Raw genomic sequence first — 71,887 nt, 5'->3', positions numbered from 1 at the left:
GCACTGCGCCGAGCCCACTGTGCATTATTGTAATTACCTGCCTCTGTTCCTCTTTGTACTGTCTTGTTCTTCATTCTCCCGATACCTCGGGTTCCTGCACAGCAAGGTAGGCTGCTCAATAATTTAATGAATGGGGAACAGGTCTGCTGATTATCAAGACTTTAGGTCTTCTAAGTGGAGCACGGGGATCCTCTAGGAGTCAGGCAAACGTCATCAGGAGTTTCAACGTCTTCCCCCCAAAACACAATAGTTTCAACAGAAATCAATTTACCTCCCCATTGGTGGTGGAACGCGAAGATGGTGGAGAAAGCTGTCTTTTAATAACAGCTCTGAGGTCTCTGTTCTCCAACAAAGGATTTTGTGAAAACCTTTTCCCTCCCAGTTCCTGCTGCTGTAGCTGTTGGAAGGCCAAGGACTGCCTCTCAGCTGGGCTTTGGCGCCTGTTCCTGTGCCGCCTGTGGATCCTGGTACTCGCTCACGGCCCTCGGGCAGCCTGAGGGTTCTCAAGTTCAAAAGGCTCAGCACACAGTTCTTTTCAGACAGGGAACGCACTGGCGATGCAAACTGGGTTGAGTCGGTTCAGGTGTGCATGTGTTGAAACAGACAGGTCTGAGCCCTGGAGCCCTCGCAAAGACCCTCAGCAGGCAGCTCTCCTTCCTGGACAATTTCCCAGGAATTCAGAGTCGGGATCTGAAGCGGAAGTTTCGCCCAGGATTTTGTTAGCACATAGTCCGCAACTTCCCTGTTTTAACACTGCCCGTTTTTCTGCTAATAACGGCCTTTCTGCTTCTGTACCTCAGCTTACTGCTCACCAGCCAGAAACCTTCAGGGAAAGTGCGCGCCGTCTGCACCTGCCGCGCTGTGTAAAGCCCTGAGCTCCTTCCCGCCCCTGCCCCTGTGAAAACGGGGACTTTCCCCGCCGGGGTCCGGACTTCCCGGCGAAGTCAAGAGCCGCCTCCGCCTCCGTCCCTGGGGTCAGGAAGGACGCGCAGCTCGCCCGAGCCCCACCGGGAACCGGGCCGGCCCGCCCCCCAGGCTGCTCCAGGGCCTCCTTCCCCGGAAGGGGAACCCCTGCTGCTCCGGCGTTGCTGCTGGCCGGACGCGCGGGGGAGACGGACTGAACTGGGGGAACTCCGGCTGAGGTAAGGCCCCGGGACCCACTCTAGGCAGGCCCGTCTGCGGACGCAAGGGGAGCCCGGTCACCTCCCGGGGTCTCCGTGTGGAGACAGCAGGTGGATTTAGTCAGGCCCGTCTCCGGACGCAAGGGGAGCCCGGTCACCTCCCGGGGTCTCCGTGTGGAGGCAGCAGGTGGATTTAGTCAGGCCCGTATGCGGACGCAAGGGGAGCCCGGTCACCTCCCGGGGTCTCCGTGTGGAGGCAGCAGGTGGATTTAGTCAGGCCCGTCTGCGGACGCAAGGGGAGCCCGGTCACCTCCCGGGGTCTCCGTGTGGAGACAGCAGGTGGATTTAGTCAGGCCCGTCTCCGGACGCAAGGGGAGCCCGGTCACCTCCCGGGGTCTCCGTGTGGAGGCAGCAGGTGGATTTAGTCAGGCCCGTATGCGGACGCAAGGGGAGCCCGGTCACCTCCCGGGGTCTCCGTGTGGAGGCAGCAGGTGGATTTAGTCAGGCCCGTCTGCGGACGCAAGGGGAGCCCGGTCACCTCCCGGGGTCTCCGTGTGGAGGCAGCAGCTGGATTTAGTCAGGCCCGTCTGCGGACGGAAGGGGAGCCCGGTCACCTCCTGGGGTCTCCATTTGCAGACGGCAGGTGGCCTTCTCGGGTTAGGGCGGGAACGTGATAACCTCAGTGGGCGTGTGAGCGCGTGGGGAGCTCAAGAGCCTGCTCTGAACTCCAATCTGCAGCTCCACGGTGCAAACTACGGAGCTCCACAGGGCCCGAGCCTGCGTTTCCGTGGCGAACCGCGTATGGCTCATGGCGGCATCGAGCTGAGCACGAGCTGAGCTCCATCCGAGTCGGGGATTACACCGACCCCCTGACTGCTAAGAGGCGCCTAAGTTCCCGCAAGGGCGCGGCCAGGTGGCCATCTGAGTGTCCTTCACGGGACACCCTCCTTTGTCTTGCGTCACCGTTCGAAAGGGGCCACACATCACGGGGAAGAGTCAGTCCACGCCCACCGTCCTAGACTGTACGGTCAAAAGCTTCAGGAAGGGCTCTTCTTCTGCAGATCACGGGGCTAAAATGGCCCCAGGACAGCTAAAAACCCTCTGCAGATCAGAGTGGCCGGCGCTTAGCGTCGGCTGGCCACCAGAGGGCACCCTGGAGGTCTCCACGGTGCAGGCCGCTTGGAAGGCTGTGGCCGCAACCCCGGCCACCAGGACCAGTTCCCATCTGTTGATTCCTGGTTGGAAGCAGCTCAGACCCTCCCCCTTGGGTTCAGTTCTGCGCTGGCCGGAAGTGAAAGTGCCGGGTCCTCGTGGTCCAAGCAACCCATTCATCAGGACCCGGAGAAGGAGCTGCCACTGCCTTAGGTCCTTCGGGCACCATCAGCCCCCAGCCCACCAGCCTGGCCCGACACCCCCATATGAAAGGGGGAGATCTGAGCACCCTCCCTTGTAGCTAGATCAGGGTGCATGCTGCAGAGGTGGGACACTGGAAGAACGAGTGCCTCTAGTGGACGGTCCCAGATGGGGCACCCCCCACCCCCCGCCCCGAGGGAGGGCAGAATACCAGCCAGAGCCTAGCCAGGCCCACCTGATCGGCCTGGCCGGCATGGACCCAGACTAGGACGGGCCAGGCTCTGTGAACCTTGGCTCCGGGAGCCCATGGTCGAGATGAAGGTCGAAGGCCACCCAATGACTTTTATGGTAGACCCCGGAGTGGAGTACTCGGTGGTCACCACTCTGGTTGCCCCGTTTAGCAACTGGAAGGCAACTGCTTTGGGAACAACACATGACCAGGTATAGCCCCGGCCGTTCTGCCAAGGTCGGATATGCCAATTAGGGGGGCACCAGGTATGCCATGAATTCCTCTACCTACTGGACTGTCCTGTCCCCCTTCTGGGAAGAGACTTGTTAGGCAAACTGGGGGCGCAAATCACCTTTGAACCTCAGGGGACCAGCCAGTCTAACTTTGAGTGAGCCAAAGGGGGGCCTGGTCCTGGCAGTCACACTTCCACGTGAGGAAGAATAGAGACTGCACACTGCCGAGAGGTCAGAGAAAAACCCACCAGAATTCCTGGACGCCTTCCCTATAGTCTGGGCAGAGACGAACCCCCAGGGATGGCTAAGGCCCAAATCTGCAGACAGCAGGTGAGGAACTTGGGGTTCATCATCACCAAAGGACACCGATCCCTGGGACCAGAGAGAAAAAGGGTGATTTCCTCCACGCCCACTCTCAACAGCAAGCGGCAACTCCAGGAGTTTCTCGGGGAGGCAGGCTTCTGCTGCATATGGATTCCCAGCTTCTTGGGCATAGCAAGGCCCCACTATGGGGTCCTAACTGGGCCAGAAGATAAACCCCTTGAGTGGGATGATAGCCAAGACGTGGCTTTCTGGGAAATCAAGGCACTGCTCCAAAATGCCCCAGCACTAGGACTTCCAGATGTCACCGGACAATTCAATCTGTTCATTCCAGAGAGAAACAAAACAGCACTTGGGGTCCTCACCCAGACTATTGGGCCTTGGCAGACAGAGAGGGGAGAGAGAAGACAGAGACAGAGATAGGAGAGAGAGAAGGGAGTGAGAAGACAGAGACAGAGCTAGGAGAGAGAGAAGAAAGAGAGAGAAGAGAGAGAAAGACAGAGACAGAGAGACAGAGAGGAGAGGAGAAAAGTCAGGGACACCAGTGGCTCTCAAATGCCCGTTTAACCCACTACTAAGGGCTGCTCTGTGAAAACCTATGGGTCACCATGGAAACCATGCATGATCTCAACCAGGCCACATTTCTATGCATAGAAGGGGGAGCCCCGGACCACGACTGTTAGCAGGTGGTAGATGAGGTCTTTGCTAGTCAGCCTGACCTCAAGGACTGTCCCCTCCCTAAGGCAGACTTAAACCTGTTCACTGATGGAAGCAGCTATGTCCATAATGGGGAGAGGTATGCTGGGTATGCAGTCACCACCGCCACTGAAGTGGTCAAGGCGGCCCGCTTGCCCAGAGGCGGGTCAGCACAACGGGTGGAATTACATGCCCTCATTCAGGCCTAGCGCCACACGGGAGGCAAAGCGGTCAGTGTTTACACTGTCTCCAAGTACACCTTTGCAACTGTCCACATGCCTGGGGCGATACACAAGGAAAGAGGGCTGCTGACAGCAGGAGGAAAAGGAATCAAAACTCAGGAAGACATTCTCAGACTGCTAGAAGCAGTTTGGAAGCCCAAAGAGGTGGCTGTCATACATGACAAAGGCCACCAAAGAGGAACTGATCTTGTCTCTACAGGAAACCCGCTGGCTGACCGAGAAGTTAAGGCAGCCGCACTGCAGAAAGGGCCTGTTCACAGTCACCCCTTGGCTCCGAGAGGATGTGGGGAAGCCGGAGTACTAAGGAAGAAAACCAGTGGGCACAGCAGGCGGCGGCAAAGCAGAGTGCCGGGGGATGGTGGCTACTCCCTGACAACAGACCAGTGGTGCCTAAGAACTTGGCTCACACCATCATTACTCAGTGCCATGGTCTCACCCACCTAGGTAAACAGCTCTGGAGACCTTACTCAACACGTATGACTATATTGCTACCCTCCCCACTCTCTGTGCTGCAGTGAGCAATCAGTGCCTTACCTGTGTAAAAAGAACCCCTCTCAGGGGCTGAAACCTGCCCCAGGGGTGCAATGGGTGGGCGGCTACCCCTCTGAGGACGTTGAGGTGGACTTCACTGAAGTCAGGCCCAGTAAAGGGTACAAATACCTACTGGTCCTTGTATGTACATACTGGGGCTGGGCTGAGGCACTCCCAACCAAGACGGAGACAGCCCGAGAATTAGTGAGAGTCCTGCTTTGTGAAATGGTTCCCCAGTATGGGATTCCACTCACCATACACAGTGACAATGGGCCAGCATTTGTGGCAGAATCATCCAAGCCCTCACCAGCGTGCTCAAGATTAAGTGGAAACTTCACACAGCCTACAGGACGCAAAGTTCAGGAAAAGTGGGGTTCATGAATCGAACTCTGAAGGTTACACTAGCAAAGCTCTGTCAGAAAACCCAGGCTTCCTGGTTAGATATGCTTCCCCTAGCCCTGCTGCGGTCACGGTGTACACCAGGACCCACTGGCTACTCACCCTTTGAATTCCTATTTGGGAGGCCCCCCACCTCTGGTTACCAAAGTGAGGGGAGACCTCAGACAGCTAGGGGAAACAAGCATGATGTCCCAGCTGCAGGCGTTGGGGAAGGTGGTGTCCCAGGTCAGTCCGTTTGAAATGGAAAGAGCACCTATCTCCCTAGCCAATCCAGTACATCCCTTCCCACCTGGGGACCAGGTCTGGGTGAAAGATTGGAAGAAGGAACCCCTCCAGCCTGTCCGGACAGGGCCCCATACTGTAATCCTTGTCACCCCAACTGCTCTCAAAGTTTCAGGAGTCGTTCTGTAGGTACACTATTCCAGGGCCAAGAGGGCTACCCGGACACATGGCTGGACTGGTGGACTGCACATCAGACCCTCGGCATCCCACGAAAATCGGGCTCCAGGGGTCTGAGTCCTGAGAACTCATCAAGCCCTCCTCTGGTCACACAAACAGAAGCTGACTCGGCAAGGCACGGCCGAAGCTTGGGGAGCCGCCACTGAATCAGCGAATGTGGACTGAAATCTTAGTACTTGGAACTATTCTGACAGCATTAGTTGTTCTACTCTTGTGCTGTCTTCCTTGTCTTCCCTTGAGGGACGTTCCTTGTCCGTGTCTGGTGTAAAAGGTCACTTCCTGTTTTGCTATAATAATCTTCTGGACCCTTGCCTTCTGCTGCGTCCTTTTCCAACCATGCTGTGTGACAAGGTCTGCACATGGCGGAAGGAGATTCAAGGAATGCGACTTCCAGGAAAAGGACAAGGTATGGGTTGGGGAACAACTGGAGTAATCAAACTATTTTTGGCCTTAAACATTTTTACTGGATTTCTGAGTAAGGCAACAGCACCCACCCTATTAATATAAACAAAATTAAGCTCATTTACTGCAAAAGTTACAATTTCCCCTAAATATGAGACCACCCTGGTGCATTAAGACCAAAACACAAAGCTATCTATTTTAAAACAATTAGAAAAACACTTTAAAAAATGTTGTAGGGAGGCCGGGCGCGGTGGCTCAAGCCTGTAATCCCAGCACTTTGGGAGGCCGAGGCGGGTGGATCACGAGGTCAAGAGATCGAGACCATCCTGGTCAACATGGTGAAACCCCATCTCTACTAAAAATCCAAAAAAAATAGCTGGGCATGGTGGCGCGTGCCTGTAATCCCAGCTACTCAGGAGGCTGAGGCAGGAGAATTGCTTGAACCCAGGAGGCGGAGGTTGCGGTGAGCCGAGATCGCGCCATTGCACTCCAGCCTGGGTAATAAGACTAAAACTCCAAAAAAAAAAAAAAAAAAAGACTAAAACTCCGTCTCAAAAAAAAAAAAAAAATGTTGTAGGGAAACAGGAGGCCCATATAAAAGAATTCAAAAGGACATTTAAAAACTTAGAAAACAAATAAGTCCTGTTAGGAGTTTAATAATAATAAACTTTTCAAAGCACTTGAAAGGTCATATGAGAGAGATCTAACTTCCTCCACAAGCCAATATATTGATGCTATTTCTGTATAAAGTCTATCACTTAAAGGTCAATATTAACTTTATGCCTAAATAAGTAATCTTGGTTCTTCATTTCAAAGGTTAATGATATTTTTGTACTCATTTAATGCTTCAGAAAAATTTAACGGTGACTCTGTACTAAAATTAATATTTTAAATGACCTGATTACCTTTCTCAAGAAGCTCAGCTTGTCTGCTTTCCTTGGTAACATCATTCTCTCACTCTGTCTGCCAAAAATTCTGTGTAACCAGAACTGATGTCATATTTCCTACTGCTTACCTTTGTTTGTATGCCAAAAAAGAAAGTATAAAACCTGTATGTTAACCTGCAATAAACGGAATAGTGACACACTGCCACTGAGTCGTGTAGTCATCTGCTACCCAGCACCGACACCTTTGCCCACCTTTGGGGACCCTTGAACTCTGCCGCGGCCGGACCGCAGCAGCCTTCCGCCCTTGCCTAATTTACATACTTCCGTGCTTCATTGAAGCCGTGGTCATTAGAAAAACAAATGCTCAGTTGCTGGCCCGCAGTGGGTACAAGCCGCTAAATGCAGGCAGCAGGGTGTAAAGGTGATGCTTCCTAATATCCATAAGAGAGCATCAGAGCGGAGATGAAGTGGAAGTTTTGCCCAGGATTTTGTTAGCACATAGTCAGCAACTTCCCTGTTTTAAAACTATTTTTAAAAAAACTTAACAGTTTCAAAAATAGAATGTAAATAAAAGATCTGAAGGTGCACTTGACTAGAGAGAATATACAGATGGCAAAGAAAATGGAAAGGTGTTTCTTTGCCATCTGTATATTGTCAGCGAAACGCAGATAAAAGCCATGACGTATCAGTATGCACCTATCAAGGCGGCTGAGATAAGAACATAGAGATCACACTGAAGCCTGGTGAGGATGCATGGAAACGGGACGGCTTCTAGAAAATCGCTTGACAGGTTTAAAAAAAAAAAAAAACTGCCGGGCGCAGTGGCTCAAGCCTGTAATCCCAGCACTTTGGGAGGCTGAGGCGGGTGGATCACGAGGTCGGGAGATCGAGACCATCATGGTCAACATGGTGAAACCCCGTCTCTACTAAAAATACAAAAACTTATCTGGGCGTGGTGGCGCGTGCCTGTAATCCCAGCTACTCAGGAGGCTGAGGCAGGAGAATTGCCTGAACCTAGGAGGCGGAGGTTGCAGTGAGCCGAGATCGCGCCATGGCACTCCAGCCTGGGTAACAAGAGCGAAACTCTGTCTCCAAAAAAAAAAAAAAAAAAAAAAAACTAAACCTGCAACAAGCATAGGACCCAGCAGCAGCACCCCTGGGCCTTTGTCCCAGAGAAATGAAAAGTGATGTCCATGCAAAAACCTGTACATGTGTCATAACCCAGATCTACAAACACAGATGTCCTCCAACAGGTGAACAATTATAAACAGACTGTGGTACACCCATAGCATGGAACACTAGTCAGAAGTAAAACAGAATAAACTATTGATAAATGCAACAATGGGATGAATGTCCAGAGAATGATGCTGCATGGGGAAAAAGCCAATCCCACGATTTTATGATTGTAGTAGATTGCATTCTTGAAATGAGCAGATTATGGTAGTGGAGAACAGGTCGTTATTGCTGGAGTTGAGGCTGGGGCAAGCCAGTTAAAGATACACATGACCACTCTGTGCAGCTTTTTACAACTACATGGGAATCTACAATGTCTCAAGATTAAAAGTTTAATTTAAAAACCAAAATGAACATAAATGCTTTATTATTATTATTTGAGAAAGAGTCTCGATTTGTCACCCAGGCTGGAATGCAGTGGTGCAATTTCAGCTCATCACAACCTCTGTCTCCTGGGTTAAAGGGATTCTCATGCCCCAGCCTTCCAAGTAGCTGGGATTACAGGTGTATGCCACCACACTGAGCTAATTTTAACATATATATTTAGTAGAGACGGGATTTTGCCATGTTGGCCCGGCTGGTCTGAAACTCCTGACCTTAGGTGATCTGCCCACCTCAGCCTCCTGAAGTGCTGGGAGTACAGCCCTGAGCCACCACGCCTGGCCACAAATTTTTTTTTTAAATACCTAGAGCCAAAGGCTCAACAAGTCCACTCAGAAGCAGCATTTCAACAGCTACACTCCCACATGTGACCCAGTAAAGGGGTTCAGTTGTTACTTACAAATCTTTTTTTTTTTTTTTTTTAAAGACGGGGTTTCACCATGTTGGTCAAGCTGGTCTTGAACTCCTGACCTCAGGTGATCCTCCTGCCTTGGCCTCCAAAGTGCTTGGATTACAGGTGTGAGCTACCACACCCGGCCTTACTTACAAATCTTGGAAATGCCTCAGGTGTCCATCAGAATAACAGTGACTGAATAAAGTTCATTTTATGTTTGATCTTTGCAAAAAAATAAAAATAAAAGTGCCCCTGTTATTCTGCTAATAACGGCCTCTTTCCACTTCTGTTCCTCAGCTTATTGCTTACCAGCCAAAAATCTTAAGGAAAAGTGCCACATCATCTAAACCTGCTGCACTGTCTAAAGCTCTGAGTTCCTTCCCACCCCTTCACCTGTAAAAACTGTGGACTTTCTTAGCCGGGGTCCAGACTTTTGGGTGTGAACCCTTCTGGGCCCACTGGCATAATAAAGTGTGTTCCTCTGTTCCCCTGTGTGCCGCTTGGGTTTCCTGTCAGGTAAAAATTTCCGCAACAGCTCATCCCTAGTTTGGTGGCCAGCACGTAAATTTCAAGCGGAAAGACGAATTCATACCATTTCTGGAGTGACAATGGCATCCATGAGTGAGCGCTCTAAGTTTTCAGGCCACGTTCAGGTTTCTGGGATTTCCCTTTCGAGGACAAAGAGGATAACTAGTCTCCATGACCCTGCTGAGCCTCTAGGAAAACTTCCAAGTATTTGAGGGAGGCTGTGTCGTAATTTCTGGTCTGAGTGAGGCCTCTTTGGATTTGGAGGGGCTTTCCTATGGGTCAAGATGGCCAGGGGCAGACCTATGTTATTTCTAGTTAAATAATTATAAGCTTGCTTTGCTTGCTGTACCCTGGACTAAGCTTATATCAAATATCGGTGCAGTAAAATAGAAGTCAAGCGGCAACAGGAGGTTTAAGGTAGAGGCCCCTCTGAGAGCGCTGTAAAACCGTGGAGCATCTCGGGGTGGTTGCAGAGCAGAAAATATTACTTTGGTCCCACAAATCCCTTCTCAACATGGAGGCTGCATGAGGATCTCATAAAGAAGACTTGTGTAAGATCTCTGAGAAGCGAGGCAGTCTCTGCTCACAAGATCCGGGAGGGTCTTCGTAGATAGGAGCTTGAAAGGAGGAAAACGCTTGCAGGGCAGAGATTACCAGAATGCCACAGGCTCTGCCCAAGTTCTCAGAGTATGGAGTAATTGTAATTGTTCTGTGTCCCCAATGCTCCACAGATAAAAGCCCCGTGATGCCTTGGGTGTGGTCAAACCTGGTGGCGCCTTATCCTTATCCGCTATGCTTTTGATGCAAATGCACCCAGGTAGCAACTCAGTGTTCCAGGTTTGCGTAAGAATCACTTCTGCTACTGAATACTGCAGACCACACCGCTCCCCCTTGGCTATCTTGCCCACATTAGTTTCAAGACATCTCCCAATAGTTTAAAGGCCTCCCCCATCATCCCTCCCTGCTCCCGCACCCCTCAATTAACAAGCGTATACACCTAATAAAAGCACGTGGAGATCATAGCTAAGTGCCAACTCGGATCACCCCGTGCACGAGAGTGTCTTAGACCCCTGGACGCATGCTGTGAACTTCCACTCTTGTGTCTCTGTCTTTATTTCCTTTTCTCACTGTTGGGAACCTTCCCGTGTGAAATCTTGCAAAGCGTGTTTGACAATACGAGTGGTTTGAGCCTGGATGCAGAGTCCCCAGGAAGAAGGAACTTGAGATGAAAGGATCGGGAATACAAAGGAAAATCTAGTTAAAAGATAACCAGATGGACGTGTAGTCATGAGGAACAATGTTTTTACGTAAAACATGCATGAGAGCACCAAAAATAATCATTACCCTTTATGATCACCTATTGTTTATCTGTCATCTATATTGTGAATGGTATGTGATTTATCTACCTGTTTTCCTTCTTGCAATGATGTAAGTAAGAGCCTGGAAAATGTGTATATTCTGAACCTCTGAGAAATAAAGTTGTTGGGGCACTGAGTCCTCAACCCTCCTGACTCCACTTGTCTGCCTCCTTTTCTTCTTGCGCACGCCCCACTCAGGTTGGAATCCTCTTGCTGGTGGAGAGTTCCCGGCATCTCACTCCTTCATCACCGCCGGAACATGCAGCAACATGTACAGGGTTGGGGCTGGTTTCCCGCCGTTTCCAATAGACACAAGATAAAAACTGAAGATTTAACGGAGCTTACTTTTTAGCCAAGTTGGGCCCTGAGGCTTCAGGATATTGTTACCTGCCATCCTCCCCAATTTTTTAAAACTATGTACCTTCCCACACACATTTTTGACGAATTACTATTTATCCTAAGAGTAAACAGATGCTTTTCTTTGTATTATACTTACTGACATTTTAAAAAATGAAAGTGTCGGCTGGGCGTGGTGGCTCACACCTGTAATCCAAGCACTGTGGAGACCAAGGCGGGCGGATCACCTGAGGTCGGGAGTTCAAGACCAGCCCGACCAACATGGTGAAACCCCATCTTGAAAGAGAGAAAGAAAAAGAAAGAGAGAAAGAAAGAGAGAGAGAGAGAGAGAGAGCGAGCGAGAGAGAGAGAGACAAAGAAAAAGAAAGTGTTGCATCATTCTTGAGTACATTGAAGATTATAAATTCTGAATATGTAATACAATTATTTATGAAAAATGTATAAACAAAAACTTCTTTTATAGCTTTTAATTTTGTCACTGTTTTATCTTGGCCTCCACTTGCAGGTGTACAACATAAAATAATTTTATGCTTAAAATTATTTCAAGCTTTCCGTAGCCTACTTAACTGCAGCATCAACAACAAAAATAGATATACACATTACAGTCAACTTGGGGGATGGCATAGGCTTTCATTGTTATGAGTTCCTCTGCATTGAATTATCTTAAAATTATTACTTGTATATAATCAAGCATAGCAATAAAAATATTATGAATTTGGAGAGTAATCAGTAAGTATAAAGGTGAAACTAATTGGATATTTATCTAAATTACACACATGTAATTATTGATAAATATACACATTGCCATAAGTCCTTTTAACATTAATTTTATGCCCAATATATAACTGCTGAGGAATTGCATTTTAGTATACAAATAAATGAAAATAGATCAGATTTGTTATACAAAGGTCTCAGAAGTATTTCACACTTTCCAAGTTATTTGCCAAAAATCGCATAGTAATCCACAATAAATAATTATATTTTACATTCTATCCCAGTTGAGAACTTGACTAGATTCTCCCTTAATTTGTTGAAAGCAAATGATTGGAAACTTCCTGACTTGCTAAAGGATAGTTCCATAGTAATTAGAACAATTCAATTACCGGGGAAAGACTTCCCAGTTGTGGGCAGCAATAGCCACCATTTTGTGATCTGCTCAGCCACGTTGTGGTTTGCTTAAGCTGATAAGTTTCAGTCTACTCCCCGCTGATAAGCTGATAAGTTTCAGTCTACTCCCCGCTGATCAGTTTCAGTCTACTGAAACTTACTTAGGCCGGAATTTCCCGACCGCAAGCTACCCTTGCCCCGCCTCTCTGCCTGCGGCTTACTTAAGCTGTGAATTTAGCTACAATAAACGAGACTTGATCAGACTCCTGTCCTGTCTCCATTCTTCCCGTCTCCTGTTCCCATCCATCCCCAACTCCCTCCCTTTGAGCTCCTGTTGTTGTCCTGCAGGTCGGGACACCCCGTCTTTCCAACTGTCCCCGTGCTGGAGCCCAGAGCTTCCTGCACTTGGAGCTAAAGAACCTTGGTGCTATTGAGAAGAGTGAGAGAAGCGTGGGTTTTGTTGTTTATTTGTTTCGTTTTTGAATATAATAAAGGGCATTAGAAAATGCACACCTTGGTAACAGAAGTGTTCTCAAAAAGATCAATTTTAGATAAAATCTATTTGGTGACAGGAAACTGGTCACCCAGGCAACATGGGATCTTGCACTTTTTAAAATTAGGTCTTCCTATGTTCCCTTCGGAGCTGTTGCAGTAGACCGCTGGACCTCACTCCCTGAAAAGTGCAGATATCCACCATCTATCATGTCTCCCTACTTTGTGGTACCCATACTCCTTAGGGATAGGTATTATTGCATGTTTAAGTAATTTCACCATGGCACTTGGTTAATAAGTAGGCACGGCAATTTCCATTGCTGCCTTTGGAAATCAGAATTGAAACATATTTGAATTGTGCCTTTGTTATCAGTGGAGCGAGAGGGACAGGTTTAACTAAACTCTGAGTAACACTAGAAAATATATTCGGTATGCACATTAACAGGGCAAAGGAAACTTACTATGTGAACTACATATACAGTGTTTATGTGAAAAGGCATTTCATGACATCCTAAATCATTTCTAATTTGTGGAAAAAAAAGTCTTAGGTCTGAGCACCTTTGTGAGGGTCTGCCCAGCCATAAAAAAAAGTTTCAGTTACAAGAAAATGGAGCTCACTTCTAGCTAAACACTCTAGAAGAAAAAGGTCAGTGACATGTATCAGTTGATTTGAAACAAAAGTCAACTATATTTTTTAAAAAACAGATTAATCAATAATGAAATTTTCATATATACAGCATAGGTTTAAAAAAAAAAAAAACATGACTGACGCAGAACAGAAAGGCATTGAAAACCAAAGAACATTACATTTGAAAGCCTTCTGGTCTCCAAAGGAGGGGGTGGAGCCTGGAAATTCCCGCATTTGAAACACCTCCGCTGTGGGTGGGAGACCCTGCGAGAGCCGAGGCCGGAGGCTGGAGCCTCAGCCTGCTCCCATATAAATAACGAAATAGAAAAGAGTTAGAGATATAATCACATAATTATTCACAAATAATCATAGATGTATATACTGAGTAAAACCTTTTAATTTTGCTGATGATTCTCAGGTCGCATAGTGTGAGCCTAAGGTGACGCTGTGTAAGCAGTGATCCTAAAGCCAGGCGCCTTAAGCCGTGTCACACCTGCGCCAGGGCTGCTGGAGGGGCCGCCGCTGGGAAAGCGCCCGCTCTTTAGCCAGCTAGAGAAGGAGATGTCCGAGATGTCTCCTTCCCCGGAGGAGTTAGAAGAAAACTCCATCCACTCCCCCAAGCTCAGCGATGGGCCTGAGGGCCGTCAAGGAGGCCGCAGACATCCGGGGGTGAACTGTCTGTGTGGTGCTGCGCTTCAGCGGTCACGCGCCGCGTCCGCTTTCATGTTCCGCTTCTGCACCTGGTTCCCGTTTTTCTTGAGAAATAGAATTAGCAGAAGTAAGGTAAATCTTAATGCCTTTGTTCTTTGCTGACAAGTATGGAAAAAGTGCGGACGAATTATGCTTTTTCCCCCGGCTCCGCTATGTGAAAGACCTGCCCCTGTCTCCAAGACACGTGGTTTCCCTGACCCTATCGCTGACCACCAGTGACTCCCCTGCCCGCCCTGCCCCGCTTTGTACCAATAAGGGTCGGAGCGTCCAGGCTCTCGGGCCACTCCCGGACTCCGCGCTGTGGGGGGCAGCGGGACCCCGGGCCCAAACTCTCTTTCTCTTCATCTCGGCGCCTGTGTTTTTGTTTCCAGTTTCTCGTCTCTGCACCAGTAGAGAGTGGCTCACGGGACCCTGTAGGGCTGAACCCTACGCTCCCCTAGCGGACTCGGAAGAGAAGTTTCTTTAACACAGTTAAAGAGGGTGACGCACCGACAAAGGACACCCGAGCACTGAACAAAGAAGCTCTGCAGGTAGGCTGGGCGCTTCGGGAGAGCAGCGCAACTATGGGTCAGAGTGAAAGTAAGCACAACGCTTATTTGAGTTTGTTAAGACAGCTGTTAAAAAAGTGCGGGGTGGAGGTTAGCGCTCGGGATTTGCTGCTGCTGTTTAATGCAATTGAGCAGTTTTGTCCCTGGTTTCCAGAAGAAGGAACTGTGGAAGAATGGGAGAGAATTGGCAGGGATCTAAAAAAGGCCTCGGAAGAGGGAGCTAAGATCCCAGGACCGGTTTTGTCTGTTTGGGCGCTTGTTAAAAACGCTCTTGAGCCATTTCAACCTGACGGTGAAGCTAAATCGGAGGAGGAGGAGAAATGTAAAAGTTTATTCTTAGAATCAGAGCCAGAGAGGTTAGAGAAAGAGGGAGTAAAAGAGGAGAGAGCGAAACAGAAACAAACAAGTTTTACTCGTCCTTCTGCTTCGCCTTCTGAGGTTAGCAAAGGCCCACCTCCTCCAGCACGTTTAATAGACAGGAAAGATGAAACCGTTCCAGAATGTGCAGCCCGGGTAGTTGGTACTATGAGGAGTCCTCTAGAAGCCTCTATTCAGAAGGCAAGGGCTGAGGGAGACATGGAGGTGTGGCAGATTCCAGTAACCATACCTCAACAGCAGGGTGAAAGCGTCCCTTTTCCGGCTAAGTTGTTCAAGGAGTTTAAAGAAGCCATCAGTCAATATGGCCCAAATTCACCATTTGTACAAACGCTACTAAGAAAGGTGACTTTAGATTATAGGTTCGGTCCATATGATTGGAACATGCTAGCAAAATCTGTTCTTACTCCTGCTCAGTTCGTACAATTTAAGGGGTGGTGGGAAGATGAGGCTCGGGACCAAGCAAGATGGAACGCACAGGTGCAGCCCCGCATTCCTATCACTGTTGATCAGTTGATGGGAACCGGCCCTGGCTGGGGCAGACTCGATAATCAAATTGCCATGAGAGATGAGGCTGTTAATCAACTGCGCCTAGTCTGTTTGCGGGCTTGGGAGAGCATAAATGTTCCTGGAGAAAGATTCCCTTCTTTCACTTCTGTCCGCCAAGGACCCGAGGAGCCTTATCCTGATTTTATCGCCCGACTTCAGGAGGCAATAAAGAAGGCTGTCTCGGACAGGTGCGCCCAAGACCTGCTCATGAAACTTCTTGCATATGATAATGCAAATGCTGACTGTCGGGCGGCTCTTGCGTCCCTTAGAGGAAAGGCAGATCTTGCAGGGTACATAAAGGCTTGTCATGGCATTGGAGGATACCTGCACAAGGCCACCGTTTTGGCCCAGGCCATCGCAGGACTAACAGTGGGAAAAAATATGCCTCCTTTTTCAGGACCTTGTTTTAATTGCAGGCAATTTGGACATACAAAAAAGGAATGCAGGAAAGGAAATCTTAAAATGAGGACTCCCAATATGGGGAAGGAAAAGGATCCTGGTGTATGTCCTCGATGTAAAAAAGGAAACCACTGGGCAAAGCAGTGTCGTTCTAAGTTTGATAAAGATGGGCAGCCATTGTGGGAAAACGGGAAGAGGGTCTGGGTCCCTCCACCAACCAGGGCTTGTCCAGCTCAGCCAATACCTCTACAAACATACAATTGTCCCCCGCCACAGCGGGCAGTGCTGCCATAAATCTCTGCGGCACTACCCCAGTCTCCCTCCTCCCAGGGGACCCTCCAAAGACAACTCCTGCAGGAGTTAGGGGGCCTTTGCCTTCCGGTGCAGTTGGATTGTTACTCTGTGGATGAAATTTAAATTGAAAGGGTGTTACTGTGCACGCTGGAGTAATGAATTCTGATTACACAGGAGAAATTCAATTGCTTATTAGTTCATCAGTCCCATGGTCCGTGTCCCCAGGGGAAAGGATTGCTCAATTACTGCTTTTTACCATATGTTAAAATTAAAAAATATCACAGAAAAACAGGAGAGGCTTTGGCAGCACTAATAAACAAGGAAAAGCTATTTATTGGGTCAATCAAGTTTCTGAAAAGAGATCTATCTGTACTATAATAAAGGAAAATGTTTTGAAGGATTGGTTGACACAGGAGCTGATGTTTCTGTTATAGCCTGGCATCAGTGGCCACAGCAGTGGCCAAAACAAAAAGCTCCTGTTGGTATTGTGGGGGTAGGAACCACCTCTGAGGTTTTTTCAGAGTACCATGATACTACCTTGTCAAGGGCCAGATGGACAAGAAGGCACCTTACAACCTAGTACCACTCACCTTCCTGTTAATTTGTGGGGCAGGGACTTGTTAAAACAGTAGGGTACTGAAATATCTATCCCACTGCATCAATATAGTGGCCCCAGTAAACATATGATGAGAAACATGGGCTGTATGCCAAGAAAAGGTCTTAGAAAAGATGAAAACCGTGGGTAACTCCCCATATAGGCATCGAGAAAGGAGAGCTAAGCAGAATCCTGGCACAATTCATGAGTGAAGAATATCTCCGTTTATAGTGTTCTACTCAGTCACTTCCTTTTATATAATCCTCTATATACAAGCATATATTAGTTTATAGAATTAGGACTTGAAGAATATCTCCATTTATAGTGTTCTACTCAGTCACTTCCTTTTATATAATCCTCTATATACAAGCATATATTAGTTTATAGAATTAGGGCTTGAAGAATATCTCAGTTTATAGTGTTCTACTCAGTCACTTCCTTTTATATAATCCTCTATATAATCACATATTAGTTTATAGAATTAGGGCTTGAAGATTATCTCAGTTTATACTGTTACTACTCAGTTACTTCCTATTATATAATCCTCTCTATATAATCATATATTAGTTTATAGAATTATGGCTTGAAGAATATTTCAGTTTATAGTGTTACTATGCAGTTACTTCCTTTTATATAATCCTCTCTGCATAATCATATATTAGTTTATAGAATTAGGGCTTGAAGATTATCTCAGTTTATAGTGTTACTACTCAGTCACTTCCTTTTATATAATCCTCTCTATATAATCATATTTTGGTTTATAGAATTAGGGCCTGAAGAATATCTCAGTTTATAGTGTTCTACTCAGTTACTTCCTTTTATATAGTTCTCTGTATAATCATACATTAGTTTATAGAATTATGGCTTGAAGATTATCTCAGTTTATACTGTTACTACGCAGTTACTTCCTTTTATATAATCCTCTCTATATAATCATATATTAGTTTATAGAATTAGGGCCTGAAGAATATCTCAGTTTATAGCGTTACTACTCAGTCACTTCCTTTTATATAATCCTCTCTATATAATCATACATTACATAGAATGAGTACCTAAAGAATATCTTATCACTCAGTTATTTCCATATATATATATATATATATATATGTAACTGTATCTTAGTTCATAATCGGAGGAATGCCTAGAGAAGACATGGTACAGAGCATGAGTTAAGGAATAAGCAGCTTATAGTCAGAGGAATGTCTGGAGCAGACGCAGTGCAGAGCATGATTTGAGGGAAAAACATTTATACCAGGACAAGAATCCCTGGCCCAGGCAGCAGCGTTAAGTATCATAAAGATACCCGCTGTATGGCAGGCTTGGGGCAAGAGCCACTCCTCCTGATAAAGGAGTTGTGGGACCTTGCTCCAGTTCTTGTGGAAGGCTGCCCTCAGACCGGCCATCCCTCGAGCATCTGAGGGCTCCAGACCCCTCCGGATAATGGCACCGTGGTGACTGTGAACTTCATCAACTCTTGTTAGGGTGCTGGCTCGAAAAGCATCTTCCTATAGAACTCATTGGAAGCTGCCAGCAGGTGGTGGTAGACCCTGTCAGCTCTGTCACTGCTGTGGGACCTAAGCGTCCTCCTATAGATATTATTAGGAGTAGCACGCCCATAGATAGAGATACTGCACCCTGCACCCTCTTCACTGCGCACGGCCCACCTCCAAACCTCCGTGACCTAATGGAGGCGAACCCCTTACTGTACACTGCCCACTTCTTGGCCTCAGTGACCTAATGGGAATGGACCCCTTGCTGCGCAGTTTCCACCTCCTGGCCTAGGTGACCTTTTGGGGGTGGACCCCTTGTTTTATTGCTCATGACCCTATCACTATCCTTAAAGATGACTTCACTCACTACCCTGCCCCCTAACCTATACACAATAAATACAGACGCTTCTGGACATTCAGGGCCTCATCTGTCTCTGCTTATAGGTGGCGTGCCCCTTTCCCTCGACCCCAGCCCAGCTGTGTTTTCCTTGTACTTCTGTGTCCTCTCTTTATTTCTCGGATCCTGCGCTCTGTACAGCATAAGGGACACCCCACCACTCTGTGGGGCCCTTACCTACAAAAAAAGGCAGAACAGAGCTTTTAGAAATTCGGGGACAGAAACCACACTGGACTAGGATATCATTTTTGGGAGCAGCCATTCTTGAGCCTCCGGCTCCCATTCCTCTTATGTGGCTAACTGCCCAACCAGTTTGGGTAGAACAGTGGCCGCTGAAACAAGAACAGCTGGAGGCTTTCAAACAACTTGTTCAGGAGTGTAAGCGTGGCGGAGAGAAGGGCGAATAGACCCGAAGTCATCAACAGATTTTATTCAGCTGTCAGGCTGCTCTGTGACAAGCAGAGGAGGCAGCTCCATGCTTAGAAAACAAGGGGTTCATAAGGGGTGAGAGGGCAGGAGGGAGTTTCAGGACTGAGGTCATCTATCTGCTGGTAACAGGCACAGAGATAGTTTGTTAACTTGTAACAGACCTAACAATACATCATCCTGTGACTTTTATGCCAGCAGTTTTTAAAACAGAGAGAAACCAGGATTTTTTACAGATGCGTCAAACAGGAATTTACAAGTATGGGTAACCACATATGTTTTCCCTGGCCTCCTGGAGCTGCCCGGATGCCCGTCATCAGGCTTTGCTTAGTGGTAGCACGTCTGGCAGCCTTGATGTGGCCCCTTGGTAGGGGTTCAGGAATGCAGCTGCAGAGCAAGCAGAGTGGGGGAAGGGGCAGCTTCCACGGAGCGGGTTTTCTGAGGCAGCTTGTCCCTAACAAGGAGCAATTACAAAAGGACACATAGAACCTCCTTTTCCCCTTGAAATTCACCTGTATCTGTAATTAGAAAGAAGTCAGGAAAACAGAGAATGTTAAGATTTAAAAGCTATAACTGCAGTAATTCAACCCACGGGAGGGCCCCACCAGGGCTTCCTTCTCCAACCATGACTCCAAAAAATTGGTGTCTCAGGAATAGATCTTAAAAACTGTTCTTTCACCATTCCCTTAGCTGCTCAAGATTATAAAACAATTCGCTTTTACTATCCTGGCAGTAAATAAAATTCAGTTAGTTGAAGCAAAAATTCAGCAAGCCCAGGTAGAATGCATAGATCCTCAGCAACTTTTACAGGTGTTAATTTTCCCAACTAAACATTCCCCGCAGGAGTTACTGTTCAACAGAATAATATAGTAGAATGGCTTTTTCTGCCTCACAATACATCAAAAGTGCTTACCATATATTTGAATCAAATTGCCATGCTTGTAGGACAGGAAAAACTGAACTACAAAACTACAGGGATATAACCCCGTAAAATTATTGTTCCTTTAGACAAATATTAAATTCAACAAACCTATATGAATTCACAAAATTGGCAGGTTAACTTGGCAGGTGTCATTGGAATAATTGAACATTATCCTAAAAATAAATTTTTCAAGTTTCTAAAATTAACCTCATGGGTACTACCTTCAATCACTCAAAGGTATCCCATGGAAGGGACTGCCACTCTTTAGTAATGACTGCAGCAGGGGCAACGGTGCTTCCGTGGGGCTACAACAAAAAGTGCGGCGCACTCATTATTTGTCAGCACAAAGAGCCCAGCTAACCACAGTAATTAAGGTTTTACAAACATTTACACAAGCTGTAGACAATTTCTAATTCAGCCTACGTAGTGCAAGCAGCTCAAAATCCTGAATGTGCTTTTAATTCAGAATGTGACAGGTAACCAACTTCATTTTTTATTCAACTCCTTACAGCGAGCAGCGCCACAAAACGTTTCCTTTTTACCTCACTCACATCAGAGCATAGAATCTCCCAGGCCCTTTAACTCAATTTCATCAAAAAGCAAATGTGCTTGTCTCTACGGTCTTTACTAACGCAGTCGGGATTCTCACGTAGGAGCCAGACCCACGGCCTGTAGACTTTTTATACAGACAGCAACCTCACAGCCCTGGGCTGGCCCTCAAGCCTACGCGCGGCAGCAGCTGCTCCCAACCCCCTACTCTTAGAACCCCTCAGAATCACAGGCTGTGCCCCACCTCCCCTCTCTGGCTCTTACAGCCTCCAGAGTTCAGTCTCCTCTTCACACCTCACACGCTTCCTTTCAGTCCCTCACCTTCTCCGCTTCCTGCGGTCGCCCCCACGGCTCCCACCGGGCCTCAGAAAGTCTCTGCTGCTGTGACTTTCTGTCACTGCTCACATTCACGGCACTCATTTACTTTTACATGGCCTGCTTTTGTTTAAGTTGCCGGTTTACACTTTTCCTCCAGGAAATTCCAGCTGATACTTCCCTCTCAATCTGCTCCCGTGCTCCGCTCATTCCCAGTCTTGTTAATAAAAGTGAGTGGGGACTTGATCACACGCTGCTCATATACCGCGAAAACGGCAGCTCTCCCTCCGCACAGGCACCCTGCCAAGTCCGCCACAGCCTGTCACAGCCGCAGCCCTTGCGGGCTCCCTTGGCATTTGGGTCCAAAGCCCAGCCCCCTCAGAACACTTTCTCACCTTTTCAGTTTACACTTAAAATTCTGATGGGGTGGGGTGGGTGGGCCATGGGAGACCCTGCAAGTGCCGAGGCAAGGGTCTGAATTCTCAGCCTGTTCCCATATGAATACAGAACTAGAAAAGAATTAGAGATACAGTTACGTAGGTATTCCTTTATATAATCATAAATAATCACAGTTATTCATATGTAACCACCGAAATATGAATAGGAATACAGAACTAGCAAAGAATTAGATATCGTTCTTTCCACATTTAATCAAATAATCGCATAGTTATTCATATTTAATCACAGAAATACATATACTCAATATGACCTTTTAATTTAACGATTATCGGGGTATGAAGCATGGAACTAGGCGATATTGTGAATAAACTGATCCTAAGGCGGGATGCTCTAAGCCCTCTGTCACGCCCGCATGAGGGCTGCTGGAGGGCATGTCGGTTGTGCGGCCCCGCCAGCGCTGGGAATGTGCCAGCTACGCCCCGCGTCTACTCCGTGTTCTGCTTCTGCACCTGGCTCCTCTTTTTCTTAGAAGATAGAATCAGTAAAAGTAACCTTAACCTTAACGTCTTTATTCTTTCTTGACAAGTATGAGAAAAGTGCTGATGCTTTAGATTTTCTATTCACCTCAGTTACAGAAAGACCGGGGCCCCTGTCTCCAAGACACGTGATGTACCTGAGCCCATCACTGACCACCAAGGACTCAGCCTGCCCACCCTGCCCCTCCTTTGTACTCAGTAAAAGTCAGGGTGTCCAGGGACTCGGGGCCAGTGCCTGACTTCGAGCTTTTTTGGCAGTGGACCCCTGGGCCCAAACTCTTTCTCTTGATCTCTGTGTCCTGTGTCTTTATTTCCACAGTTTCTCATCTCCACACCAGGAGAGAGGGGCTCCCAGGACCCTGTAGGGCTGAACCCTACAGTTCTGTCTAAGCCAAGGGCTTTTGCTCCTCTGTGGTACGTCTTACCTTTGCCTTCCTACCACCTGGACAGGCCCTTGTATCCTAGTTTCTCTTACTTCCAAAATTCAGTTTGCCAACAGGGACAAAAGCCTCCATGTTCCCCTTGTGGTCCTGACAAGACACAAGCGGGTCATTCCATGAATCCCCCGACTGGCAGGGTTAGGAATGACTACTGCACTTGGCACAGGTACAGCAGGCCTCAGCAGCTCAATCATCACCTTCCGGGAGCCTCTAGTGATTTCTCTGCTAGCATTGCAGAATTAACTCAATCACTATTCCTTCTTTAAGCTCAAGTAAATTCCCTAGCTGTAGCTGTCCTCCAAAACCGCAGAGGTCTTGATTTACTGACTGCTGAAAAAGGATGTCTTTGTTTACTCCTAAATGAAGTTTTTTTTTTTTTTTTAAATGTAAACCAATCTGGCCTCATATATGATGCCATCAGTAAATTAAAAGACAGAGCCCAAAAGCTTGCCAATCAGGCAAATGGTTATTCTGGTCCTGGCTGGACTGACTGGACACTCTAACTGGGAGTCAAATTCTTAGTCCTGTGATACTATCTTCTCCTTCTTACTAGGACCTGTGTTTTCCAATTAATCTCTCAGTTCTTACAAAATCATATATAAGCAATAACTGATCAATCCATATGACAAATGCTCCTTCTAACCACCCAGCAACATCACCCCGTGCCCTGAGGTCTCCCAGCAGTCTAAATTCTTTCTTATTTTTAGGTGTTCGCACCACCCCAATCCCACTCAAGCCCTGAGAAACATCACCCCATCACCCCTCCGGGCCGGCCTTCCTAATATCCCACTGCCCTCCACTCTTCAGTTCTTTATCCTTTACATTACTCATATAAAAAGACAGGAATGGAAGGTCTCACTTGCCCCATAAACTGCTTGGTAATCTCTGTGACCTGCACAGACACCCCAGATGAGTTCCTGGAAGAAATGGTCAACCCTTCAGCGCCTAACTAACCTGAAACATTCTTCTGTTGTTTGGCTAACCTCATGACCCTGCGACCTCCTCCCAGCTTGGTCAACCTCATGACTCCACACCCTACGACCCCCTCCCAGCTGGCAAACTTATGACTCCCTCCCAGCTTGCAAAACACTATCATCCGTAACTTTCCACTGCCCACCCCAAACCTATAAAAACAACTCCCATCCAATCGCCCTCCACCAACACCCTCTTCAGCCTCAGCCCATCTGCACCCAGGTGAATAAACAGCTTTGTTGCTCACACAAAGCCTGTTTGGGAGTCTCTTCATTCACAGTGCACTTTTTAACATTTGGTGCTGGAAACCCAGGACAGGGGTGTTCCTTTGGGGAAATCAGCCTCCTGTCCCCACCTCCCCTCTGGGAAGAGACCCACCTGAGACCTCAGCACATCAGACCAGACCAGCAGCTCCCGCCACCTTCAGATCAGGTAAGCCATCTCCCCCTCTTTCTCTTATCTTTTCCTTTAGACAACGGGAGACAAGTCCCTCCCCTCCCCACTTTCCCTTCAGATCCTAAGGAGACACTTCTCTCTTTCTCTCTTCCCTTTAAGTCTTTCTTTGTCTAGTAGAGATGAAGAGACACCCTGTATTGGTGTGGAGCCAGATTAGACATGTCTCTCCCTCTTGCTCAAGAACTCCGACGTCGGTCAGGGACTTGGGACGACAAGACTCTTCCCTTGGTGTCTGGTCAATCTCGGGAGGTCTGCCTTGATCACTGTCCACGTGCAGCCCTGGAATCAGTCAGGGACGCCTACTGAAATGCTGCTGGCTGCTCACTCTTTCTCCTAGTCTCCTCTCTACTCCTTTCCTTAAAACTACCTCATTCGCTATGGGCAACACTCAGCCCTGTATTCCTCAGTCCTCACCTCTAGCCTGCATCCTCAAAACCCTAAAACTTCAACTGTCGCCGGATCTGAAACCTGAACGTCTCTGTAACACGGCCTGGCCCCAATCCAAATGGCCAGAAAGTGGCACTTTCGATTTCTCTATTCTGCAAGACCTAAATAATTTTCATCAACAAATGGGCAGATAAATGATCTAAGGTCCCGGACGTCCAGGCATCTTTTTAACACTAATCCCTCCCTAATCTCTGCTCCTTCTCCCGCTTCCGTCGGCCCCTCCTGCCTCCAGCAGTAACCCAGAATCCTTGTCCACCGATGCTTCTGACCTTTCTCCTCCCCCTCCTGTCCAAACCAGACCACAATCCAGGCTCAACTCCCCCAAGAGCCTCCCTCCTCTTCCTCTGCCCGTACCCCACCTCCCTGTGCCCCTCCTGTCACCTCCCACCTCATGCCCGGTCCGGCTTACAGTTCAGTCCCGTGGCTACCTCCTCCGCCCCTGCCCAGCATCTCCCCCTTGGCGAGGAGGCTGGAGCCGAAGGCATAGTTGGGTGCATGTTCCTTTTTCTTTATCTGACGTTTCCCAAATCGGCTGGCGTTTAGGCTCCTTTTCATCAGATCCTCCAATAACTGACTCAGTCCTATGATCTCGCCTCGAGTGACTTTAATGCCATCCTTACTCTCACCCCTGAAGAGCGTTTATCACCCAATCAGCCCCTGACCTTAAAATGTTACAAACATTTAAATCTGGCCCTCAAATCCCACAACAGGAACTAACTCAATTTGCCTTTAAGGTGTTTAATAACTGAGAAGAAGCTGCCAGACAGCAGCACGTTTCAGAATTACAGATGCTGCCTCTGCTGTGAGACAAACCCCAGCCACACCACTGGCTCACAAAGACTTCAGAGCGCCCAGACTGCAGCGTCCCGCCTCCCCTCCTGAACCTTGCCTCAAGTGTGGGAAACCTGGCCACTGGGCCAAGGAACACCCACAGCCAGGGACGACTCCTAAGCCCTGCCCCATCTGTCTGGGGTCCCCACAGAGAGACGGACTGTCCGACCCAAGCTGCTGCTCCCAGAGCTCCTGAGCTCTAACCCAAAGCTCCCAGATCGAATGGGCTTAGCAGCTGAAGACCGATGCTGCCCCAACATCTCCGAGGCCCAGCGGACCATCACGGATGCTGAGCTTTGGGTAACTCTTAGGATGGAGGGTAAGTCCGTCCCCTTCTTAATCAACACAGAGGCCACCCACCCCACACTGCCTTCTTTTCAAAGACCTGTCTCCTTGGCTTTCATAGCTGTTGTGGGAATTGACGGCAAGGCCTGCAGGCCCCTCAATACTCCCCAAGTCTGGTGTCAGTTAGGCCAGCACCCCTTTCCACATTCTTTCCTGATCATCCCCACGTGTCCGTTCCCCTGTGAGTCTGGGATATCCTAACAAAACTGTCTGCCTCCGCCACTGTTCCTGGGCTACAGCCACACCTCGTTGCCGCTCTCCTGCCTGAACCCGTACCTCCCTCAGTAGCTCCTTTTATGGCCCCCTGCCCTAACCCTAGGGTCCAGTTGAGACCAAGGCCCTGTTTGAAATCCCCAAAGCAAAGCCACCCATGTGAGCTCTACCCACTTCGCTGGACCTTAACCTCCTGAGTGCCTTTATCTTCTTAAAAAGATGACTTCTCCATTTTCTCTCACAAGGTTCTCCCTACAGACTAAGCCACAGCCCTCCTCTCTAGGCTCGTAAGGTTTTTTGGATGACAGTCTCAGATCCCCTGTTCTTGGTGTTCTCCAGCCTTTAAGAAAGGAAATCCTCATGCAGGGTATTTTGCGACCTGTCTCTCACCTTATCCCTTGGTCTTCAAACCAGAACGTGCTCCCTAGGATGATAGAGGAAGCTATGTGGGTCCCAGAGGCAGCGGGTCATCTTGCCTTCTGCTCCCCAGAAAGCCCAAACTCGCTGTTCAGCACCTATACGTATCACTGGTGGTGTGTGGGATCGGCTTTCCGTGCAGTAGAATTTCTCCATGCAGGCCAACATAGTCAATGGGCGAAGAGGATTCTAAACCCTCACTGACAGGGGAGCTTTTTGCTTTCATCAGAATTGGGGACAGCAGAAAGCTTTTATTCCGTCCTTGGCCCCAGGACAACCCTCTCCCTCTTTAAAGTTAATGTGTCTGTATGCCCTTTTCAAGCAATTATCCTTGTAGTGCAATTCTGTGGACAGGCTTATGTTCATCGGAATCTGGCCTAAAAACATCAGTGGCACCCCACTGTCACATCTCGCTGCTCTGGATGTAGGACATGTCAGTAGAGGAGCCACTGACATCCGATAGTCCTCATGCCCTCTTTGGTGGCTATAGGGGGAACCCGAGCGCCGGTGAGCATAGTTCAATCACCTCCGGGAGACAGACCAAAAGGAGGTGATTATGCACCTCTCTTTAAGACCCAGGGGACCCTCTTGGTACTGTGATAAAGCTGATCGGAGATGCGGGCATCCCTGTGCTTTATAATTCCAGATGGGCGCCACGCTTCCAAAGGCCAAGTCTCTTCTAAAGTGCATCTTGGATAACTGGAACCACTTTAACCCCCAAACCCTAAAATAGAAGCTGGCCACCTGTGGAAAGTGGAAATTACAAAGCTACCTTACAATGGAATCTTTTCTGTAATAGGGAGGGTAATGGAATAAAATCCCATACGTGCAAACTGTCTTTTCCCTGCAGGATAACGCATGATTAGGCAAAGCTTGTAACCGCTGTCCCACTGGTAGTGTCCCAGTATTGCCCCGGTATCTGGGATCCTTCATGTCTCCTTCCCCTCTTGAAGCTCCCCCTCCAACTCCCACCTCCCAAAGGGACTTAAAAGAAAAGGAGCCTATCAAGAAGGCACACATAGTCCGAGTGCCCAAATTTTGCCACCTACAGGCGGCAGGAGGGGAATCCAGCCCAACCAAGTACAGGTTCCCTTCTCCCTCCCAGATTTGAAGCAAATTAAACTGATCTAGGAAAGTTCTCAGATGCTCCTGATGGAGACCTGGTGGAGCTGGAGGGCGCAGGGGAGCGGGACTAGAGCGGCCCCCAAAGCCCGGCTAGGAGGGCCCCTGGGGCACCTGCCACCACTGTGGCTGCACCGGGGGGAGAACTGGGAACGAGCGGCTGAGCCGGATGGCTGCCAGGCCTCAGCCCTGCTCGAAGGGCCGCTGGACCCGGACCAGGCCACGACCCGAAATGGCGGGCTGGGGCTGAAAGGCGCTGGGGGCTCCATGGCAGCCAGGCGGACCAGCTTGCTCTGTGGCGCGGGGAGCCAGTGGAGCCTGGCGGGTGAGTGGAGACAGCAGTGCAGACAGAGCAGTTGCAACAGCAGGAGCCTGAGCACACCCCCACTCCATGAAATACCGTCGTCATAAGACTGGGGTAAAATTCAAAGGGTTTCTGAAATAACTGTACTAGTGTGCTCCCTGTAAGACAATCTTTCTAAAAGTTGGACAGTATGTGATTGGTCACATAATGCAATTGATCATGCTGGGTATCAACAAAACATGTCGTTTGTAGAGTTCATCAGTAACATTTTCACAGCAAACCACAGGACAATGCAGAAGGAACTGTGGTGTCTGGTCGCAGCCATGGAGCATGTCAGTTTTTCCAGCACGTTCACCAATGACATTTCTGGACTGATAGCTTGTGTTCCTAGCCCTTATGTGATTGTAACAGGGGAGGTCAATGTAACTCCACATGGAGGGGAATTTTATGTGTCTTGTATAAATTGTAATCTTACTCCCTGTGTATCTACTTGTAATAAGGGACAAAGCCTGCTGGTGTTGAAGCAGCCTGTATATGTGATGATTTCTGTCAATTTAACAGAAGAGTGGTGTGAGGACAGGGGTTTGGCGGTGTTGCAATGCATGGAAAAAATGTTGTCTTGATGTAAAATTGCATTGGGATGATTGATTTTCAGTGTTGTGACATTAATAGGAATTATTGCTAGTTCTACAGTTGCTGCCATTTCACTTTCTCAAACTATTCAAAAAGCCTATTATGTAAATCAATTAACATCAAATGTTTCTCAGCTTATGGCCACCCAGGAGGATATTGATCAGAGGTTAGAGGCCAGACTGGCAGCTCTTGAGACAGCCACTATGTGTACAGGAGATGAGCTGGAGACGGTAAGATTAAGACAAGGCTCAGTTGTCACAGGAATTATGTTGCGATCTGTGTGACCCCTGTAATTTGGAATTATACAAAATGGAATTGGGGAACAGTTAAAAAGCAAATTCACGGAGCTCAAGTCCGTTATAATTTAACCAGTGACTTAATTAAATTACATCAGGAACTTGAAGTACAACATGCACACCTTGATATAGAGGATCCTGCAAAAATAGAAAAGACACTGGGTCAATTACAGGGATTAATCCTTTTGGAATTCTGAGGCATGCCTTCTGGATGTTCATGATACTTGTTGCCTGTATAATTATTCTGTTTTTGTTACATGCAGCACTCTGCTTTTGTGAAAATCTAGACAACAAAATCCTGTAAGCTAAACTACATTTAAAATTACAGACAGTAAAATAGGTATTAGAATAAGCGGTGTCTGTACAGGGAAGAGGCACACAGAATCAGTCCTAGCAGAAGCCACAGACTAAAGCTGAAATAAGAAATGTGGGTGCATATACTCCTTAGTGGCATATGGTCTAATATTACTTGCAAGGCCATTAGCCTCTGAATATAATACTGACTGTGATGCTGGACCTGAAGGGATGGCTGGTTAGTCAATGACGGGTAAGATCCTCAGAGGAGGACAACCTAAGCCAGGCACAGCCGCAGTAAGGCCAGCAAAGCTCGGGGATGTGCCTAGCCGGCAGTCCCTCCTGAGGCTTTGAGCGTTACCCCACAATGCTGTCAATCTAGCTTGCCTTCGTTGCGAAGGCGACACCTGCTATCGAATGCTGCTTGGACATGGAATTCTTGTGTGGTCTGCTCCAACGTACTACACCCTACATATTAATAGTAGCAATGCTTAATGTTGTATTAATTTTTGTAATGCTTGTACTTCAAGAAAACAGTAAAGGGGGAGGTGTGGGGAGCCAGACTAGCACACCCCATCTGGGGGTGTCAGCAGCAAGGCTGTCGTGAACTTTGAACTTCTCTGGAGGATGTGTATGTCTCAGAGTAGAACAGACAGGCTTAGAGAAAGAACCAGCTTTCACTGGCCTTGCTGCAAGATCATTTTTAGCTGAAGAATGTTAACTGAAGTATGAAGATCATAACCAAAGGCTGTTCTAAGTAACTGCACCCTCCCTCTGCTATGTGCTTTGTGAACAAATAAAGTACACCGAGACAAGTTGGGGCTGTAGAGACTGACATCCTTACCTTCCGGACCACCTGGCCCAGCCTTCTCGATGTCTGTGCCTGTGTCTTTTCTGATTCCCTACTGTTTCCTCTCAGGTTCTTAAATCCTTGTGCCGTGCTGGACGCGGCACACGCCAGATTATAATTCCAGATGGGCGCCACCCTTCCAAAGGCCAAGTCTCTTCTAAAGTGCATCTTGGATAACTGGAAGCAATTTAACACCCAAACCCTAAAAAAGAAGCTGGCCACTTGAGGAAAGTGGAAATTATAATGCTATCTTGCGATTGAATCTTTTCTGTAATAGGGAGGGTGAATAGAATAAGATCCCATATGTGCAAACTTTCTTTTTCCTGAAGGATAACCCGTGATTATGCCGAGCTTGTAACCTCTGTCCCATTGATAGTGGCCCTGCATTGCCCCAGTATCTGTGACCCCCCCCCCCCATGGCTCCTTCCCCTCTCAAGGCTCCCCCTCTAACTCCCACCCCCAAAAGGATTTAAAAGGAGACTATCAAGGAGACACAAATAGTCCGAGTGCCCAAATTATGCCCCTACAGGTGGCTGGAGGGGAATCTGGCCCAACCAAAGTACATATTCCCTTCTCCCTCCCAGATTCATAGCGAATTAAGCTGATTTAGGAAAGTTCTCACATAATCCTGATGGATACATAGACGTCTTGCAAGGATTAGGACAGTCTTTCGATCTGGCATGGAGAGATACTATGTTATTGCTGAGTCAACCATTAACTCCCAATGAAAAGGAGGCCACCTTAAGTACAGCACGGGAACTTGGGGGGGGGGGGTCTGGTTTCTAAGCCAGGGAAATGATAGAATGACATCAGAGGAAAGGCAGCAATTCCCTAGAGGTCAGCAGGCAGTCCCTAGTGAAGATCCCCACTGGAACCAGGACTCAGCAGGGAAATTGGAGTCGCAGGCACTTTCTAACTTGCATACCAGAGGGATTAAGAAAGACTAGGAAGAAGCCTGTGATTAATGATGTCCGCTGTAACAAAGTGGGTACAGCTGACCATAAAGGGCATGGACACCGGCGTGGCCTCAGTTTTACTCGTCTGTCCTGGACAGCTGTCCTGCAAGTCTGTCAACACCGAGGAGTGCTAGGGCAACCAGTCACTAGGTGCTGCTCCCACTCACCAAGTTGTAACTGGGAAACGCTATTGGAAAAGGACATTCTAGCCAAAGCAGGAGCCATTATATATATAAATACAGGAGGGGAAACACCTATTTGCTGCCCTCTCCTCGAGGAGGGAATTAATCCTCAGGTCTGAGCAACAAAAAACCAACATGGGCAAGGAGAAAACACCCTCCTGTTCAGGTTAAACTAAGAAATTCTACCTCTTTTCCCTACCAAAGGCAGTGTCCTCTCAGACCCGAAGCTCAGCAGGGCTTGTGAAAAAAAACTGTTAGAAACCTGAAAGCCCAGGGCTTAGTAAACCCATGTAATGGTCCCTGCAACGCTTTTATTTTAGGAGTAAAAGAAACTAAGCGACAATGGAGATTGGTGCAGAACCTCAGAATTCTCAGTAAGGCCATTGTTCCTCTGTATCTCTGGAGTCCAAGCTTTTCTTAACACGGCTCACCCCTGGGTGGCCTTAGAGGGACACCATAACATGTCCCTGGCAAATTCCACCCAGCTCCAACCATTAGGGGCAGCCCATCTGTCTCACTCAAATTGTGGGAAAGAAAAATAAGTGCAAACCAACCTCACCCCTGCTAAACGTTCAGCTGCAAGGGTGCACTAAGGCCCACCAAGGAGTCTTCTTTGCACGTGGTAAATCCTTCCACGTTCGCCTTCCTGCCGGTTGGACGGGAACCTCACTCGAGCCTCCACAGAGCCCCGTGACTCCCCAGAGGAGGCAGGAGCTGTACCCTTTCTTGCCAAGCTTCAGCCAAGGGCAATCACGCTGCTTCCCTACTGGCCGGGCTAAGGGTTGCTTCCTCATTAGGCACACGGACAGCTAGATTAGTAGTGTCCTTAACATGCCCAAAATATAAAGCCATCCTGGATAAAATCTCCCTCCAACTTACTCAAATCCAGGACCAAGTAGGCTCACCAGCAGCTGTGGTCCATCAAGACAGGCGGGCACCAGACCTCACTGCCGAAAAAGGAGGAACTGCCTTTTTCTAAATGAGGAAAGTTGTTTCTGTGTGAATAAGTCGGGGATAGTCCCAGAAGGCATCAAACGCTTCAGGATAGGGCCAGCCAACTGCCTGCTGGTGAGAGAACTGAAACTGCCTCCTGGTTCTCACAACGAACCCTCCTCTGGCTCCTCCCTTCTCAGGACCTCCTATTAATCATCCTGGCACAGCCTTTGGCCCATACCTTTTCAATCTCTTCCTCCGTTTCGGTTCCTCTAGAATGAAATCCCTAAAATGGCAAACGGTCCTGCAAATGGAACCCCAGATGACCTCAGTCCCCAACATCTACCGTGAACCCCTGGATGCACCCGCCAACCCCGAAGCCTCGGCTCTGGAGGAAAACTCCAACCGTGGGCCCTTCTCCGCCCCTACCCAGCAGGAAGTGGTAAAGAGCAGTGTCTGCCCTTTCCCAGCAGCAGCGGGGTTTTCCTCTTCAGAGGGGGGACTGAGGGAATGAAACCTTTTGGGTCAGTGGGGAACCTTTGGCAATCCTACCATGGGAAGGGTGGACACGGGTCCTTCAACTACACCAGGAGGCTGTGCTCGAAGTATCAGTAGCTGTTCAACCACATTCCAATGCAGCCTGCACAGTCACATCGAAACCAGAAAACACCCCCAGGAGAGCTTAGGTGACTCGGGGCAACACTCCCCATCTCGGAGGAGAGACGAGGTGACTCGAGGCAACACTCCCCATCTCGGAGGAGAGACGAGGTGACTCGAGGTCACAAGCCCCATCCCCACACAGGACTAGGGACAAACACTCCACAACTCAGGATTACTTGGGGATAGAAGCCCAGGCAGCCGTGACCACCAGCGGCAGCGCTCCCCGGCCCCTTCCACCCTTCCATGCTGTGGAAGCTTTCCCTTTTGCTTGCTCAGTGAGCTGCGTATCTGCTCACTCTCTGGGTCCGTGAACTCTCGTTTGGAGCTGGAACACTCACCACGGGGGTAAGGCTCCCTGTTCCATTCTTCCAGCAAGGGAGGCCAAGAACGTGAGCCCCGAGCCCAAGCTGCAAATGCGGGTGCAACGTCACCCCTTGCCCCGAGGTCTCCCCGCAGTCTAAATTCTTTTCCATTTTTAGGTTTCCACACGGCCCCCAATCCCATTCAAAGAAGCCCCGAGAAGCATCGCCCCATCGCCCCTCCATGCCGGCCATCGTAACCCTCCACTGCCCTCCGCTCTTCACTTCTTTTTCCTTTATATTACTCATGCAGGAATGGAAGGTCTGACTGCACACCTCTGGAGGGCCTTCCGGAGTTAGAGAACCTGAAGTAGCTGGAAGGAAGAAGCGTGAGACATTTATGGATTCTGATTCGGACTTCAGTTGACAAGAGCATTGGACTTTGTAACTGACCTTGGCCCAACCTCCTGACTCCACACCCTAAGACCTTCTCTCAGCTTGCAAAAAAACTGCCCTAAACTGTAACTTCTGTAACTCCACTGTTCACCCCAAACCTGTAAAACCAACTCCTATCCCATCCCCCTTCACTGACCCCCTTTTCGGCCTCAGCCCAGGTGAATAAACAGCCATGTTGCTCACACAAAGCTGTTTGGGGATCTCTTTGTTCAGAGTGACTGTTTTAACAGGTATCCTTCCATCACTCTAAAATACCCCGTAGAAGGGGCTGTCACTGTCTTTACTAATTGCTCCAGGAGTGGCAAAGTTGCTTTTGTGAGGCCAGAACTAAATATAATGGCAAACTCATTATTTGTCAGCACAAAGAGCCGAGTTAACCGCAGTAATTAGGGTTTTACAAGCATTTAAACAACCTGTAAACATAATTTCTGGGTTTTATTGGGGGGGAGGGACCGAGTCTCACTCTATCACCCAGGCTGGGGTACAGTGGCAATCTGGGCTCACTGCAACTTCTGCTGCCCGGGTTCAAGCAATTCTCCTGCCTTAGCCTCCCAAGAAGCTGTGATTACAGGCACCAGCCACCATGCTGGCTAATTTTTGTATTTTTAGTAGAGACAGGGTTTTATTATCCTGGCCAGGCTGGTCTTGAACTCCTGACCTTGTGATCCACCAGCCTCGGCCTCCCAAAGTGCTGGGATTACAGGCATGAGCCACCTCACCTGGCCTGTAAACATAATTTCTAATTCAGTCTTTGTAGTGCAAGCAGCTCAAAATACTGAATGTGTTTTAATTCAAAATGTAACAGATCACCAACTTAATTTTTTATTCAACTCCTTACAGCAAGGACTTGAATCACTCACATCAGAGCACAGAACTCTCCCAGGCCCTTTTACTAAACTTAAGCAAAAGGCAAATGCGCTTGTCTCTATGGTCTTTACTAATGCACAGTCTTTATCATCTAACCCATCTTAATGCTGCAGGCCTTCAAAAGAGATATGGGCTATCCTGAAAACAAGCCAAAAAGATAGCACAACATTGCCCCACTCATCAAGTTTCATATTTACCACGTCGAGGACCTAGAGTCAGCCCCAAGTCTTGTCACCAAATGCCACATGGCAAAGGAACGTCACCCGTGTTCGTGCTTACAGAAAGCTGTCCTTTGTACATGTTACGGTAGACACCTTTTCACATTTTATATGGGCTACGTGTCAAACAGAGGAAACAACAGCTCATGGTAAAAGACATTTACTATCTTGCTTTGTTGTTATGGGAATTCCAGAAAAAAGTAAGACAGACGGCCGGGTGCGGTGGCTCAAGCCTGTAATCCCAGCACTTTGGGAGGCCGAGGCAGGTGGATCATGAGGTCAAGAGATCGAGACCATCCTGGTCAACATGGTGAAACCCCGTCTCTACTAAAAATACACGTGCCTGTAATCCCAGCTACTCAGGAGGCTGAGGCAGGAGAATTGCCTGAGCCCAGGAGGCTGAGGTTGCGGTGAGCCGAGATCGCGCCATTGCACTCCAGCCTGGGTAACAAGAGCGAAACTCCGTCTCAAGAAAAAAAATAATAATAAAAACAAAAACAAACAACAACAACAAAAAAAACAAAGAATTCCCTAATTAGCTGATAAGTTGCAAAATCTGCTTAATATCTTAAAAGGCAACAACAGCAACAAAACAGTTCAACGCCACGTGCCGGGAACCTTGCGGGCAGAAAGGTGCAACACCTGTGCCAGCAGGAGAACGGACCAGCAGGGGAATGGACCAGCAGGTAAACGGACCAGCGGGGGAACAGACCAGTAGGGGAACGGACTGGCAGGGGAACAGATCAGTGGGGGAAAGGACCAGCAGGGGAACGGACCGGCAGGGGAACGGACCGGCAGGGGAACGGACCAGCGGGGGAACGGACCAGCGGGGGAACGGACCAGCAGCCCAAGACAAGTCCCGCTCTGGCCAGAAAAGTGTTAGAAAAAGGATTAAGGTATGTCGAGAGATGAAAAGAGGATGTGTGTAAAAGAGAGAAAGAGATAAGAAAAGAGAGAGAAAGAGAGGCACAGAAAGACACAAGAAAGACAAAAAGGGGTAAAAAAAGAAATATTTTAAAAGGTGTAAGATTGCACCCTTAGCATGGAAGGTTATAAAACAAGTTTGGCATGTCTAAGTTTGTCAGTGAAAGTTGTAAAAATGTTATAAAAGAAAATTTATGCAAGTAGGTTGTATAAATTTTGGTTTGAAGGCCTAAGTTTTAAAACATTAATTGTAATAAAAGTTATGTGTAAATATATTGGTTAAAAGTTAAAATTATCGCTGGGCGTGGTGGCTCATGCCTGTAATCCTAGCACTTTGGGAGGCCGAGATGGGTGGATCACCCGAGGTCAGGAGTTCAAGACCAGCCTGGCCAACATGGTGAACCCCCCACCCCATTTTTTTTTTTTTTTTAAAGTTAAGATTATCATCGAATTTTCTGCAAACTAGACGTTAAAATAAAACAGCACCTGGAAAGGCCTTTAGACAGTAAGCAAGGAGGAGGACCCAGAGGCCCACAACTCTCCTTTACAGCAGGAAGTAGTTACAGAAGAACCACCTCCACCCTATTTCCCAAAACATTTCTGGGTCCCAACTCCTTAAGAAAAATGTAAGAGTAGGGAGTTAGTCAGGTTCCAGGGTGCTTAAGGAAACTGCTAATAAATTGGCAGCCCTAAAATTTGGAAAAAAAACCTTGGAGGATCTATAATTACTGTTAGGATTATGTTATTAATCTGTTCTGTTTCTCTTTGTGTAGTCTGCAAGTACAAATCCAGAAACCTCCAAGAAATAACTCACCAAAATGACGCTGTACTTGCTTACCTAGATTTGTAGTTAAAAAAAAAAAAAAAAAAAAAAAAAAAGGTGGGGGTGGGGGATAGGGATATAGAACCCCACAGATACAATTTAACTTAGCATTATTAACTAAAAAGTTTTTAAGCTTGCCAACGGAACAACAAATAACAGCAGCTAAACAGCACCTAAATAAACAATCCAAAAAAGAGAATTTAGGGCAACTAATCTGGTGGCAAAACCCATTAACAACAAGTTGGAAAAAAGACGATGCAGTAACATTGAGGAGGGGATTTGCTTGTGTCTCTCCAGGTTCAAATCAACACCCAGTGTGAAAACCATCCAGACATTTAAAGCCTTATCATGAGGACTGTTTATCACCAAAGCAGTGAGTACTCCTGGAGTTGGGACAGAAGTAAGAGGGAATAGTATCTTACTTGTCCAGACTTGAGAAGGAGTTTGGATACCTGTGTGTCTTAACAGACATTGGGAGGCTTCTCCATCTATGCGTTTTGTCACTGAAGTCCTGAAAGGTGTCCTTAATAGAACAAAAAGATTTATGTTTACTTTAATAGCAGTGATCATGGCTCTTGTAGCTGTCACAGCTACTGCAGCAGCAGCTGGTGTTGCTTTGCATTCTCCTGTTCAAACTGCCAGCTTTGTAGATGATTGGCAGAAAAATTCCTCAAAGCTTTGGAATTCCCAAAGTCAAATAAATCAAAAACTGGCAAATCAAATCAATGATTTGCGACAGATGGCCATCGGGGTGGGTGACCGTATCATGGGTCTTGAGCACCGTTGTCACATGCAGTGCCATTGGAACACTTCTGAATTGTGTCTCACCCCTAGCTCTTACAACGCTACTGAACACCATTGGGAAATGATTAGGCATCACTTAAAAGGGAAAGAAGACAATTTAACATTAGATATAGCTAGACTGAAAAAAAGAAATTTATGATGCATCTCAGGCTCACCTTACCTTGTTGCCTGGCACAGATGTTCCTGCTGGAGTTGCTGACAGCCCCTCCAACATTAACCCATTAAGATGGATAAAAACTCTCTGTGAGCCAACCATTGCAAACTTCGCGTTGGTTTCTGTCTGTTTATGCCGTTTGTTCTTAGTCTGTAGATGTCGGAGCTGACTTCGAAGAGAGACCCAGCACCATGAGCAAATAATGATAGCAATTGCAGTTTTAGATAAAAACAAAGGGGGATATGTTGGGAAAGGGAACGCAGGAGAAAGGACTTACGGATGCCTACCTAAGTTGGTTATGAGTAACATATAAACAAGGAACAGCAAACTGCGGGAGGCCGCCGGAGGCCTCTGAGGAGGAAGGCCTCTCCACGCCTCATGTTCCGTACAGGGTGACTGAGGCTCTGTTACCATAAACATTGTGCTCAAGGATGTAAAACCCCTTCGTAGCACTATGACGCAGCCAGACTTGCAGGTTCCTTGTAAAGCCGGAGTTCCATCAGCTGCACGTAGATAATAAGCTAAAGACAACCACATGTTCTGTTTTATGAAACTCCCAAACCTTCACTGTTACCAGTCCTTAGGATGATACACCAGTTCCAATTCACTAATTCAGTTCCAGCTCACTGATGCATCCCCCATCACTCCACCCCTACCCTATAGATTAAAGTGATTGTAATCAATAAATAATGTGGATGATCCGAGCTCGGGGCCTTCACTGTCACCTCCAGGGTAATAAAGTGATGGCCCCCTGGTCCCACTTTCTCTCTTAATCTTTTTCTCATTCCTTTGTTGCCACCAAGCTTGGGGTACCCACGGGTGATGTAGGGCTGGCTCCCTACATCATCCTATAAGCTTAGGACCTTCTGTAGAAGGCTGTTGGAGGCCAGTTCACAGGCATGGCTTAAATTAATTCCAAAACAAAATAAATCTCGAGCAGCTCTACATACGGTTTTTGGGCATACTCTTAAAACACAATTCTCTATACTCTGGAACAGTCAAGTTCCGCCCAAACAAACCTGAATGCCAACAGGATAAGGTATGGCAGAAGCATGCTGATGTCTGGGAGTGGGAAAACTGTGTTGAAGTAAGGCTGAGGTGCTGCAAAATAATTCCTATGGAATCGTCATTGACTGGTCCCCTAGGGGGATTTTTAAAACAAATTGTACTGGTAGGCCTTCCTGTAACCCCACTGTTACCAACTATGAAACCAATGGAAATTAAATCAACGTCCTTATACCCAACAGAGGCTAATGCCCCTTTAATTTGGGCAAGTGGTGGCATAGTAGCCCCACTTCCAAAATGATATCACCGATCATAAGCAGTGAGCATTCAGAGTTAATGAAAATTATACTTTCCCAGAGCCTTTTTACATCTGGGAGGGGAACTCTAACAAATACACAGTACAGGGAGGTGGAGAAAGGTACTCACTTCATTTCATTTCCAGCAGAACCGTCTGCATTCGAAGTTGTGTTCAACCTCTATTCATGCTGGTCTGGGAAAAGTTAATATTGATAAAATATCCCAAACTGTCACTTGCCCCAGTTGCCGTCTTTTTACTTGTGTAAATTCAACATTTAATAAAAATCAAACCATTCTATTAATAAGGGCCAAAAAAGGAGTCTGGATCTCTGTGTCACTAAATTGCCCTTGGGAAGCTTCCCCTTCCATTCAAATTGTCACTCACATTCTTAGAAAGCTTCTTATTCAAGTAAAACAGTTGATAATTACTCTGATTTTCGCTATAATAGGCCTCACTGCTGCCCCTGTCACTGCAGCAGTAGCTGGTGTGGCCTTACATTCTTCAGTACAAACTTCTAAGTTTGTAGATAACTGGCAAAAAAAAAAAAAAAAAAAAAAAAAAAAAATCTAAGTTATGGAATTCTCAAATGAAAATAAATCAAAAAAGTGTAAATCAAATTAATAATCTCCATCAAACTGTAGTTTGGATGGGAGATCAAATTGTAAGCTTAGAGATCAGAATTCAAATGCAATTTAATTGGAACATTTTGGAGTTTTGTGTTACTCCCCATAGCTGTAATAAAACTCAACATCGATGAAATAAAATCAGATACCATTTGAAGGGTAGGGATGAAAACCTTACCCTGGATATTACAAAATTAAAGGAATAGGTTTTTGAGGTGTCTCAAGCTTATTGAACTTTAATGCCTGGAGCTGATATCCTGCAAGGAGCCGCAGATGGGCTGTCCTCCCTCAATCCAATCAGGTGCACTAAGACCATCCAGGGCTCAACTCTTACAAACTTTATTCCAATAGTTCTTTGCTTGTTTTGTCTTATTATGGTCTGTAGGTGTGGATGGAAAGCCTGGAGACAATTCAGCCATAGAGAACAAGCTATGGTTGTTTTTGCAAAAGAAATAAGGCTACGGCAGTTTTGCAAAAGAAATCAGGGTGAGATGTTGGGGAAAAAGCCGAAGCATGACCTGCTTGTGTGGTACAAGAAGAAAGAGCTAGTGCAGCAGCAGGCTCTGTGCTCAAGGATGGAATGCCTCTTTGAAGCACAAGAATGTGACCAGACTTGCTGGCTTTCTGCTACGGCCTCCCTTGCTTGTTAATCTTTCTAGAGTAGAACACGTTCCATATGTTTCAAGGCAAATGCCAGACTGCCACAGCTATAGATCACTCGTTTGATGTATCACTTCTCTTTCACCCCCCACATCGCTACCACGCGCTGCTTTGTTTAATCACCATAAATAGTGTGGGTTGCCAGAGCTCCAGGCCCTCACAGCCTCCGTTATAGCGTTGGTCCCCTGGTCCCACTTTTATGCACTCTTAACTTGTCTCTTCTCGTTCCTTTGTCTCTGCCAACGCTCCTACCCCCACGACCTGTGTGAGGGCCAGACCCCAAATGTTACCACCTGTACCTCTGGACCTGTCTTGACCTCAAAGTCTCTCCCAGACAGAAGTTAACCTAGCAGAGACTTCTTGAGAGTTCCCAGGTTTATTTTGGGGAGTACTGATTTCTTTTCAGGTCACTTGTAGGGCACTAGAAAGATTCAGACCAGAAATTGCAAGATAACCAGGAGTTTCCTGAATTTAAAGTCCTTCCACTAGTGCCTAAGGTTCTGGAGAAGAAGAAGGCAGCAACTTCATGGCAAAAGGGGGTGGCTAAGAAAGTGGCCCCAAGGAGAGGGCAGGAGATCTCTGAAAAAAGCTGAACTCCCAAAAGAAAAGGCAAGGTGGAGAGACGATAAGGGAACTGTCTTTCGGACAGTGTCACTTTAAACAGATGGGTCTCCTTTCTCTGTGTAGCTCCAGGAACTCCAGACGCTTGGACGGAGTGAAGGGTTGAGAGGAAATCAAGGTCATCAAGGTCATGTGGAAATTCGCTCACACAAATCAAAAGATGCCCTTCGTTTTCAGGTAGATTTTGCGAATGGTTTATAATGGTTGTTTAAAGTTAATGGAAGCCGCTGGATGGGTCGCCGGGGATTGAAATGAATGAGCACGCTAGTGTCCTGCCTGCGGAGGGCCACCGGTCTGTTGGGCTGCGAATGGTTTAAAAAGTCAAAATAATGTAGAGGATGCATTTAAAGCTTCCTAGAGCATCATAACTGCCCCCTCCAGCCCAACCAAGCTACTTAGTCATTCCACTGGCCTGGCTTATCTTTGCTTTGAAAATATTAATTTCGTCAACATTCTTCTCATAGATAGACGGGAAAGAAGTCCCTTCCCACCTTCCACCCGTCTCAATAAAAAGAATAAATTCTTTTCGTATTTTATTTTATTTTATTTTATTTTTTAAGAGACAGGGTCTCGCAGTGTTTCCCAGGCTGGAGTGCAGTGGCTGTTCACAGGCACGATCCCACTACTGATCAGCACGGGAGGTTTGACCTGCTCTTTTTCCGACCTGGGCTGGTTCACCCTCCTTAGGCCACCTGGTGGTCCCCCGCTCCCGGGAGGTCACCATATTGATGCCGGACTTAGTGCGGATACCCGAGGGGCTAGCGCACTACAGCCCAGAACTCCTGGGCTCCAGAGATCCTCCAACCTCAGCCTCCGGAGTAGCTGGGACTACAGGACCCGCCACCACCTCCAGACAAACCCTTTTATAACAGCATTAATTCAGTCCTGAAAGCAGAGCTCTCATGACTTAAACATTTTCGGAAAGACTTCACCTTCCAATCTTGTCGCCCTGGGGCTTAAGGGGAACGCATTCATGCCATACCCAACAAAGTCCTCCGAACCTGACATTCTCCCCTAGCCTGTTTTCCTCTGCAGTGTTTCCATGAGCCTCAGTTGTTATAAACTGGAGATACTGATGGGATGCTTCAAGCAGGGATTTTTTTCCGAGACTTGCATCTGAGGGATATATTCACAAAAACAAAACTTATAAGAAAATACTAAGGCCGGGCGCGGTGGCTCAAGCCTGTAATCCCAGCACTTTGGGAGGCCGAGGCGGGTGGATCACGAGGTCAAGAGATCGAGACCATCCTGGTCAACATGGTGAAACCCCGTCTCTACTAAAAATACAAAAAAATTACCTGGGCATGGTGGCGCGTGCCTGTAATCCCAGCTACTCAGGAGGCTGAGGCAGGAGAATTGCCTGAACCCAGGAGGCGGGGGTTGCGGTGAGCCGAGATCGCGCCATTGCACTCCAGCCTGGGTAACAAGAGCGAAACTCCGTCTCAAAAAAAAAAAAAAAGAAAAAAGAAAAAAAAAAGAAAATAGTAGTAAAACTAGAATTTAGAATTCACTGTATGAACTATAGTGGAAGATGTGCGTAGACTTAGAACTGACCACAAATTGTTAATCAGAAATTGCTTTAGTGAGTAATGAATCAAAGTAAATGAAACAGGCCGGGTGCGGGGACTCACGCCTGTAATCCCAGCACTTTGGGAAGTTGGGCCGGCGGATCATGAGGTCAAGAGATCACGACCACCCTGGCCAACACGGTGAAACCCTATCTCTACTAAATATACAAAACTTAGCCGGGCATGGTGGCGCTTGCCTGTAGTCCCAGCTACTCCAGAGGCTGAGGCAGGGGAATCCTTGAACACAGGAGGCGGAGGTTGCAGTGAGCCGAGATCGCTCCTCTGCACTCCAGCCTGGTGACAGAACAAGACTCCATCTCAAGAAAAAAAAAAAAAATGTCAAGCCTGGCGCGGTGGCTCATGCCTGTAATCCTAGCACTTTGGGAGGCTGAGGTGGGTGGATCACCTGAGGTCAGGAGTTCAAAAGCAGCCTGGCCATCATGGTGAAACCCCATCTTTAAAAAAAGGAAAAAGGTAAAAGAGGTAAATGAAACAGCATGGTTACTGAGGAACAGCATTCATCATTTTGAATGGGATTATAACTTGGCTCCCTTGCTTTGGGTGGGTGGAATCCTGTCTTAAACAGTCACACTGGCAGTCTAGCCTAAACCAATAGCCCTTCCCTGGTGGTTTCTGGGCTGTAGCTCATTAACAATCCTCACGCTCCGTTTGTCTTTGTTCCAATTCCAAGCAGGCCAGTCACTTTCCCATGCACATATTGTAATTGCCCCAGGGATTAACCTTGCCCTCCGCCTAGACAGACCTGATTCAGCAAAACAGAGGAATTGCAATCGTGAATTCACACAGAGCCGGCTATGCAGCAGACTGGAGTTTTATTAGCACTCAAATCAATCTCCCTGAGCATTTGGGGAGCAGCGTTTTTAAGGATAACTTGGTGGATAGAAGGAACCAGTGAGCCAGTAGTGCTGAATGGTCAGTGATGAAATCACAGGGAAGTGGAGCTGTCTTCTTGCACTGAGTCAGTTCCTGGATGGGGCCACAAGATCAGATGAGCCGGTTTGGAGATCTGGGCGGGGCCAGCTGATCCACCAAGTGTGGGGTCTGCAAAATATCTCAAGCCCTGATCTTAGGAGCAGTTTAGGGAGGGTCAGAATCTTTTTTTTTTTTAATTGCATTTTAGGTTTTGGGGTACATGTGAAGAACATACAAGATTGTTGCATAGGTACACACGTGGCAGTGTGACTTGCTGCCTTCCTCCCCTTCACCTATATCTGGCATTTCTCCCCATGCTCTCTCTCCCCAACTCCCCACCCGCCGCTGTCCCTCTCCTATTTCCCCCCAACGGACTCTAGTGTGTGATGCTCCCCTCCCTGTGTCCATGTGTTCTCACTGTTCAACACCTGCCTGTGAGTGAGAACATGCGGTGTTTGATTTTCTGCTCTTGTGTCAGTTTGCTGAGAATGATGGTTTCCAGGTTCATCCATGTCCCTACAAAGGACACGAACTCGTCGTTTTCTATGGCTGCGTAATATTCCATGGTGTATATGTGCCACATTTTCCTTGTCCAGTCTATCATCAGTGGGCATTTGGGTTGGTTCCAGGTCTTTGCTATTGTAAACAGTGCTGCAATGAACATTCGTGTGCATGTGTCCTTATAATACAACGATTTATAATCCTTTGGATATATACCCAGTAATAGGATTGCTGGGTCAAATGGAATTTCTATTTCTAGGTCCTTGAGGAATTGCCACACTGTCTTCCACAATGATTGAATTAATTTACACTCCCACCAACGGTGTAAAAGTGTTCCTATTTCTCCACATCCTCTCCAGCATCTGTTGATTTTTTTAATGATCGCCATTCTAACTGGTGTGAGGTGGTATCTCAATGTAGTTTTGATTTGCATTTCTCTAATGACCAGTGATGATGAGCATTTTTTCATATGTTTGTTGGCTTCATGTATGTGTTCTTTTGTAAAGTGTCTGTTCATATCCTTTGCCCACTTTGGAATGGGCTTGTTTTTTTTTCTTATAAATCTGTTTTAGCTCTTTGTAAATTCTGGGTAGCAGGAGGGTCAGAATCTTGTAGCCTCCAGCTGTATGACTCCTAAACCATAATTTCTAATCTTGTGACTATTGTCAGTCTTTCAAAGGCCATCTAGTCCGAAGGCAAGAAGGAGCTCTGCTTTAGGAAAGGGCTGTTATCTTCTTTGTTTAAACTATAAACTACAAACTGAGATTCTCCCAAAGTTAGTTCAGCCTACACCCAGGAATCAACAAGGACAGCTTGGATACGAGAAGCAAGAGTTGGTTAAGTTAGATCTATCTCTTTCACTGCCTCAGCCATAATTTTGCAAAGGCAGTTTCAATATCTGTCATTAAATGGTTGGAATTTTATTTTATATTATTTTGCATTTGAGTAGATTATTTCTTAATATCTGAGAAAAATAAGAGGCTAAGAAAGGCTTTCAAAGAATCTCATCTATTTTATTTATGCTTATATTATGACCAGATTATCTTTCTTTTATTCTTTTTTTTTTGAGATGGCATCTCACTCTTGTCATTCAGGCTGGAGTACAATGGTGTGATTTCGGCTGACTGCAACCTCCGCCTCCCAGGTTCAAGTGACTTTCCTGCCTCAGCCTCCCAAGTAGCTGGGATTACAAGTATCCACCACCACACCTGGCTAATTTTTGTGTGTGTATTTTTAGTAGACACAGGGTTTTACTGTGTTGGCCAGGCTAATCTTGAACTCCTGGCCTCAGGTGATCTGCCCACCTCAGCCACCCAAAGTGCTGGGATTACAGGCGTGAACCACCGCCCCAGGCCAACCAGTTTATAATTCTGTAGTCTTTCCAAATTTTGAGAAAGAACCCCACTTGAGGCCTACAACACTGAATTCCCACAGCCCCAAAAGATGTACTAAAATATTGGAGCCGTTATCACAGTTTAGACTATCAAATGTGCCAGCCTTGCTTCTCAATATCTGTGTGGACAAGAAGACTACAGACTGAGAATTTTAAAAGATTTTGCCATTTCTAAGAATTGAGTCCGGGCATGGTGGCTTATGTCTGTAATCCCAGCACTTTGGGATGCCAAGGTGGTTGAATAACCTGAAGTTGGGAGTTCAAGACCAGCCTGACCAACATTGAGAAACCCCATCTCTACTAAAATATAAAAAAGGAAAAAAGGAAAGAAAGAAATAGCCAGGCATGGTGGTACGTGCCTGTAATCCCAGCTACTCAGGAGGCTGTGGTTTCAGTGAGCCAAGGTCACACCACTGTACTCCAGCCTGGGCAACAAGAGTGAAAATCAATCTCAAAAAAAAAAAAAAAAAAAAAAAATTGTGCTGCAGGAAGGAAAAGAGACAAGAAAAACTACAGGCTTTAACCAAGTGAATGGATCTAACCTCCCATTCCGTGACCCCCAGATCTTCTGTTCCTCTCCACGCAGTGAAGAAACATAGGAGCTAGAAGCTGGTTCCTTGGTTTAAAAAAACAAAACAGCCAACACTGAGGATCTAAGGTCATCTTGACCTTTGTGAGATCACCACAAAGAAGCAAATGCCATTTTGGCCACTGTGCAATTACAGACAAGTCAGTGACACTTATAACAGTTTTCTTATCAGCAGCATAGGGGTGAAAAATCAGCTTCATTTGATCAGGAAGTTGTATGATTGAATAAGACAATGAATAAGACATATGTAGGCCAGGCGCGATGGCTCACGCCTGTAATCCCAACGCTTTGGGAGGGCTGAGGCAGGTAGATCACTTGAGGCCAAGAGTTTGAGACCAGCCTGGCCAACATGGTAAAATCCCGTTTCTACTAAAAATACAAAAATTAGCTGGGCATGGTGGTGCTTGCCTGTAATCCCAGCTACTCAGAAGGTTAAGGCAGGAGAATCACTCGAACCAAGGAGGCAGAGGTTGCAGTGAGCCAAGATTGCAACACTGCACTCCAGCCTGGGCAGCAGAGCGAGGTGCTGTTTCAAAAAAAAACAGAAAAAAAAAAAAAAAAAAAAAAAAAAAGGAGGAAAGACATCTGAAACAGGGAAATAATTATCACCATGTATTAAGAAAATAATAATATAGGCCGGGCGCGGTGGCTCAAGCCTGTAATCCCAGCACTTTGGGAGGCCGAGGCGGGTGGATCAAGAGGTCGAGAGATCGAGACCATCCTGGTCAACATGGTGAAACCCCGTCTCTACTAAAAATACAAAAAACTAGCTGGGCGTGGTGGCGCGTGCCTGTAATCCCAGCTACTCAGGAGGCTGAGGCAGGAGAATTGCCTGAGCCCAGGAGGCGGAGGTTGCGGTGAGCCGAGATCGCGCCATTGCACTCCAGCCTGGGCAACAAGAGTGAAACTCCGTCTCAAAAAAAAAAAAAAAAAAGAAAAAAGAAAATAATAATATAAGGGCCGGGTGTGGTAGCTCATGCCTGTAATCCAAGCACTTTGGAGGCCAAGGTGGGCAGATCACCTGAGGTTGGGAGTTCAAGACCAACCTGACCAACATGGTGAGACCCTGTCTTATTAAAAAAAAAAAAAGAAAGAAAATAATATAGAAATTACTACAAATTATAAGTGTGGAAAATCATTGTAGAGTTACTAATTTTACCTCTATATGACTCTTTCAGCCAGCTTAAAATAAATTGATTTATCTAACCAAAAATATTTATTGAGCACTTAATATATGACAGACACTATGTTAGCATTGAGAATACACAGTGAAAATAGCCTGCTGAAGTTCCTGTTCTTGTGGTACGTTGAAGTGGGATCAAATTCCATAACATCATCACCTTGATAAGTGGTTTGGATAAAAACACAGCAGAAAAGGGGACAGGGAGCTGGAGATTGACATTTTAAGGATGGATACTAATGAGGTCCCATTGAACTGTCACTGGCAGAAAGTGGTGAGAGAGTATTGCTATCTGGGGGAAGCTGTCTGGGGCAGAAGGAGCAATGAGTGCAAAGCACCAGAGGCAGAGCTCTGCTTAGCCTGCTCTGGGAACAGCAGGATAGGCCACAGTGGTTGGAGCAAGGGGAGCCATAGGCAAACTTCCCTTGTCCACTTTTTTTGCTCTTAGCCCAATATAATTTCTGCATAGAGCCTCAAAAACCTGCACAATTTCTGAAGAGCAGCTGAAAAAATGTACCACAAAGCAAGAAAGAGAAAATGGCTCTGCCCCCTGCTAAGATCTAAATCTAGGAAAGCAAATGATATTCTTGTACAATGATGCAAGAGATGAATTCTAATAAAGGGGTTGTGTTCTCGGCTGTACGCCATCACCAAGACCAGTGCCTGGAATGCACACTGAGTGAATGATACCCCAACAAATGTCTAAATACTGCTTCCTGTAATAGCAATACATAGCACATAGAGGGTATCTTTGGGAGGATTTTCTTTTCTTTTTTTTTTTTGAGATGGAGTCTCACTCTGTGGCCCAAACTGGAGTGCAGTGGTAAGATCTCAGCTCACTGCAACCTCTGCCTCCCGGGTTCTTGCAATTCTCCTGCCTCGGCCTCCCTGGTAGCTGGGACTACAGGTGCAAGCTGCCACATCTGGCTAATTTTTTGTATTTTACTAGTGACGGGGGTTTCACCATGTTGCCCAGGCTGATCTCGACTGAGGCAATCCTCCTGCCTTGGCCTCCCAAAGTGCTAGAATTACTGGCATGAACCACCGCGCCCGGCCGGGATTTTCTTATGTCTAAGCATTTAAAGTTTTTTACTTTTCCACATTTTATCCCACTCTTTCAGCCTCCCAGGCCAACGATTTTGTGAACGCCATTTTTGAAGATACATAACAAAGGAAACATGAACACTGATATTGCCTAAGGCAGTATTTATGGTGGCACAATTTTGGGACAGCCTTGTCGGGCAACGCTGAGAGAGTAGTGTGAACCCAAAGTGTCTGAGGATCGAAAGTCGTCTTGACCTTGGTGAGATCACCACAAAGAAATAAAGGCGGTCTCAATCGACTTGGAAAGTTTACTTTGCCAGGGTTAAGGACATGTCCTCAGGTGGACATGGCCTTAGCTGGTCCTGATGACCTGAGCCCAAGGTGGTATGGGCACAGCTCGGTTTTACACATGGAGACGTGAGACTTCAATCAGTATGTGTAAGATGTACATTGGTTCTGTCTCGAGAGAGACAACTCAAAATATGGGATGGAGGGGAAGGTTCCAGGTCGTGGGTAGATAAGAGACAAAAGGTCACATTCTTTCCAGTGTCTGATTAACCTTTCACTTAATACAGAATTTACATGTGAGAAGGGTTAGATAAATATTCACTTATTCCTTGGTCCTCTTAGTGAATCTGCATTTTTACATGAACAATAGGGCAGAGGAAGCAATCAGGTACGCATTTGTCTCAGGTGAGCAGAGGGAGGACTGTGTGTCCACCGCTTTGATAGCTTATCTTCACAGAGATGGGACATCAGCTTACATTGCCAAGGTGAAATTAAACAGAACTGTTGTAGGGTAAAAATCTTGAGGTCCACAGGGAATTTCCTCGTGAGCAAATTGTGAAGGAAGTATGTAGCTTTTTTTTTTTTTTTTTTTTTTTTTTAATCTTTGTAGCTGTCTTATTTAGGAATAAAATAGGAGGCAGGTTTGCCTGTTACAGTTCCCAGCTTGACTTTTCCCTTTGGCTTACTGCTTTGCGGGGATCCCAACATTTATTTTCTTTTCACAGTAGATAGATACAATTCCTGTTTCTGGAGTTATTCTGGTTATTATTACTGCATCACAAGCTAGCCCCAAACTTGGTGGCAATAAATCATGTTATTAGATTCATTGATTCCGAAGTCAGGAAATAAGACAGAACACAGCAGGGATTACTACCTCTGCTCCAAGAGGTCCGGAGCCTCAGGTGGAAACTCACCAGCTTAGGGTAATTCTTGGGATAACCGCTGAGGGCTGGAGTCATTTGGAAGCCTCCTCACTCGCGTACCTGGTAAAGGATGCTGGCTGTGGATGGGACTACCAGCTGGAGCATCTACTTGTGTGGCCTCAGCTACCTAAGAGTATGGTGGTTTCAGAGCGGTCAACTTGTCATAGAGTAGCTCAGGATTCTGAAGGTGAGCCTCTCAGGACATCCAAGCAGAAGCTGTGACTTCCCATTTCAGAATCAAAGTCAAAATCCTAACAAGGTCCTGCATAGCACCGCAATTGTATGTGAGAGAGTGATTCAATGGGAGAGTTGACACAAGGATAGGAGCACGGATTTCACTGTTAGAAAAGGCCCCCCGGCCGGGCGCGGTGGCTCACGCCTGTAACCCCAGAATTTTGGGAGGCTGTGGCAGGCAGATCACGAGGTCAAGAGATCGAGACCATCCTGGCCAACATGGTGAAACCCCGTCTCTACTAAAAATACAAAAATTAGCTGGGCATGGTGGCGCTGTAGTCCCAGCTACTGGGGAGGCTGTGGCAGAAATATCACTTGAACCTAGGAGGCGGAGGTTGCAGTGAGCCGAGACCATGCCATTGCACTCCAGCCTGGTGACAGAGGAAGACTCCGTCTCAAAACAAAAAGGCCCCGAAAACCTAGATGAAAGATGCAAGATTGTTTTGAAAAAAATATGCACGCCTGTGGTTCTTTACGGAGTATTGTCCCGAGCACTGCAGGATTTCCAGCATCTCTGGTTCTGACCTTTGACAGCCAGATGTGGCCGTCACTGAAACAAGCAAAACACCCGAGCATTTCCAAAATACTCCTGCAGAGGGCAGTACAGTGTCGTTTAAAATCGCCTTGTTTCCTGTGCAGCAGTTAAGAGCTTGTGACTCAGGGATAAATATTTGTCACAAGAAGGACTTGTCAAGGTGGCTTATAAGTGGCCCCATGGTGTAATGGTTAGCACTCTGGACTTTGAATCCAGCGATCCGAGTTCAAATCTCGGTGGGACCTTCTCAGCTTTTTTTTCACTTCTTCCAGTTTGTCATATCTCTTGAAACTATAGTGGTTCCTTGTGATCTGCTCCACCGTATGCCATAGTACCTGATTCGCAGTGGTATCTCTGTCAGTCCTCGGAGGGGTGAGACCACCTGTGGAAGCAAGCCCATATGCACAATCAGCGCTGCCAGAAACAGCTCCCCAATTCCGTAAGCTGTGCCCAGACGCGGATGGGAGAGAGAAGGGCCTGTCTGAAATGTCTCCCCATGTCTTGATTCCTAGAAAGGAATGTCTGTGTACATAATAAAGAAATGCCTGTTTTTAAAAGAATGACCACATTACTCTGTCACTGGAAAAAAGTGTCTGACATGAGAAGTGATAAGTATCTGATTTTAAGGCAACAAATTTGTCATGGTACTGTTCTCCCTCCAGGCTTCACTTTTTCCAAGGAATGGTCTCAGTGAGGATGGGATTCAAGCCCACACGTGAAAAGTGTAATGTATTAGCATACGGTCAGGCCACCCATCTATCCTAGTTGCAAATTTTTAAAGTTTTTTTCTTAGACTTATTTTTGGTAAAGCCTCTGCCCTTTGATGAAGTTGACAGGCACGGTGGTGTTCAAACTGCTGGTAGCAGTTCATCAGTGCACAGCCCAGGCTGTCCTCTTAGAGACTCTCACTTTTGCTTGAGACAGCTGTTTTACACTTGAGTGATTGCTGCCCTAACCTGCACACATTTCCAGCCTTGTTCAGTGCCACTCCTGCCGCACACACAGCCCAAAATTAGCTTCTGGTCACCAGCCATGGTCAAATTAGTTCTGTTCTCCGATTTGTCCCGCTCTTCTCATTTTCTACCTGCCAAACGTTTTTGTCCTGCCCTCTGCCCTCACGTTGTGAGATCTAGTTCTTTTACTCATTCTTCAAATATTAACTTAGGCCTTCCAGACTTTGTTACCGAGGCCTTCACTGGGCTCGCTTTATAGGGGCTGACATGCCCCATCTATGCCTCCTCAACACCCTGAGTCTCCTTCTCACTCCACCTCATCATTTAATTGCTCATTTAATAAGCTCTCCCTCTGACTCTAGACAGCAAATTCTCCTAGGGGAGAGACCAGTACTGTGGTCTTTTTTCACTTTTCATTTCTCAGTTTCATCATGTCTGGCTCATGTTAGGAGTTCAGCAATACTTGCTGAGTGCAGAAAGTTTAATGTAGTTTGATGATCCCGAAATCGAGGGTGACCTGTGTCCATGTGGTTACACATCTCTCTCCTCTGCTTCTTCCCAAGTGTCTTTTTACTCTTTTAGTACTCTTTTCCTTCACTGATTCCAAGTCTACATGCACTCTAAGAACGAGTCTTCACCCAAGACTGGAGCAGAAGTCTCCCTGGGGGTGAATTGCAACTGTGACAGTGTCTTAATGAGGGCTTTCAGTTAATAGCTAAAGTAAGAATGGGAGGTATGCGATTAGATCACTTTATTTTTCACGTTTTTGGAATTTCTCTTGGAAGAAAGTTTCCTTTCACTGCATTCTTGGCCAGTCGTCCGGAAGTCCACATATGCCGTGGTTACTATCGGTTGTAGGGAGCCCAGGGCCTGACATCAGCCTAGACTCTGGAAGGTAGTAACGAAACATTCTGGAATAAATTGAAAAATTTTGATTGCTACCAATAAGCAAAGATTTAAGCTAATAAATCCTGTGTCCTTTCTGAGGCTATAGGGAGGAGATAGTAACCTCTGAAACCAGCATTTCCTCTTGCCTTGCTGCTCTCGTCACAGTTGGCCTGACAGTGAGAGTCTGGGAAGGCTCTAGGAGATAGCCCAGGAGAAGCACGGATGTATTCCTGCTGCTAACCCACAAGCTGCTGCTCAAGGCACAGGCACCATTCTACACGTGGTGCACTTTTTTTTTTTTCAATCTGCCAGTAACCCCACAAGGTTAAGAATGTTGGGGCAGGGTGCAGTGGCTCACACCTGTAATCCCAAAACTGTGGGAGGTCAAGGCTGGTGGATCACTTAAGGTCAGGAGTTTGAGACCAGCGTGGCCAACATGATGAAATCCTGTCTCTACCAAAAATATAAAAATTAGCCAGGTGTGGTGGCACATGCCTGTAATTTCAGCTACTTGGGAGGCTGAGGCACAGGATTTGCTTGAACCCAGGAGGTGGAAGTTGCAGTGCAGTGAGCAGAGATCACACCACTGCACTCCAGCCTGGGTAACAGGGAGATGGGGAGATTGTAAAAAAAAAAAAAAAAAAAAAAAAAAAAAAAATTGGAAATATTTTCCTCCTTGGTGTTGGAAAATGTGATTGAAGTAATGTATTCATGTCTGGCTGATTATGTTGAGAAACAAATCTGTGGAGCTTTCTCCACTCAGGTTTGAAATCAGCCCCTTTGTAAGAACCTTTTTTTTTTTTTTTTTTTTTTTTTTTTGGTGAGAAATTTTTCCTATCTCCACCATGGTTTGAAAATTTGGAATCTCCCTTGGAGGATTTTTACCATCTTTCCTGAGAGTTTCTTGCCACCTCTGTGCAAACGGGACTGTCCTTGACCATCCTCAACCTGAAGGAAATAATGTATACACTGGTCCATTTCCCAGACAAAGTCTTAGGTCAGCAAACTACAGAAGATTTGCTTGGATAGCCGATGCCTGCTTGTCTCCGTTTTCCCATCCCTTTAGCTGCTCTCACCCAAACCAAGGAAGTTCAGTCTAAGATGAACGTTTACTATCCTGCCAAATAGCTTGTTTTGTCTGTGCTTATCAGCCTGCGCAGCCACTTAGGTCATAAGTCAAATGCTTAAAGAGTCCCAGAGCTAGCCAGGATTGCAGTGCATCGTGGGTTGCAATAAAATGCCGCAGGACAACCCTAAAAAAAACACCTTAAGACCTTGCCTAACAGTCAATAGGCGACATCCGGGAAGATTGTGACCTCATAGCACTCGGCCTCTGAGGAAGGGTGGGCGGGGACTGAGCACCAGGGGATAAATTCCTGGTTGAAACCGTGCTGGGTGTGCCTACCCATCGGACACGCGATCCTGCAAGGCTGTCATTTTAAACATCTCACTTTTGCTGTTTGTTCTACGAGTCTCTGAGTCCATTCTTTGGGTTTGGACAGTGAATTTGTTCTCCCAGAAACCCAGTCTAGGATTGAGGAACACTCCCGATGCAGCTTTCCAGAAAACACTGAATTTAAACGTTTTGCCCAATGACACCCAGTCGCAAAAATTCCGTTGCAAAGAAATCCAGCAAGAATCCCGAGAAAAGCAGCCTGCGTTTGCAGGGGGAGTTGCGGGACGGCGGTTTTGTCTGTCTGGCCTTGGGTATTGCGGCGGGAGGGAAGTGCTCCTCGTCGTCCACCAGAGGGCGCGCGCGGTCCGCGAGCCCACTCGTCGTCCACCAGAGGGCGCGCGCGGTCCGCGAACCCACCTGCGGGGGCCGTGCGTCCCTTTAAATCTGAGACCCGAGACCAGACGGGCCAGCGCGGTGAAGCCGCGTCTGCTCAGAAACACAAAAATCAGCTGGGCGTGGTGGCCGGTGCCTGTAATCCCAGCTACTGGGGACGCTGAGGCAGGAGAATTGCTTGAACCGGCCCGGGAGGCGGAGGTCGCAGTGAGCCGAGATCGCGCCTAGATTGCAGAGCGAGACCCCATCTCAAAAAAAAAAAAAAAAAAAAAAAAAAAAGAGTTTACTCACTTGACTGAGCAATTTCTTTGTCAATCCCACCACTGAATTGCTATAATCTTCATTTGATGTATTTCTCCCTAGGCCACAAGTGCCAGCAGCTGCACGGATACTTCTCTCTTTAGCCAATTCTATCACAACTTTCCAAGGTAATTTAGAGTCTATCGTATAACTGTAGCCTTTACGGTAGAATTGGCTAGAACCTATCATGAGGGATACATTTCTAATCACTGCTTCTTTTACTTTAAACCATGGAAAAAGGACCTAACAAATGATGCCTTTTTAGAAGAGTGAAGGCCTCCTCCTGGCAATGTGCTCTTTAACCCATGATGTGGGTTAAGAGGTGTGCACCAATGTTTTGGTTTTGATTATGACGCAACGCATGTACCATTAAAGTTTCTTACCTACATTGGGCTTTCATCTTTCATCGATCAAAGCATAAGGTTATCCATGTATAAAGCTGGCTGCAAAGTTCTTCACAAATAAAAGTACACCCCGCAAGTGCTCATAACAGACCCCTTTTCCACTTCTTTTTTTTTTATTTTTTGGTGCTGTGACTCTGATTGTTTGTAGAGGCATAAGCAAGAAAAAACATGCGAAGATAAGTTTCATGACAGTAAAGGTCTTCATCTGTGAACTTGGGAAAGCCGTCTGCATTAAGGATGCCAGCCTCTTCTTGGGAGAAATTTCTCTGGTTAGTTTTATGTTAAGGGTTACAATGGGCACACAACTCCAAGAGCTTGGAGGGACTTTTCTCAGTTGTGAGGTTATGAACCCAAAGTTCGAGGTCCCAAAGTTTTGTTGTTGTGTCGAGGCAAGTACAGTCTTTCTCTGATGCTTCTAGAAGATGTGAACCATAAAAAAAGCTTTCTTTACCTGTTGAAAATACATTATAGCATAATAATCTAGTGTTATAACATCAGCCCTCTTGCATGGGAAACCTTTTATACAACCAAAAAACATGCATTGAAAATAACGAACGAAATTTCTTTATAAAAATGTTTAAATGGCCGGGCGTGGTGGCTCAAGCCTGTAATCCCAGCACTTTGGGAGGCCAAGGCGGGTGGATCACAAGGTCGAGAGATCAAAACCATCCTGGTCATCATGGTGAAACCCCGTCTCTACTAAAACATACAAAAAATTAGCTGGGCATGGTGGCACGTGCCTGTAATGGCAGCTACTCAGGAGGCTGAGGCAGGAGAATTGCTTGAACCCAGGAGGCGGAGGTTGCGGTGAGCCGAGATCGCGCCATTGCACTCCAGCCTGGGTAACAAGAGCGAAACTCCGTCTCAAAAAAAAAAAAAAAAAAAAAAAAAAAAAATGTTTAAATGGCCAACCAGGTGACCAAATGTAACTGAAGCTTTGTTTTCTTCACAATATGGCATGAAGCTTTGGTTATGAACTATTTTAAGCAATTTCAGTATTAGCTGGTTTTACATGAAGGTATTTTCTTGATATTTAATTAATTTTTTGTTTGAATTGGGTGAGTAGCTTTATACAAGAAAATTTGGTACAGTAACTTAATATAACCATAATTATAATTGATAGCTTATACTATTTTAGAAATCCCATACAATTAAAAATATATATATTAGTATTATTCACTAAAATATAGCCTAAAGAAAACTGAGCATCATTTTGGCAATCCCATGTACCTAAGCATGCCACATAACCCTGTTTACCTCCCTTTTCTGGACACTTTAGGGGCCCTCTGAAGCATCCGAAAGTCAGGCACCAGGGAAGAGAATTTTGAAACTGAAGTTTGATTGTGAGAATGTCAGATTACCATAAGTTATTTATTTTGTGAAAATGATGACTCAGAAATTTTAAAGAAGCAAAAAATCCTTTATAACCCTTTTGAATTTAGTCAACCTATTCACACAGAAAACATTTTCTGCGAAAAAAAAGTAAAGCATGCACGTGCTTTCAAAAGTCAAAGCTATAACAAAAGGCAAACTCAGAGAAGTGACCTCCCATGTCCCTCGCGCTCCATTTCCCCGAGTGTCTCACCGCCAGTTTAGGTAACCAGATTCACTGCTTTCTGGTTTATCTTCACTATGTTTTCTTTTCAGAAAGAAAAACAGGTGTGTGTATGTTTTCCTAATTCTCCTTCTTTCTTGAAAAAAAGGTAGCCTTCTATAGTATTTATTCACACTTTCTTTATTACTTAACACCATCTCCTGGAAATTATATCTTTTTCGTAGCCCCATAGTGCTTCCTCTTTGAGTTCGTATGTTACAGTTTATTCAATCAATCTCTTACTCCTAGACAGAGTTAGTTAAAATGCTTCTAGGGTGTCAACAGGCAAACTGAAGATTATTAGTCTTCTGAGTTTGCCCATGGAATTCTGATTCACAAAATGCTTTATTTAAATGTACCCCCAAGTTTTCTACCATTTACATTAAAAACAAATTTTTATCCTATCCAAGTAGAATCAACCATTTTACGTTCAACTTCACTGTTGCTTCTCTTCCTGGTAACATTTCATGTGTCTAGATTCCATGAGTATGGAAGGAGGAGGGTACAAAAGATGTCTTCTGGCCATTGTAACAGCTTGCTTTAAGACGAATTCACAGTACACGAAATGAATTAATAAATTATGCATAGAAATGAACAAAAGCAAAAGAAGCAGGAGGCTCCCATAGAGGCAAAACAACAACCACAACAACACGGTATCGATGTGCAATAACCAATGGCCTCAGGCGATTGTCAGTAACAGTGTTTTGCCTTCGAGTGTGAGAAAATATAAAATTATATTCAACCTCAGTGTATTTTCTATGATATGACTTTCCTCTGAAATGAGTGAGAAAGGAATTATGCAAACATTTGGAGAAAGGAGGAGGAAAATGCCGAACATGTATCTCTAAGATACAACCTCTGAAAGGAATTTTAAGAGATCAAGAATATGTATATACATATATACATATATACACATGGAGAGAGAGAGGGAGAGAGAGAGAGAGAAGCCATCTTTTCTCCACAACTGTGGAAGGTAATTCTTCAAAAACTATTGTTCATGAGCGAGTAATAAAGAACAAGAAAAAAAAATGACAAAAAAAAACCGTGTTAGCAGAGCATGTTTTCCATCCAATTCCTCAAAGGAAATAAGAGGTTAAATAGAAAAACCACTGCTAGCAGAGGATGGTTTCGATCCATCGACCTCTGGGTTATGGGCCCAGCACGCTTCCGCTGCGCCACTCTGCTGGCGGCCACCCGCGGCTCGTCCTGTCCTTTCCCGTGTAAGTCATCGGCTTCCCCAGCGCTGTCCTTCCCCGTGTCTCCTCTTGGCCTCGTAAGATCAACTCCCTCCAGAACCAGTTGACTCCAACAATCCGCTTCAAGTTGCGAGCTGCCCCCTCCCAATCTACCAAACGTGTTTCAAAACGTGTCGTCTTAGCTGTTCTACGCTCAGGAGGAGAAACCAGAGAACGCGGAGCACAGCCCCCAGAAGCCCTTCCTTGGGGGGAACCGGGCAGGGGTCAGACTTAATCCCCTTAGGGAGAAAGTGTATCAACCTGTCCCCCAGAAAACGCCTTCCACAACACTAGAAGCATTTCGCAGGTGGACCTGACGCCCTTCGCGGCTTGCCGGGCGCCTCGCGTACCCACGCGGCCTGACTCCCACCCCCACCCGCGCCCTGAGTTCGTGAAAAGGGGCTCCCCACCCCAACCTTCGGGGTCACGCCTGCCCACGGCTTTCTCTCGGCGACTGTGGCAGCCAGGGCCTGAGCGGAGACCCGACACCCTCATCCCGCGCTGTCCGCAAAGTCCCTCCCGAAACTCGGCTGCTGTTCTTTTCCCCATCTGTTCAGAGTTTCTCTGTCTTCAGAACTTGTGTCTCCAGTTCCAGGTCGGGCGGAGGATCGGTGGCCATGACTCCCCAGCCATTTCATGGACGTTTTTTTTTCCCTCCCTTCTCTAAAAACAGGCTGAGACACTGAGGCAGATACGCTGGGGTTAGGAAGGTGTTCCAGTGTACGCACGAGAAAGCTGGCTGGGATGGTTCATGCGGACACCACGGATCCTACGCAGAACCGAACCAGGTCCCAGCAGGACCTGACCCCCGGGGTCCCTAGATTTGGAGCTGCGGGTATTAACTGTCACAGCAGATATCCCCAACCCCTTGGCCCCGACCCGGTATTGGTCCTTAGCGTGTTAGAAAGCGGACCACACAGCAGACAGTGGACAGCAGGAGAGCAGGGAGGCGTCATCTGCATTTCCAGCTGCTCCCAATCACCCTCATGACGACTGAACTCCGCCTCCTGTCAGAACAGCTGAGGCGTTAGATCTCCGAGGAGCTCCGAGTCAGTTGAAAACTGCCCGTTTGACGGATCTGTTTATGAGACTCCAAGGCCTGAGGGTCCGTCACTGTCTCCCATCACCCCCAGGGGCGACCGTCTAGTTGCAGAAAGACAAGCTCAGCGCTCCCTCTGATTCTGCATTATGGTGAGTTGTGTAACTATTACATATCACAATTTAACAGTAGAAATAAAGTGCACAATAAATGTCGTGCAGTTAAGTCGTCCTGAAACCGTTCCCCACTCCTCCTACCCCTGTCCCTGCAAAAATTGTCTTCCGCGAAACGGGTCCCTGTTGCCCAAAACGTCGGGGACTGAGGGATCAGAGCCCTGAATTGCTGCCTCCACCACAGGTGCGCCCGGTGGGCTCGGGAGGGTTTCCAGAAGCCAGTGAGACCCCAGCCCCAGCCAGTTTCCGGGTTCTTGACACCTTCTCAAGAAAGAATTCAGGGAGGGGTCAGGATGAAGCCAAAGGCAAGAAGCTTTCATTGCTAAGCGAAAGTACACAGGCGAGTGAGCTCGTGAGAAGGAGTCATGCCCAACAGAGTTCAGGTGTTCTATTTTTTACGAGCTCTTCTAATTAGAGGGTGGACTAATCGTGAGGTTTTCTGGGGAAAAGGTGAAGATTTCATAAACTCGAGATGCCACCCACTTTTATATTAATATGAGCGTGCTCGGATCCGTCAGGGTGTTGGTGGCTGTGTAATTTTGTATGGTAATTAGCATATAATTAGGTCTTGGGTAGGCCGTGGGTCAAATCCAGCGCAATGTTGGACCCATACGGTTTCTTTGAGGCAGCTTAGCTCCCATTCTGTTTGTTAGGCTCTTGTCACCCCAAGCTCTTCCTTGTCCTTGTAGCTAACTTCAACAGCTCCTTTTTGCTGCTGTGTGAAATTACTGCTTGATGTTTCTCCTATGACCACCCAGCATTCCTACATGGTAGGGATGAGGTGTATCACTTCCTTGTTCCTCTGGCCCTCGCACTCCACTAGCATGAACCCTCCAGAGACGCAGGAGCAAACCAGGTGCCTGATCTCAGCCTCTTGCAGAAAATAATCTGAGTGGAAAAAACATTTTTACACCCACAAGCCAGGACTCCTCCTCTCCAAGGCATTTCCCCTTTTCCTCTCAAAGGGGGTTAGGTCTGTGTTGCATGGGCCTCCTCTCTTCCCTGGAACACCAGTGGGGAAGTGGAAGGAGGAGACTGAGCACCTGCCATGTAATATGCAGTGGTGAACCTCACTTAACGCTCACCTCCGTTAAAACTGATGCATAGATTTGCAATCCTTCACCTGTATGTTTCAATTTTATGTTTGGAGACAGAGTTTCACTCTGCTACCCAGGCTGGTGTGCAATGACACAATCTCAGCTCACTGCAACCTCTGCCTAGCGGGTTCAAGCGATTCTCCTGCCTCAGCTTTCCAAGTAGCTGGGACTACAGGCACACACTACCATGCCCAGCTATTTTTTGTATTTTTAGTAGAGACAGGGTTTCACCATATTGGCCAGGCTGGTCTCGAACTCCTGACCTCATGATCCACCTGCCTCAACCACCCACAAATGTATACATTTTAAGGATTGTTGTATCGTCCCGAAGAATTGATTCTTTTCTTATTATATAACGTCCCTCTTTATTCCTGGTAATTTTCCTTGCTCTGAAGTCTAGATTGTCTAAAATTAAAATTACTCCAAGCTTTCTTTTGACTAATGTTAGCAAAATACGCCTTTTCCCACGCCTCCTTACACTGTGGCTTGTGTTGCCCTAATGATGCGGCTGAGAGTCCCATAACCCAAGATTCCTCTCCAGGAATCAGTGTGCCGTTCTGAAAGCTCTGTGCACCTCCCACTGCTGCTTCATGGTGAATGAGCGAGACAGACACCACCTGCACAGCAGCCTAGGTTGTGTACCACCAGGTCATCCGCCTTCACAGAAAAGAACCAAAGCCCTTAGCGCGTGGCCCTGGCTGAGCTCCCACGCAAAGCCACCTCCACTTTGCCAATCACACAAGTGAGCCGGCTTAAAAGTGGATTCTCCAGCCAGGCGCGGTGGCTCAAGCCTGTAATCCCAGCACTTTGGGAGGCCGAGGCGGGTGGATCACGAGGTCAAGAGATCGAGACCATCCTGATCAATATGGTGAAACCCCGTCTCTACTAAAAATACAAAAAAGTAGCTGGGCATGGTGGCACGTGCCTGTAATCCCAGCTACTCAGGAGGCTGAGGCAGGAGAATTGCCTGAACCCAGGAGGCGGAGGTTGCGGTGAGCCGAGATCGCGCCATTGCACTCCAGCCTGGGTAACAAGAGCGAAACTCCATCTCAAAAAAAAAAAAAAGTGGATTCTCCAGCTGACACCTCGTGGAGTAAAGCCAAGCCAACCCTGCCCAAACTGCAAACGGGGAGAAAAATGGTGATATTATCGTGTTACGTCACTATGGTCTTGGTTATTTGTAATGCAGCAATATATAAATGAAGCAATAAAAACAACATTGTCGGCCCAAATAATGGAGAGTAGGCCTACACCACAACTAGGTAAGAACTGATCTGCTTCTGATTAACAAGTTAGCCTTGGCCAGGCAGTGGCTCAGCCTGTAATCTCAGCACTTTGGAAGGCCGAGGCGGGTGGATCACCTGAGGTCAGGAGTTCAAGACCAGCCTGGCCAACATGGTGAAACCCTCTCTTAAAAAGAAAAAGGAAAAAAAAAAAAATTAGCCTTAGTTTAAGATTCACAGTTTATGGAAGTTTGTGCCAATACAATATAGAATTCTATTAGCTAAACAATGTACTTTGTAAAACAATGCTGGGTTGGTGAGAAAGTTTGTAAAGTGCTGATCGCAGCCCTGGAAAGTTTGGGCATCAGAGACAGGAACACCTGGTCCATTGCTCAACCCCCTGCTGCTTGAACCCCTCAGAGGGGGTCTCGTGGCCTGTCTTGCAGGAGGCCTCTGGGCTGGTTGACATGAGAGTGGCATTCTCTGTCCCATGTGTGACTGGGCTCAGGAGATAGTCTCTCCTTTGAGGTACGTCATGTGGTCAGAACTTGCTGGCTCTTACCTATTCCCACACTCCTGCAGCTGCACCTCAACAATTATTGTTTAACTATATAATGCCAGTTCAGTTTTTTAGAATAACCACATACCCCCTACTAAATATAGATGACATAAACTGTTCTATTGTGTGTACTCACCCCATGATCACCCCTCCTCGTGTGATATGATCAAACTATGTGTGTGTTGCAATTAATATGTGTGGAGCCTGGAGCTCTGGGTCTTTGCAGTCATCATCGTGTGAAGCAGCTCTAGGCCGAGGCTAATGATTTCTATTTCTGTGCCTGTGTCTTTTTTTCCTTAATTACCATGTCGCTGCTGGGGCTTAGAACACCCACGGGTTCTGCTGTGGCTGGTTTGCAAGGCAATAGTGAGAAGGCAACGTTTTTTCCATCCTTTCTGGGGATAGGAGGGGTGCTTGAGTAGGATAATAGGGTATAAGGAATGGCCTCAGGCAAGTTCTGGACTGCAGATACGGGAGAAGACAGCATAAAACTGAAGGGCCAACAAGAAATTATATTGAGGTATTATATAGGCAACTGAAAAGGGGAAAAGGGACCAAGATGAATATTTTGAAAGTGGCATCTTTGTCACCCAGGCTGGAGTGCAGGGGCCTGGTCTCGACTCACTGCAACCTCTGCCTCCCAGGTTCAAGCAATTCTCCCACCTCAGACTCCCAAAGCAGCTGGGCACATGCCGTCACACCCCACTAATTTTTGTATTTTTAGTAGAGACGGGGTCTCACTCTGTTGGCCAGGCTGGTCTCGAACTCCTGACCTTGTGATCTGCCCTCCTCAGCCTCCCAAAGTGCTGGGATTACAGGCATGAGCCACCACGCCCAATCCTGAAAAATGGCATCTTTTAAACCTTGGGGTTGGCCTTACAGGAGAAAATTTGTAAGGAAAAAAGGGTGTGGTATTACCGATGCCATGGGAAGTGTTTTTGGAAGTGTAAATGTCAAGAAGGCAAGTATAATTAAGACCAAAGGATGTCAACTGGATGCAAAATGAGGTCCTGAGCAAAAGTCATCACTATGTAGACCGTCAGGAACAGGGGCCAGAACACTCCCGCCCACGGCATCCTGAGCTGCAGTTTTACCAACTGCTTGAGTCAGATGAGAGGGCACATACATACCACAAGTTACATAAAGCAGATTATCACCTCACAGATAGGCAGCAAGAGACAAAAGAAGCCTAAGATTCATAACAAGCTGGTCCCCCAAGGCTTAAGAAAGCTTCCGGGGTGGAGTCTGGACTGTATGCTCTCTACTTATACCTCAGCTAGAAACCCTGAAGGGTAGTCCATTGTGGATTATATACCTGAGGAGCAATGGAATGCACTGGGCAAGAGTTTGAGGGACGTACTTGCAGAGGAGACAGGAACAAAGATTGTCCGGAACAGTTCCTCCCTATCTCAGTATATTGCATTTTCGGCACCTCCTACAGTATTCTGAGAACTACAGACTACGAGAGGGAAGAAACTGGATTGCTGGAGGGCACATCTCACCAAGCAGTGAAAGGACTGCGGTGCATCCGAAGGCCAGCTCTCTATGGATCTGTCAGCTCCAGTCCACGTAGATCCTAAAAAGGTCACCAGTTTGGCTGATCCCTGGTCTGTTGGGTTAACTTCCCAGTCTGCTTGTCACATCCCTGCGACCACCCACCGGGGGCAAATGGCAGGGGAGACAGCACCATAAGTGTATATTGCATACTTTGCCATGTGAATACAAGTTGATCTCCGCCCTCACCCCTCAAAGGGATTGGGAAGAATCCATCAGCCAGATCAGTAACTGCATCATATCACTTGCTGGACGCCTCCATGACATGTTCAGTTACTGGGGTAATATCTGGGCCCCTAGTGCCAACAGGTCTACTACAGCATTTAGCTTTCTTACCGGGCCAAACCGGACTCTTGAAAGTGGAACTGGTTGCCCACACACTTCCGCTTGAACTAAATATTGCCTGAGGCGTGTGACGTGCTTCTTTCCCTCAGGGATATTATGTTGTCTCTACTGTACCATCCTCTGAGGTTTGGGAGAAATAGTGGTGCTTGGCTATGGACTTGCCTCACTGTGATGGCTAATACGTTTCTGTTAGTTGGAGCACAGCCCAGTAAGCACCGTAAGGTTGCACATTGCATCAGGTCAATCCCTACGATACACTGAGCCAATGGAAACACAACCAGTGGCCTGTTACATCCGCTACATGCCACACTCCTAAGTGAGAAAGCACTTCCCTACCTAGCATTTCCTTAATTCCCCACCCCACCCCCCAAACCTCCAGGAGCCACCTAGCATTCACGCCATTCTTCAGAGGCAGGAACCACAGTGACTTGGGCCTCAGTGTTCAGCAGTTCTCTGTAAATTAAAATCTGCCTCCATGTCCACTCTAACAGGTACATAAGCCTCCAGTCTCAACGCAGGGGTCAGAGGGCCAGGCTGAAGTCAATTAAGGCCTTGGTGCTTCTGCGCCTGTTTCAGCTGTTTCAAAAGAACTTGTGTTAGGGCCTCGGAAGACGGCTCTCCCAGACAGGCTAGAGGGGATGCCAGTGTCTCCGCTTGTCTCTAGACTTGCCTTTGTCAGGGCCCCTCCTGCATGCTTGGCACCTGCTGATTCTGTGAACTGCAAGGACCTTCCTCTGATTGGTTCAGATTGCATGTGTTAGACGGGCGGAGGCCATCAGTCTCTTATTTAGGAACCCCCCGCTGCATCAGTCAGTTCCACGATCTGTGACATGGGGACACCTGGCGGCAGCCCCACCCCCAGCCCTTGGAGTGCCCCCTCTCAAGATAGCCTTCTGTATTTGGTTGCCAGATTAAATCTGTCAGATTTGACCCCTAGTCTACTGCCAGGCTAGGAGAGTGTGGTAAAGCTTTTCAATGGCCTCACCAAAGGCTATTCCAGGAGGAAGAAGTATCATCCGTTGGTTATGCTAGGGCCGAGGGCCCTGCTCTATGAAATCATCAATATTGCATCTAGACAATATTGTATCATCCGATTCTTTCTCCTGGTGGTTGGATAGCCAATGAGGCCGTGACAGCCTCATGTTCTGACAGCCAAGGGCAAACTGGAAGCTTAGTCAAACCACCCTGGATGGGAAAAGAGCCCAGAATGCTAGACACCAACCAAATAGGAAGAGTCCAGCTCGTGGGCCTGGCCATCTGCAGCTGCGGCTTGCTGGCTTGCCCTGAACATCCACTGTAACGCTGGGTTGTGAGCCAGTCTACCCAGGCCGTGCCATTCTTTTCATGACAGCAGAATGTTCTGCCACCTGAGTTGACCAAGACAACATGTCTTCTTCTGGTTTTTGCCCATCGCCGTCCTTGAGATCACTAATTTGTCTTCCTGTGAAGGAGAGCGTTTTGGCGGTTTCTTGCTGAGCGGCCCCACTCTCACGCTGTTGGGTAAAGATGGGCGGCATCACGCACGGTGCTTCCTTCTGACGTGCCTCAGAGACTCTTCTTAGAGCCGCTTCGTTGTCTTAGGGTCCGAGTATCCATTTCCCAAGATCTCCATCCTGGGGAATGAGCAATCACATACGTGTCCCAAAGCTAGGGGACAGGGTTTCACACTCCTCCGTCTCTAGATTCCTTTCTCTCTGCCTCAATTCATGCAGCCAGCTCATTCACATCTGTGAGGAGGTGACATATGTCCAGTTATCATTCCTCCTTCCCTATAAAACATCTGGCAGCATGTCCTGCTCCTGCAACCACGGGCTGACCTCTCTGCCCTGGACTGGGTACTGAAGGGCATTGCCTCAGTAGGCCGTGAGTCATTGCCTTCCTCTTACCCATTGGTCATGGTTCTGTCGGACCAGCCCCTGCTGCTTTGCAAGTTTTGTGAAGCAGGTTCACCGGTTACCAACCCCAGAGGAGAACTCTCACTGAGTGAAGAATCGCGGAAATCACCACTATGCCAACCACCAGGAATCAGAGCCTTTCCACCCACTGCATCCTGGCTACAGTCTTACTAATTGCCACAGTCGGACGAGACAATACATTCACGTGCCACACGTTATGTGGAGCAGGTTTGCTATTCAGACAGGCAGTAAGAGACAACAGAAGCCTAAGACGCAAGCACGTCAGTCCCCGAAGGCTCAAGAAAGTGACCAGGCTGGTGGAGTCTCGATTGCACGTTCCCATATGGCAGGTGGGGGTGAGAAACTTAATGTCTGAGGGGAATCTCCGCTGGACGATCAGCGATAATGGCGAATGCAAGCGGGGGTAGGGGTGAGCAGTCAAGGCAGGCAGGACTTCAGACTTTCTGGGTCTGGGCTTGCATGTGGAGGCCTGACATCACCAAAGTTCCTGTAAGTAAAGAGCAATTTGACGCAGCACGTCTTTATACCTAAAGCTTTAACCCTGTTTACTAATAGGTCAGGTAAACAAGAAGAAGCTAATGATAGATTGGCTAAAATTTAAGTGGAAACCCTTGGAGGATCTACAATTGCTGTTATGATTATGTTATTAATCTTTTCTGTTTCTCTTTGTGTAGTCTGCAAGTACATGCAGAAGCCCAGTAAATAGTTCAGCAAGATAGGGCTGTACTTGCTTACCTAGCTTTGTAAAACAAAAAAAATCGGGGGACAGGGAATAGAGAACCCCGCAAATACAATTTGACTTAGCATTAACTTAAAAGTTTTTTAAGTTTCCCAAGGAGACAACAAATAAGAGGCTTAACAACAATCCAAAGAGGAGAATTTAGGGCAATTAATCTGGTGGCAAAACCGACTAACAAAACGTTGGGAGAAAAGACACTGTAGTAACATGGGGAGAGGATTTGCTGTGTCCCTCCAGGAGCGAATCAGGCCCCCGTCTGGGCGCCATCTCGGCAGTTAAAACTGTGTGCTTTTGGGCCGGGCGCGGTGGCTCAAGCCTGTAATCCCAGCACTTTGGGAGGCCGAGGCGGGTGGATCACGAGGTCAAGAGATCGAGACCATCCTGGTCAACATGGTGAAACCCCGTCTCTACTAAAAATACAAAAAAATAGCTGGGCATGGTGGCACGTGCCTGTAATCCCAGCTACTTGGGAGGCTGAGGCAGGAGAATTGCTTGAACCCAGGAGGAGGAGGTTGCGGTGAGCCGAGAGCGTGCCATTGCACTCCAGCCTAGGTAACAAAAGTGAAACTCCGTCTAAAAAACAAACAAACAAACAAACAAACAAACAAACAAAAAAAACTGTGTGCTTTTATGATAATTACAGCGGTGCTGGGTATGCCCAGCACCGGTACTGTACAAAATTATACTTGTTGGGCTTACATTCCTTTCCCTCCTCTGATTCGATGTGTTTCATGGATGACTCCTCAGTGGAGGTCTATTCCAGTGACAGTGCCTTAATGCCACCTCCTAATGATCACCAATGTCCTGCCCAACCCAAAGAGGAAGGGATGGATTTTAATTTGTCTATTAGGTATAAATTTCCACCACTGTGCATAGGGAAAGCTTCAGGATGTTTAAAGTTTGATTATCAGAATTGGATGTGGATAGCGCCTTCTGCAAGCAGTATCTCTTATCGAGAACCTAATGTGTTTAGTAGTATTTCTTTCCAAGTACTTACCAATAAGTCTAATCCCCAAGAAACGTATAAAACCAAGGGCCTACTAGATTGCTTAAAAAGGATGTTGAAGGACCTTGTGAATTCAGTAGTATTCGGTAAGAAGATTGCAATGCTCCAAACGCTGTTTTATTCCATAACTCTAATAAAAAGGTTGCTATTGACTGGGCTCCGAAGGATATTATTGGATAAGTTGTTCTAGCCATAATACCCGGTGCCATGAATATAAATATTTATTAAATTCTGTGGAAGGAGAATTGTCAGCCTACAGGAAAAGAGAACGGGTTTCTCCTCTTACCCATTCAGATGGCTGAAAAAAGGAATTCTCTTAGACAGAAAATGATTCATCCTGTTGTTACTCTAGAATATCCTGAATTGTGGGAATTGGCTACTGCTGTATCTGGAATTTGATATTGGAATACAACGTATCTAAAAAATTTTTTTCCTAAAGATGGGGTTTCACCATGATGGCCAGGCTGGTCTTGAACTCCTGACCTCAGGTGACCCATCCATCTTGGCCTCCCAAAGTGCTAGGATTACAGGCATGAGCCACCCCGCCTGGCTCTAAAAATTCTTAACGTAGAAACAGGAATAACTACCTATAAATGTCTCAATGTGATGCTGTGCTTCAGTGGTCACATTCCATGTTCCGCCTCTACCTGGTTCCTTTTTCTGTAAGGCTTAATCAGTAAAAGTAAGGTAAATCTTAATTTTTTTTTAAGCAGTATGGAAAAGTGCTGACACATTATGTTCCTCACCTCATCTCAGCTAATTCCTGAGCTCCTGCCTGTATGACACGTGATGTACTTGACCCTGTCAGGGCCACACCCTATTTACCCTGCCCCAAGTCAGTGACCACCAAGGCCACACCCTGTCTACACCCTACGTACCCTGCAGACAGATTTGCAAGTCAGTAAAAGTGAGCGCATCCTGGCAGCCGCCCAGTGGGGAACAGCTCGACAATTTCCTCATTGACTACACAGTTAAGTGAAAACGGACGCTATGAAAATGCCACAAAAAAGCTGTTGCTATATGAAAATGTATAAATTTGTTTCATATTATCATGGGGGCTTGTCTGACTGTTGAAGCAGGGTCATGGGAATGGAGAGGTCCATCATATTCTCTGTAATCATTTTTTCATCATAGACAGGAGTTTATAAAACTGCCTAGTACAGAATGGTGGTAAAGAACAGCAGTTCTGGAGACAAACCCACCAGGTGCTGTCCCTGCCTAGCTAGTATAACCTCGGCCCATGGTTCTAAGCCTTAGCTTGCTTAAATGTAAACTGAAATGACAAAGACAGATCTTGACTTAGGCTTGACAAGGCTGAAAATAATACTAAAAACAAAAGCAGCCACTACTTCTATAATTTAGGCACTGTCTGAAACATTTCAGAGGTTTTTTTTTTTTTTTTGAGACGGAGTTTCGCTCTTGTTACCCAGGCTGGAGTGCAATGGCGCGATCTCGGCTCACCGCAACCTCCGCCTCCTGGGTTCAGGCAATTCTCCTGCCTCAGCCTCCTGAGTAGCTGGGATTACAGGCACGTGCCACCATGCCCAGCTAATTTTTTTGTATTTTTAGTAGAGACGGAGTTTCACCATGTTTAGCAGGATGGTCTTGATCTCTTGACCTCGTGATCCACCCGCCTCGGCCTCCCAAAGTGCTGGGATTACAGGCTTGAGCCACCTCTCCCGGCCTACATTTCAGAGTTTTTAATTGAATTTATGATAATCCTACCAGGTAGGCACTGTATCTGTAACCATTTTACCAGCACAGAATCATGAAGTCTACCAATACCAGCTCGGCCATAGAGACCCCCAACTACCCAGGCGGCGCTGAAGGCATTGAGAAGCAGACACCCAGAGAGAACAGCAAAGTGGGACCATCCAGGGACCAACAGCCTTCTGAGCTGAGCGCCTCAGGGGCTGATAGCACTCCACCAGGCTGAGGGCCTTGAGCTGTTTCTGACCCACGTATTCATTCTCTCTGAACAGGCGATTATTATTAACAAACAGGTGTTCTGTGTTTTCACATAGAACCAAGATAAACTAGGTAGGCAGCTGGTGCCTGCTTACCACTGATCAAGGACAGACCAGAAAGTATTCTCCACGAGGGAGCCACGGGGGCAGGTCACATATCCCATGCTTAAAGAACTGTTTTGCTACTTTAGAATGCTCCAAGTAGGCCGGGCGCGGTGGCTTAAGCCTGTAATCCCAGCACTTTGGGAGGCCGAGGAGGGTGGATCACGAGGTCAAGGGATCGAGACCATCCCGGTCAACATGGTGAAACCCCGTCTCTACTAAAAATACTGAAAATTAGCTGGGCATGGTGGCACGTGCCTGTAATCCCAGCTACTCGGGAGGCTGAGGCAGGAGAATTGCCTGAACCCAGGAGGCGGAGGCTGCGGTGAGCCGAGATCGCGCCATTGCACTCCAGCCTGGGCAACAAGAGCTAAACTCCGTCTCAAAAAAAAAAAAAAAAAAATGCTCCAAGTAGTTCTGCCCTTGGGCTGCAGTGTGGTGGGGTGGCTGCTAGGTTTTCCTTGCCATTGTTCTTAGCAAACAATATAGTCCATTTCTCAACTCAGCATTTCTCAACGGAAGCCAAATAGTTTGCCTAAAAACCTACATATGATGAGAAAGTGGTAGAAGAAAGAACTGTACCCAGACAATTTGGCTCTCAAGATTCCTGTCGGATCTGTGCCACCAGTTCATAAGGACTGGGGAGATGCCTCCTCTCTACACTATCATGCAAATGCCGGCAATCTGCGTCTGCTGCTTCACTTTTGGATGATAGCATATGGACTATTTGTGTTCTTTTTTCTCCTTGTGGGTTAGGATTGTGTAATCTTGTCCTGCATTCCTCTTGTACTCATAGTGACAACATAGGGTTACAAAATGTATACACTGTTTGTAGCTCAATACTTTTCTTTTTTAAAAAAATTGAGAGGGGGTGTCTTTTGATGTTGCCCAGGCTGTCTTGAACTCCTGGCTCAAGTGATCACCCCGCCTAAGCCTCCCAAAGTGCTGGGATTACAGGCATGAGCCACGGTGCCCAGCCAATAATTTATTTTAATATGAAATAAATGTGTTTGCAATCTTTTTAAAATTAGAGATGGCGTCTCCCTATATTGCCCAGGCTGGAGGGCGGTGGCTTTTCAGAGGCACAATCATTGCACATATAGCCTTAAACTCCTGGGCTCAGATGATCCTTCTGCCTTACTTAGTCTTCAGAGTAGCTAGAACTACAGGTACACCAGTATGTTCAGTTTTCCAATATTTTAAAATTTTTGTTGTTGTTGTTTGTTTTTTTTATAGATGGGGTTTCACCTTGTTGGTCACAGTGGTTTCGAACTCCTGATAAAGGCGTGAGCCACCACGCCTGGCCTAATCTTTTCTCTCTTTTTTGATTTGTTTAACGTTATTTTTTAAGATCATTGTTGCTGCTAATCTGGTCTTGATTTGTTAATTGGGAAATAGTCTTTCTTTCAGTTGTTACCTGCAGCATTACAATTATCCATGATCCAGCTACTACCAGCTCACATGATCTCATGGTGACAAGGGGCTCTCTGCTTCTGGCATCCATTGAAGAAAGAATACTAAGTACAGGAAAAAGTAAGCACAGACTTTCTCCATACTGGTCTGGCAGCCCAGTCACCATCTCCAAGCAGAGACAGTGTGTGGTGTTTATATGCAAAGAGAAGTCGGAAAGAGGAATCTGGAAGAAGGCAGCTTGGTTCGAGGTATGCAGTGAAGGTAGACAGAGGAAGACAGTGAAAAGGGAAAGAATAACAAAAAAAAAAAAAAAAGAAAGAAAAAAATACATGAGAGTTTTATCCTCATTTTCTAAATCAAATAGCATTGGACTGTCACATTCCAGAGAAAGAATTATTTGTGACTTAGAGTCCAATTTTGTAACCTTGTCCCTGTCCCCTAATATAGCTCACCGTGAAGCTTCCCTGCTCTGCAACAAATGCTCATGGTCTCAAGAGCTCAGGCTTGCAGGTCCTGGTTCCTGAAGGGGCCATTTTCTGGCACTAGAAAGGTGAAGATCAGAGCAAGTTGCATGGATAAGATTAGGACACAGTGGCAGAATTTTTAAAAATCAAATCATCTACTCCCTACTCACCCATCTACTTGGGGTTTTCTTTCTTTCTTTCTTTAACAGTAAGGTTACTTGGGGTTTTCTTGCCTGGCATTTGCAAAGAAATTAGGCTCATGGGTGAATACTTTGATTGCTAAAATGATAAAGTTTGGCTGTTGGTTTTAGTCACTGAAAGTGCAAGGGCAAGAAACATATCACCATTGTGACAGTTTCTGGGCAGGTTTTACTGGTGCAGTGTTTATCACATTTGCCCAATACAGTAAAGACCCTTGGTTTGAAACCCAGTAGGATTTATTATTATTATTTTTTCATTTGAGCAGACTTCTTGTCTTCTCTCCCGTCCCGGACTTGAAATCGGCTTCCCCAAATCCTGGAGACGCTCACACTCGCACGCTTTCCCCTCCCGCCGTTCGGGGCGTTTCCAGCTGCTCCCTCCTGCGAGGTGGGCTGGGTTCCCACGCCCAGCCAGTGTCGGCAGCAGCGTGTTTCCTGCACTGCGTCTCCCTTGTGGATCATCCGAATGCAGACAGCGGAAAGGAGGGTTTTCCGCAGGCGGTCCGCAAGTATTTCTAGAAGGAAAAGAGCTTCTCTTCTAATTAAAACTCTGAAGACTACACTACAGTCAGGTGAAGTCATTAGCCAGTCACTTGTCATTTGTGTTATCGGAATCGTAATGCTCTACTTTTTATAGAATACTTGTCATTGAGGTTACTAGTTGGTTACAACTAAACATTCAGATATGATACATTTGAAAACGACTCAGTATTTTTTAAAGCATAAAACAATGAGAAGAACATCTAAATACTAGAAATAGGTTTAAAAATTAGTTCATAGATTTATAGATGCATAAATCCTAAATAATTACCTTTCCAAACTAAGTATATGCCTCTTCTTATTTTTATAAGTAACTACCAGGAAATATACAAAAAAAAAGTACAGGTCAATTATTTATCGAATGTTCCTCAACTTATATCATCATCGAATTTTTATATTATAAATATCATGTGTGAAAGTGTGTAATTCAGCATAATCAAAAAAATTATCTGGGGGTGGTGGAGGGAAATGGGGGGAATTCAGGATTAGTCTCTTAGGTGGAAAAGTGGGGCCTGGCCAACAGCGGGTTTCCGTAGTGTAGTGGTTATCACGTTCGCCTAACACGCGAAAGGTCCCCGGTTCGAAACCGGGCGGAAACAGTGGCGAGTTCTTTTCTTCCACCGTTAATTCTGCTTCCGAGTGTTTTTATCTGACCAGTAGAATCTCTGCGTTTTGCCGAACACGTGAACCCTCAACCTTGGTACACCTTCAGTCACCCGGCGACCTGGCGCCGAATCCCGCCTTACACCGCTCCGTTCCCTACCCCACACCAGCCCTCACCCCCATCCTCCTTTGTCGGATCTCCATCTGGGGGGCCCAGAGCCCCACCCGCCTGCACCTCGCAGGTGAGGCTGGCTGCCCTGGAATACAGAGAGCAGGGCCTGCAGGCGTTTCGCGGAGGGAGTTTCCTCAGGGATTTCTAAGGAGCGGGGCTTCGCTTTGAGCCCTCCGGGAATTGGACTTGCTCTTTTTTTTGCTGAAGGACAGAGAGGAAACACAACCTTTGTTTTGTTTTGTTCGTTGTTTGCTTTGAGACGGAGTTTCTTGGAGCCCAGTACAGAGGGCAATGGCGCCATCTCGGCTCACTGCAGCCTCCGCCTCCCGGGTTCAAGCGATTCTCCTGCTTCGGCCTCCCGATTAGCTGGGACTACAGGCGTGTGCTGCCACCACTCCCAGCCACCACGCCCAGCTAAGTTTCTTTCTTTCTTTCTTTCTTTGAGATAGAGTCTTGCTCTGTTGC

At 46.8% G+C, this 71,887-nt stretch overlaps 3 non-coding genes across 3 annotated transcripts; 2 read left to right on the top strand and 1 right to left on the bottom strand.

The window, feature by feature from the left end:
* Positions 1–49,320: 49,320 nt before the first annotated feature.
* Positions 49,321–49,392, top strand: TRNAQ-UUG (transfer RNA glutamine (anticodon UUG)). The gene has a single exon. It is a non-coding gene; the product is annotated as a tRNA-Gln (tRNA).
* Positions 49,393–56,188: 6,796 nt separating this feature from the next.
* On the bottom strand, positions 56,189–56,260 carry TRNAM-CAU (transfer RNA methionine (anticodon CAU)). The gene has a single exon. It is a non-coding gene; the product is annotated as a tRNA-Met (tRNA).
* A 14,913-nt stretch (positions 56,261–71,173) lies between these two features.
* Positions 71,174–71,246, top strand: TRNAV-AAC (transfer RNA valine (anticodon AAC)). The gene has a single exon. It is a non-coding gene; the product is annotated as a tRNA-Val (tRNA).
* Positions 71,247–71,887: the final 641 nt, after the last annotated feature.

Source organism: Saimiri boliviensis, chromosome 4 (assembly GCF_048565385.1).
Source record: "Saimiri boliviensis isolate mSaiBol1 chromosome 4, mSaiBol1.pri, whole genome shotgun sequence".
Lineage (NCBI taxonomy): Eukaryota > Metazoa > Chordata > Mammalia > Primates > Cebidae > Saimiri > Saimiri boliviensis.
The sequence above is the reverse complement of the archived record's forward strand: the minus strand, read 5'-3'. Positions and strand labels throughout refer to the sequence as shown.